General features: G+C 41.1%; 2 protein-coding genes across 2 annotated transcripts; one reads left to right on the top strand and one right to left on the bottom strand.

Moving 5' to 3' along the window:
- Window positions 1-42225: 42225 nt before the first annotated feature.
- LOC149440581 (serine/threonine-protein kinase SBK1-like) lies at window positions 42226-61274 on the bottom strand. Its single transcript, XM_089658441.1, has 3 exons — window positions 61100-61274; window positions 60627-60829; window positions 42226-42567 (listed from the first exon to the last, which is right to left on the bottom strand). The coding sequence occupies exons 1-3, from the start codon at window positions 61272-61274 to the stop codon at window positions 42226-42228; spliced, it is 720 nt and encodes a 239-aa protein (XP_089514567.1).
- A 465-nt stretch (window positions 61275-61739) lies between these two features.
- On the top strand, window positions 61740-70579 carry LOC149440580 (serine/threonine-protein kinase SBK1-like). Its single transcript, XM_089658440.1, has 4 exons — window positions 61740-61799; window positions 69445-69613; window positions 69736-69938; window positions 70028-70579. The coding sequence occupies exons 1-4, from the start codon at window positions 61740-61742 to the stop codon at window positions 70577-70579; spliced, it is 984 nt and encodes a 327-aa protein (XP_089514566.1).
- Window positions 70580-72089: the final 1510 nt, after the last annotated feature.

Below are 72089 nucleotides of genomic sequence, written 5' to 3'. Positions count from 1 at the left end.
GCCAGATGGAGGGAGGGGGCAGTTAAGTGCAAGACCCAACTAGTTCTCATCCAGGACTACTTCATTGTTACATCTTGGAATTCCTTGCCCAGGGATAGCATCAGTGCAGCTGGGTGAAGAGGAACGATTCATCTGAGGTCTGAGGAGGTACATCAAGGGGACTTTAGCGCTCCAAAAGAGACAGTGTTACATGCTGCTTCTCTGGATTTCCCATTTTTGTACAGTGTACAGGCTGCTAAAAAGCTTGTCCTCACGTTTACAGTTCATTGGGAATCCCAAATACCCCTAGACCCCAGCCAAGTTAACCCTTAAGAAAGACAATTAAAAACCCAGCTCCAGGACTGTTGAAAATGCATGTTGCCTGGCTGTACAGAGCTTAGGGCAATCTAAACAAATCCAGCAGCCCTCAAGATGTTAGTGCTACAAAAGTGTACCTGAACCCCAGTGTTTGGCTAGAAGCACCTTTCCATTTGAACCTGTCCCAAGTTCTTGGATGGGGTCACATTGTTCTGAGAGGAGTTGAAGGACATACCTTGTGGTGTTTTTGGCCACTTTCTGGAGGTTAGAAGGCATTCTGGAATCATGACAAAGAATATAGATTAGTTTCTCGTGACATTTTTATTATGTTAAACATGAACATTTCTCAGTATCTAGGGTCAGGCTTTTAGAAGCATACTTGTCCCAGTTGGGGAGATCATGTCCTGTGTTATCACCAGTGAAGTTTCCCCAGCAGGAGCACATATGACAATTAGTATCTGACAAAGGTCACAAACCAGAAATGGACTTGGCTGGAGTTGGTCTGTAAACTTCAGCACTTGTAGATAGTTTATGGTCAAAATAATCAACATTCTAGCCAGAAATAGAGGTGATAATGTGTTCTGGTCATTGTAAAAATATGGGAAAAGAGAAATTAGAATAATGCTTCCATGTAAATTAAAAATATATGGGAATGGTGGAATGTGAAAGCCAAGCTATTAAAAAAGAATTGGTTTGTACTGTTACATCCAAGTGTTGGATGATGGAGATTACCAGACAACATAAGATGGTGCAGTTTATATTTACTTCACAGATATATGAAGAATGGACATCCCTATGTATGCATGACGTTATTTACTAAAAAAAAAAAAAGAGTTGCAGGACAATGTGGATATTCAATAAATAGATCTCTACTCTGGCTGTAAACGCCAAGAAAAAAAAACACAAGCTAAATATAAGTCCTAAGGGCAGATACAATCCTAGTATTTTAAAGGAAAATTAGGTTTTAACTACATAACCTCAGAAAATGAAGGTGTCCTGGACCAGCCTGCAGAGTTCTGTTTGTGCATTTCTTACCTCCTTCTGCAGAGGTTCTGCTAGATCTGTAATTTCATTCACATGTGTTGCTGGTGTCTCTTTCCCTATGGGCGCCGCCTGCTCTACTGTGGATTTATATCCTTTTCCCTTCTATTACTTCCTGGGTCACTCCCAGTTTACTTCCCTATATATACACATGTGCTCAGTGCAGTTGGCTTTACTGGAGCAATGGGACAGTTCTTTGAGCTGCTGGGGCTGTAGGTGGTCATCTGTGTACAGATCCTGGCTTTGTCTTCTTGGTTTCTGACCTTGGCTTATCTACTGGATTTCCTGCTGGTCTACTTTACTCATGTGAGTGGTCTCTGCATCCTCAGCTGGGTGTACCTGGGGGCTGTGACCTGGTTCCAGCTTGCTGCAAGTCCATCCCCACCATCAGGGGCCCTGGTGAAGAAGCAGGCTGGGGCTTAGATTCCACACCCTGGGGAACCCTGAGTCTGATCTACAAGGGCTCACTACCACTGATGCTTTACAGAAGGTACAGATGGATTCTTGCTCTGTCTTCACTAATGGAATCTTTGTTAACTTCCCAACTTGTCATTTCTTGAAATAATTGCAATATGACAGTTGATCCCCCAACTCCCTTTTGGTTCACACAAGATCTCTGAAAGTAAGGATTGGAGGTCTGGTATATGAGGGGAGAAAATGGATTTATTGATGGGAGATTCTGTTTCTCCAATGCAGGAGATGGAGACTTTGGCATGAGCTCTAGAATGGTGGAACGGGTAGGCCCATATGGATGGGGTCTGTGTATTCTGTTGTGCTGAGGGTGGAAACTTCACGCTGAAACCATGGGGTGCAGGAAAGTGAATTGTTCAGTGTTGGAGGAATCCTTCCCACAGAGCCATAGTGTATAGCTGCTGGCAATAGTCACATGTTCAAATCCTACATGCTGGTTGTACCCAACTGTGACCCTCTGATGTGGCATTTAGAGGGTTTATACAGGCAGTGAGGAGGCAACATATTGTCTTCTCACTATCAAATCCCTCTGAAAAGTGAGCTGAGTGTGGATTGCTTTTCAGAGGAGCAGGACTTAGTTGTCTAAACGAGCCCCTAAGGAAAAGCCTCTATGTTGTATTTATTGCAGTGAGGACTAAGTCCATTCCTAAAGTTTTTTTTTTTTTTTTTTTTTTTTCCCTTCTTTTATTAGTATTTTTCTTCTCACCTACTTTTAAATATTTTTGTGCCTGACTTTTAAAGTTATATAAGTGGTTCAGTTTACATGTTGTTCACAATTACTGAAGTCACAGGATAGCTGCAATTTGTTAATGTTGTTTGGAAAAAAAATAGCTCTCCCCAAAAAAGTCACAATTTATAAAAAAAACAAGGGGAAAGATTTCCTCAATCTGGTGCAGCTGTGCATAGTAACTAGAGATGAGCGAATCGAAGTATCCGAAGTGGAATTCGAGTCGAATATCGGAAAAATTTCGATTCGTGCCGAATCCGAAAAACAGCCTAATTCGGACGCGCGAATCGAAATTTTTCCGAAAATGGCGGCTGACATGTGCGGCGACGGAGCGGGGATGTCGGGGAAGGCGCGCAGACAAGGCGCGCTGCCCCATAATGCATTCCTCAACGACATGTGATCGCATCAGCCAATCAGCAGCCAGCCAGCCAGCACTGTGTAATGGTCGAGGTATATATAGCGGCCATTTTGGAAATCTTCATTTGCCTGCAGTCATTGAACAGAGGCAGACCGCTCTGTACTAGGGACAGGGACAGAGTTAGGGCCACAGAAACGAGAATTGGGGACAGAGAGAAGTTACTTAGGGACAGAGAACCATTACTCAGGGACACAGACTTGTTAATGAGGGCCACAGAATCGTTATTTAGGGACAAAGAAACGCTAGTTAGGGCCACAGAATTCATACTCAGGGACAGACAGAATTTTCACTCAGTGCCAGAGAATTGTTACTTAGGGCCACAGAAACGTTATTAGGGCCACAGAATTTTTACTCAGGGACAGACAGAATTGTTACTGAGTGCCAGAGAATTGTTACTCAGGGACAGACAGAATTGTTACTGAGTGCCAGAGAATTCTTACTCAGGGCCACAGAATTCATTCTCAGGGACAGACAGAATTGTTACTCAGGGACAGACAGAATTGTTACTGAGTGCCAGAGAATTGTTACTCAGGGACAGACAGAATTGTTACTGAGTGCCAGAGAATTGTTACTCAGGGACAGACAGAATTGTTACTGAGTGCCAGAGAATTGTTACTCGCACAGACACAAAATTGTTACTTGCACAGACACAGAATTGTTACTCGCACAGACACAGAATTGTTACTGAGTGCCAGAGAATTGTTACTCAGGGACAGACAGAATTGTTACTGAGTGCCAGAGAATTGTTACTCAGGGACAGACAGAATTGTTACTGAGTGCCAGAGAATTGTTACTCGCACAGACACAAAATTGTTACTTGCACAGACACAGAATTGTTACTCGCACAGACACAGAATTGTTACTCAGGGCCACAGAATTCATACTCAGGGACAGACAGAATTGTTACTGAGTGCCAGAGAATTGTTACTCAGGGACAGACAGAATTGTTACTGAGTGCCAGAGAATTGTTACTCAGGGACAGACAGAATTGTTACTGAGTGCCAGAGAATTGTTACTCGCACAGACACAAAATTGTTACTTGCACAGACACAGAATTGTTACTCGCACAGACACAGAATTGTTACTCAGGGCCACAGAATTCATACTCAGGGACAGACAGAATTGTTACTGAGTGCCAGAGAATTGTTACTCAGGGACAGACAGAATTGTTACTGAGTGCCAGAGAATTGTTACTCAGGGACAGACAGAATTGTTACTGAGTGCCAGAGAATTGTTACTTGCACAGACACAAAATTGTTACTTGCACAGACACAGAATTGTTACTCGCACAGACACAGAATTGTTACTCAGGGCCACAGAATTCATACTCAGGGACAGACAGAATTGTTACTGAGTGCCAGAGAATTGTTACTCAGGGACACCTAATCGTTGAATTAAATAGTATGTCAGACAACATGCAGAGGAGTGGCAGAGGAGGCAATGTTTTAGGAGCGAGCAGACGTGGCAGCAGAGGAAGGGGTCGAGGCAGCAGTATTCGCAGCCAGAGGCCAGTGCTCCCGGTGTCATCCAGCGGTCGTGTCTCCACCGACAACCCTGCCGTCATTGATTGGTTGGCTCGGTCGTCTTCCTCTTCCCAGGTCACCTCTGACACCTACAGCCAACGGTCGGTGGGTACGTCAGACACAACCGTTAGTTGGCATGGCCCGGGAGCAAGCCCACTGAAATCACGTGTCCTCTACCTGCCCCTGTCCTTTGCTGTTCCCTCACCAAGCGAAGTATCGCATGCTGTGGGCTCAGCCCCACTGTACAGTGAGGAAGAGCTAACAGAGGGCGGTCAGGAACGGGGGGAGACATCGGCCTTTTCAGCAGCCAAGCGAACAAGTACTGGCGAGGAGAGTGGCTCGGTAGCCGGTCTAGAGACAGGTCTGTCTCCTGACCCAGACGCAGCCGAGGGGGCTAGTAGTGAGGCGGAGACCCTACTTGATGATGAGGAGGTTGATCGCACTTGGCAGCCTCGTCGTCATCAGGCAATTTCTTCCGCATCATCAGGAGAAGAGGGTGGCAGCTTGGCAGCGAGCAAAACAGTCGGTGGGTTGCCCAGGAGACAGCAGCAGGGTCGCATCAGTGTCAGTGGAGCCAAACGTCCACGGAGTAGAGCACCAGCTCCACTGCAGCCTACCACCACGGCCAGTAGTGGTGCCGGTGCGCACGGAGGAAGTAGCAGTCAGCCAGTGAAGAGTAGCGGGGGCAAAGTTTCCTACTCGGTGGTGTGGCAATTTTTCCTCAAGCCGCCCGAGGAAGTAAACGTAGCCGTATGTCGACTATGTGGCCAGAAATGCAAGCGTGGCCAGGGGGCCCATGTTGGGACTACAGCGTTGCGTCAGCATATGCAGCGTCACCATTCGGTGGCCTGGGAAAACCGTGATAAAGATACGGCGGTTCTGCCTGCCCCAGCCCCCGCTCCATCACCCGCTCCGTTACTTGCTCCGTCACCCGACGTCGTCAATCGCCCTCTATCAGCCAGTCAAGGCTCCAACACCTCTGCTGAGGGGAGTTGTCGCTCGTTGGCATCTTCCGCTCGTTCAGATGCTCCTTCTCCTGCTACTCCTCTTCTCGGATTCCGTCAACAGTCTTTCTTGGAATCCGTATCCAAGAGACAACAGTTTGCGAGCACGCACCCGACGGTGCAAAAGCTGAACGTCCTCCTGTCCAAGTTGCTGGTGCTGCAGTCCCTCCCTTTCCAACTGGTGGACTCAGCACCTTTCCGAGAAATGATGGCTTGTGCCGCGCCGCGGTGGAGAGTGCCAAGCCGTCATTTCTTTGCCCAAAAGGCAGTGCCAGCCCTGCATTCACATGTAGAAGAGATGGTGGGCCAGTCTTTGAGCATGTCGGTCTCTGCCAAAGTGCACGGCAGCGCCGACGTGTGGAGCTGTAACTACGGTCAGGGACAGTACATGTCATTTACGGCCCACTGGGTGAACGTGGTGCCGGCACAGCCGCACCAGCAACTTGGACAGGTCACGACGCTTTTGCCTCCACGTTTGCACGTCCTTGGTCCAGCAAGCATGTCCGCCTCTACCACCTCTTTTTCCGCCGTGTCCTCAGCCGCCACCCCCGTGCCAAGTCCCATTACCCGACCGGCATATCACATGTGCAGGGCGCAACGGTGTCACGCTGTGCTGCACCTGGTATGCCTTGGCGAACGTAGTCACACAGGGGAGGAACTGCTGAGTGTAATGAACAGAGAAATCGACAGATGGCTGTCTCCGCGCAAACTAAAAATCGGAACCATGTTGACTGACAACGGAAAGAACATGGTGTCTGCTCTGCGTCAAGGAAGGTTGTGCCATGCGCCATGCATGGCTCACGTGTTCAATCTGGTTGTCAAGCGGTTCCTAAAATCCACCATCCCACTGCAAGACATCCTTAAAATGTCACGTAAACTGTGCATGCATTTCAGCCATTCCTACACCGCAAAGAACACCCTCATTGAGCTGCAGCGGCAGAACGGAATTCCACAGCATCGCCTGATCTGCGACGTTGCAACAAGGTGGAATTCAACCCTACACATGTTAGACCGCCTTTACGAGCAGCGAAAGGCCATCACCGATTTCCTGATGTTACAAGCGGATAAAGGTACTCCCCTGTGTAACTTAGATGTCAGCCATTGGCAGCTCATGCGTGACACCTGCCGCTTGCTCAGGCCCTTTGAGGAGGCCACGCTATTCGTGAGTCGGCAGGACTATGGGATGAACGACGTCATTCCTCTGTTGCACGTCCTGGAACAAATGCTGTTAACAATGGCTGGTCAGGGTGCGGTAGACGTGGCGCACAGATCTCAACGCCACATGACCCCTGTGGGGGCAGGACAGGAAGAAGAGGAGGAGGTAGAGGAGGACATTTGTGCTCAGGAATTATTGAGTGAAATGGGTGGTTTTTCCACTCAGCGGACAGGAGTGGAGGAGCAGGAGCATCTGGTAGAGGAGGAGGAGGAGGAGACAGAGGACCCAGACGCACCGTGGCAGTATGCTGTGGAGATGGAGGCAGGGAGTCCCTCGCATTCCTTGGCACAAATGGCCCATAGCATGCTCGGTTGCTTGCGTAGCGACAGCCGAATAATAACCATCAGACAGAGGGATGACTTTTGGCTGTCCACCTTGTTGGACCCTCGCTACCGGTCCAAAATGGTGGCCTTTTTCACACCTGCTGAGAGGGAGGCCAAAATTACGTACTATAAAAACCACCTATGTAGTCAGTTGGTCTCTGCCTTTGTGCGCCAACGTCCATCCTCAGACACTGTGGGCCCTGTGCGCTCGCGTTCCGCTGGCATGGCAGCAGGGGAGGGGTGGGGTGGTAGGAGCAGTGGCAGCTCCACCAGCAGCGGCTGCCTCAGTCTGCAGTCGATGATGAGTAGCTTTCTTCACCAGCGCAGTGAGGAAACTACTAACCAGCCGCAGCAGCAGCAGCAGCATCAGGTGGACCTGGAGCAGGAGCTCAAACAACAGGCTTGGGCCTACTTGGACAGCACCCTGCCAACCGAGGTAGACAATCCCCTTGACTACTGGGCAACGAAACTTGACCTTTGGCCCCAACTAGCTGAATTTGCCCTTGAAAGGCTGTCATGCCCGGCCAGTAGCGTGGCATCGGAGCGCGTGTTTAGTGCGGCAGGAGGTATTGTAACTCCGCGGAGGACACGACTGTCCACCCAAAGTGTGGAGAGACTCACGTTTGTGAAAATGAATCAGGCGTGGATTAGTCTGGATTTCAAACCACCAGTTCCTGACACAACTGACTAAATCCGCCATGAATCATGCCTCAAACATGTGCCACTTTCAGGTCTCCTCACACTGCTGGTGTGTTTAATTTTTTGACATAGGGTGCTGGCAGATTACGGGCCTCCTATAGCTGCTGCCAGGCCCCTAATCTGCCATGGGCCCCTATAAACCGCCTCCTCATGCTGCTGCCAAGTCTAGAGTCTCTCATGGGTCCCTGTACGGCCTCCCATTGCTGCTGTCTCCATCGCCACACTCTGCTGCCATGTGCCACTTTCAGGTCTCTTCACACTGCTGGTGTGTTAAATTTTTTGACATAGGGTGCAGGCAGATTACGGGCCTCACATAGCTGCTGCCAGGCCCCTAATCTGCCATGGGCCCCTATATACCGCCTCCTCATGCTGCTGCCAAGTCTAGAGTCTCTCATGGGTCCCTGTACGGCCTCCCATTGCTGCTGTCTCCATCGCCACACTCTGCTGCCATGTGCCACTTTCAGGTCTCTTCACACTGCTGGTGTGTTTAATTTTTTGACATAGGGTGCTGCAAGATAACGGGCCTCACATAGCTGCTGCCAGGCCCCTAATCTGCCATGGGCCCCTATATACCGCCTCCTCATGCTGCTGCCAAGTCCAGAGTCTCTCATGGGTCCCTGTACGGCCTCCCATTGCTGCTGTCTCCATCGCCACACTCTGCTGCCATGTGCCACTTTCAGGTCTCTTCACACTGCTGGTGTGTTTAATTTTTTGACATAGGGTGCTGCAAGATAACGGGCCTCACATAGCTGCTGCCAGGCCCCTAATCTGCCATGGGCCCCTATATACCACCTCCTCATGCTGCTGCCAAGTCCAGAGTCTCTCATGGGTCCCTGTACGGCCTCCCATTGCTGCTGTCTCCATCGCCACACTCTGCTGCCATGTGCCACTTTCAGGTCTCTTCACACTGCTGGTGTGTTAAATTTTTTGACATAGGGTGCAGGCAGATTACGGGCCTCACATAGCTGCTGCCAGGCCCCTAATCTGCCATGGGCCCCTATATACCGCCTCCTCATGCTGCTGCCAAGTCCAGAGTCTCTCATGGGTCCCTGTACGGCCTCCCATTGCTGCTGTCTCCATCGCCACACTCTGCTGCCATGTGCCACTTTCAGGTCTCCTTCACACTGCTGGTGTGTTAAATTTTTTGACATAGGGTGCAGGCAGATTACGGGCCTCACATAGCTGCTGCCAGGCCCCTAATCTGCCATGGGCCCCTATATACCGCCTCCTCATGCTGCTGCCAAGTCTAGAGTCTCTCATGGGTCCCTGTACGGCCTCCCATTGCTGCTGTCTCCATCGCCACACTCTGCTGCCATGTGCCACTTTCAGGTCTCTTCACACTGCTGGTGTGTTAAATTTTTTGACATAGGGTGCTGGCAGATTACGGGCCTCCCATTGCTGCTGCCAGACATGTAATCTGCCATGGGCCCCCGTACCGACTCCTCATGCTGTGACGTTGCAACAAGGTGTAATTCAACCCTACATATGTTAGACCGCCTTTACGAACAGCTAAAGGCCATCACAGATTTCCTGATGTTAAAAGCGGATAAAGGTACTCCCTGTGTAACTTAGATGTCAGCCATTGTCAGCTCATGTGTGACACCTGCGCTTGCTCAGGCCCTTTGAGGAGGCCACGCTATTCGTGAGTCGGCAGGACTATGGGATGAATGAGGTCAAATCGGCCATGGGCCCCCGTACCGCCTGTTCACGCTGATGCTGGTCCCACAGTGTGACCTGGGTCCCTGTACGGCCTCCCATTGCTTCCACTCTGCCATGTACCTCTTTGAAATCTCCTCACACTCCTGCGGTTGTCCATTTTGTCATAGGTTGCTGGCAGATTAGCGGCCTTCCATAGGTGCCGCCAGGCCCCATATCGACCATGGGCCCCCGTACCTCCTGGTCACGCTGCTGCTGAGCCCACAGTGTGACCTGGGTCCCTGTACGGCCTCCCATTGCTTCCACTCTGCCATGTGCCACTTTGAAATCTCCTCACACTCCTGCGGTTGTCCATTTTGTCATAGGTTGCTGGCAGATTACAGGCCTTCCATAGGTGCCACCAAGCCCCATATCGGCCATGGGCCCCCGTACCGCCTGGTCACGCTGCTGCTGGGCCCACAGTGTGACCTGGGTCCCTGTACCGCCTCCCATTGCTCCCACTCTGCCATGTGCCACTTTCAGGTCTCCTCACGCTCCTGCTGGTTTCCATTTTGTCATAGGTTGCTGTATGGCCTCCCATTGCTGCTGCCTCCACCGCCACACTGTGGCTCCAAACACTGGTTTTGGCCCCGTGACTGGCCAAAGGAGTGAAGTGTGCAGTGATTCTAAGATCGACGGCACTCATCTGCATGTCATACTGACAGACAGTATTATTTCTCTTCCCCAGCAGACTCCAAGGGCATTTAAATTAAAGGTACAGTGTTCTGCACTAATATTAAGTCTCTCTGAAGCCTAGAAACACCCTTTTTTAAGTTAAATTCACAGCGAATTTATTCGACTCGAATCGAATATTGTCCACGAATTCGCCGAATCAGTCGAATCGAATTTTTCATTTCTTCGCTCATCTCTAATAGTAACCAATCGGCTTCTTACTTCAACTTGTTCAGTGGAGCTTTGACAATAAAACCTGGAAGCTGATTGGTTACTATGCAGAGCTGCACCAGATTGTGTGCTCCTGCTTTAGTATATCCCCAATGTTATAATCTGTGCCTAAACCCCTCACATCATACTTTACATATGTCAGACTTTGCTTCAATCTACTGATTGCCCTAGATCAGCCAAAATGGATTGAAAACCTAAATATCCAAAGCTTGGCAATTGCCAAAGGTCTGACCTGGGGACAGTGGAGGAGATGAAAGGGGAAGACATGGATCTCTGCAGCATAGCTGTCCTGTCACAATATCCTAGAATCCCATTATGATATCTTACTTTTCCATCACCAAACATTCTATACTGAATACTTGTTGGGTCTATAGGAGCCCAGAACCCCTGTAGGAGTGACCACCATGCTCCATTATACAAATATAAATAAGAAGGGAAGATATGTTCAGTGCTTCTCCTATGTCATCGGGGACATCATTTAATCCTACCAACTCCTTTTCCCCAGACAATGACTAAACCTGTAATTGAAGAAAGCAAAGAAAGCTGATCCAAGAGACTTTACTGAATCAGCTGTAGCAAATTAAAAATTTGCCATGGAGGGTTGATCCAGAAGTTGGTGCAGCATGATCAGATCAGTGTTTCGGAACTTATTAGTGGACTGTAATTAGGATCCATGTTTGTTTTTATGTATGTATGTGGAATTCAGATGCTGAGATCCAAAAATCTGGACTGTGCAGACCATTAGGTGCCTAAAGGGTCTCTTCAGAATACACTACCAAAAGCCCCAAATATTAAAGGAGATGACATATAAACCATTGTGTGTCCTAGTCTCACCGAGACATGAGGTTATGTGATATCTCCATTAACAGATGTAAATTATTTTGTAATTAGAAATATATATTTTATTTAGTTTGTGGGTGTGTAATGTCTCCTTATCTGTTCATGTTCTGAGAATAGTTGGAAATGGTTTGATTTGGCTGTAAGCTGCCAAGCAGGGTATTCTATTCATTATGGGTGGTACTGTTTCATGAATGGCATGACAATAGGCTGAGGGCAATCTGGTGCCAGGATAGTGCTTATCTGAACAATGGATTTGAAGCTGAAATCTGGAATTGATTCCTATTCAGACAAGCACTAAGGGTGGCTGACCTTCATCACACCCGCACATGTATGATTTTCTCCAAAGGGGCCCACCTGCTGGACATAGAGTAATGGAAATTTAAATGATTCAGCAGGGACCAGCAGAATTTTGATCTGTGTGACCCCCCCCCCCCCCCCCCCCCCCCCTCCTGCTTCATAGAAGTTGATTTAATGATTGACTTCTGTTGGGTGGTTTTCCAAAATTCCCATTCAAGTTCCATGCAACGTGGTACTCAGACAGCAAGTGCAGAGGTGCTGAACCTGCCCAATCTACTCTGGCTCACAATCCAGTATACCCTCTTCAATTGCTCATCCTTGCACATTTCATTATCACCAACATCTTCAGGGGTATGGAGGAAGGGTAACATAAGTGTATTTGTGTGGGTTGGCCCAGCTGTATGAGCGGCATCTGCATAACTGACTCACTGCTCAATCATCCAAGTGTAGATAGAAGCATATCTAGAGGACCACGGAGACAATATACAAAATAACTAGACTGTAAAAGTTAAGACAATGCATTGAGTGGTAGAACCTCCAACTCTAGAACAACTCCATATTTCCATTACTCTTGTAAATATATGAAATGTGTAAAACATTTAGACCAGAAAAAATGTGTATATACAGTGCATCCAAAAAGTATTCACAGCGCTTAACTTTTTCCATGTTTTTGTTACATCCTTATTCCAAATTTGATTCGATTCCTCAATTTTTAATGACAATGTGAAAGGTTTGTTTTGAAGTTTATTAAATAAAAAACCCCATGTACATAAGTGTTTACAGTCTTTGCCGTGACACTCATAATTGATCTGTGGTGCATCCTGTTCCCACTGATCTTCCTTGAGATGTTTCCACAACTTGATTGGGAGTCCACCTGTGGGGAATTCAGTTTATTGGACATGATTAGGAAAGACAAACATGTCTATAGAAGGTCCCACAGTTAACAGTGCATGTCAGACCACAAACCAAGCCATGAAGTCTAAGGAATTCTGTAGATCTCCAACACAGAATTGTATCAAGCCACAGATCTGGGGAAGGGTACAGAAACCTTTCTGCAGCATTGAAGGTCCCAATAAGCCAGGGAGGTAACCAAGCACCCGATGGTCCCTCTAAAAAGAGCTTCAGTGTTTCTCTGTGGAGAGAGAACATTCCAGAAGAACCCTCTCTGCAACACTCCACCAATCAGGCCTTTATGGTAGCGTGGCCAGACAGAAGGTAAATGGCAGTCCATCTGGTGTTTGCCAAAAGGCACCTGAGGGACTTGGGCCATGACAAACAACTCTCTGGTCTGAAATGAAACAAAGATTGAACTTTTGCCTAAATGCCAAGCGTCATGTCTGGAGGAAACCAGGCACCACTCACCACCTGGCCAATACCATCCCTACAGTGAAGCATGGTGGTGGCAGCATAATGCTGTGGGGATGTTTTTCAGTGGCAGGAACTGGGAGGCTAGTCAGGATCGAAGGAAAGGTGAATGCAATGTACAGAGACATCCCTGATAACCTGTTCCAGAGCACTTTGGACCTTAGACTGGGGCAACAGTTTATCTTTCAACAGAACAACCCTAAGCACACAGCCCAGAGTGGATACATGCCAATTCTGTGAATATCCTGGAGTGACTCAGCCAGAGGCAAGACTTGAACCCGACTGAACATCTCTGGAGACATCTGAAAATGGCTCCCCTGACATTCCCATCCAACCTGAAGAAGCTTGAGGTACTGAATGGGAGAAACTGGCCAAAAATGTTGTGCTAAGCTTGTAGCATCTTACTCAAAATGACTTGAGGCTGTAATTGGTGCTAAAGGTGCTTCAACAAAGTATTGCACACAGACTGGGAATACCTATGTGTTTTTAACTAATACATTGCAAAGATTTTAAAATTAACTTCTTTGACATTGTCATTATGGGGTATTTGTAGACTGTTGAGGGGGAAAAAAATAATCAATTTTGGAATAAAGCTGTAACATAGCAAAATGCGGCAAAAGTTAAGGTGAATTGTGGTTTAGGAGTAAGAATAGAGGTGGAGTTTTGTGAATTTCCTCTAGTCAGCCTGTGAGGCCTAATTGGAAGACATACTACAGTATAGGAGATTGGACAAAACACCAAGTGTATGCTGGAATGGTTTCCATTTATTACAGATGTGACATGTATATAGAAACAGAAGATGCAAGGCATCCAGTCTTTGGTCAGCAGTCAGTGACAATGTTAAGATGCTGGTGACAATCAGGTGGTGGTGACTATCAGTGGTCATGTTTGACAGCTTTTGGGTCTTAATGGAATTTTTAATTTCCACGTTCATGATGTAAAGTCTTGAGACTTGGCACTGATGTTTGTGGTCCTCAGTTGTGACTCTCAAATGCATATTAACAATAAAACTAAGAGCTGAGATTAACTTGGGGACTAGCTTATAAAGTCCTTAGTACATAAAATCATTAGTAATTTTAATGACATACAAAAACATATCAAGGTATGGGAAGGGAGTGAGGATGAAGATTATGGAAGAGGATAATATTTTGGGGCACCTTTTTGGAGGGGTCTTTTATTTCTATAAAAGAGTGCCATTTTCGGTTTATTTTAAAACAATTTTCTCTAAATGTGTATGAAAAATAGTCCTTGATCAAATAGTTTGTATGGCCTTCAATTTAACCTGCTTATGCTTCGCCACTCTGCCATGGGCCCCTGTACCACCTCCTCTTGCTGCTGCCAGGTCCACAGTCTCTCATGGGTCCCTGTACGGCCTCCCATTGCTGCTGTCTCCATCGCCACACTCTGCCATGTGCCACTTTCAGGTCTCCTCACACTGCTGGTGGGTTCCATTTTGTCATAGGGTGCTGTATGGCCTCCTATTGCTGCTGCTTCCACCGCCACACTGTGGCTCCACACTCTGGTTTTGGCCCCGTGACTGCCCAAATGAGTGAAGTGTGCGGTGATTCTAAGATCGACGGCACTCATCTGCATGTCATACTGACTGACAGTATTATTTCTCTTCCCCAGCAGACTTCAAGGGCATTTAAATTAAAGGTACAGTGTTCTGCACTAATATAAAGGCTCTCTGAAGCCTAGAAACACCCTTTTTATAAGTTAATTTTGCAGCGAATATATTCGACTCGAATCAAATTTATTCCTCGAATTCGCCGAATCAGCCGAATCGAATTTTTGAATAATTCGCTCATCTCTAGTAACTATGCTAAATAAGGCAATACCTCAAATAAATGGAAATAGACCTTTAAAATTAAAGTTTTATTACAATTTTTTTCATGAAAATCCTTTTTTGAACTGAAATGAGCTCACCTACACACACTAAACTCGATTCTTCTTCCCTGTGAGGCTCCTCTTGGTGCATTTAGGCTTGTGAGTAGCATCTGGAATGTCTGTCTGAAGCATTCAAAAGTAGTCTGCCATCATTGTAATGCTCCATTTTCCCTGGTATCGCCTTTCCATCTCTTTAATGTCTTGGTGGAATCGTTCACCTTGTTCCTCACTCACAGCTCCCAAATTTTCAGGAAAGCAGTCAAGGTGGGACTGGAGGAAATGAACTTTCAAACTCATCAGGCAACCTAAAGCTTGAAATGCTTTCAGCATTCTTCTGAGGATCTTTTTGTAGTTAGGATCTTTGTTATTGTCTAAAAATTTCTGTACGACTTCTTTAAATGCAATCCACCCTTCTTTGTGAGGATCCATCATGGCATTGACAAACTCTTGATCAACTATAAGCCTTCTAATGTCTGGTCCGACTAACACACCTTCCTTCAATTTTGCCTCCAACAGGCCTTGAAACTTGGTGACCAAGTATTTGAAGCATTCTCCATCTCGTGGAAGTGATCTTACGAATTGCTTCATCAATCCCAATATTAATGTGGAGAGGTGGTAGAAGAACTTTATGGGAAGGTACCAAAGTTTCTCGGAGGACATTTTCTTCACCGACTGTCAGCACCCTCGGCTGCCAACTCTTCTTGGTCCAGTGATTTTTTTCGGTCTCGAATGTCCCATAGACACAGAAAACAAGGGTATTTGGTATCCCACCCGCAGTCTTTGTTGGTTGGATTTCTGGAAGTGGATCCTTGCACAAATTCACCTTTATTTTTTGCACTGAGCACCGTTTTATATCATTGATCACAAAGATATGTAATGGTTTACTTATAAGTATGATTTATAGGATTTGATGAGAATTTATTTGCCACTTTCATGAATTGATTATATGTTTCACTGCTGATGAGTGAATCTTGATGAAATATGATGGTTGAATCCTCTTTAAATTTAAATGCAATGGACAAATCTTATTTTTGGTGAAATCTATTATGTTGTACAGTATGTAGATCAGGAGAGCTCAACCTTTTGAAGAGCAAGGGCAACGTAAGTGATTTCATAACCAATCAAGGGCCACGATTAGATAAAATATATCAGAATTAATTTTTTTTTATTTTTGCACAGCGTAATGAACATTTTCCTCCTGCAGTCTCTAAATGCGAGCAGATTTCAGCAGTTTCAGGAGGAAAATGGAGATGATTGGTTCCTGTAAAGCATTGAGATGTGGAAATCAATTCCCAGCACAGGGTGGTTACTGTGGGGACATAAACATCGCTCCAAAGTGCCATGTCCTATTAAAATAGTATTGGAAGAACAAGACCCTTAAGGACTTTATAGGCACTACAACATGGTCCATAAAAGAATATCTCTTTATTAAGCATACATAGACATACAATGATACATACAATTATAAAATGATTACAGAGTGTGAACCACCCCTGTAACATACAGCTATGTGTAATCAATGCAGATACATGTACTGCTAGTAGGTCCCACAGTAAGAAACACTGTAACTCGGCAAACGTTAAGGGAAGACACTCTGATAGTAGTAAGTGCGATAGATCAACATGTGTTGTGATAATATCACTTCTTCAGGAGCTGTAAGGAGACTTCTATATGAAGAGATATAAGGTGATGAGCACACATTATAATCATTACCAATTGTATACATATCAGACCAGTTGGAAGACTAAAATACCATAAGATACATGCATCTGCACAAAGGCAATGGGAGGGAGCATCCGGGCATACCATGAGAGGCCAGTCAATGAGGGGATCCCCACAAAGTTGGGGGGGGGGGGGGCAAGCCGCCTGCCCTGTGTAAATACCTGATGTATATAAAGTATGTAATATTTGAAAACAGTATAATTGGACCCTCTTAATGGTTAATACCACTATGATTATAAAAATCCGAGGAGAGGAGAGGAAAGGAGAGGAGAGAAGGGTAGAGATTGGAAAGAGAGAGAGAGAGAACATGGGAGGAGGATGAGAGAGAGAAGGAGTAGAAATGAGGAAGAAAGAATGGAAAAGAGAGAAAGCGAGAATGGTGGGTAGGGAAGGCAAAGAGAGAAAGGAAAGGGGATAGGATGGGTGAAAGAAAGGAGGAGAAAGATTGGAAGGGATGGAAAGAGAGAGAGAGGGTGGAGGAAAGTGAGAGAGTGAAGGGGGGTAAAGAGAGGGGAAGAGAAAGAGAAAATGGAAAGAGAGAGAGCAGGAAATTGGAGTGGAAGGAGGATGGCGAGGACAATAGAAATTTGAGAGGAAAAAGGGTAAAAAGAGAGAAGGAAAAACAAGGGAGTGAGAGAGAGAACCTCTAATGAGATCATTACAGAGTCACTGCTGACCTTTCATTCTAAAGATTCTATGTACCTGACTTTCCTAAACAAGTCTGGCTGGTTTGCTGAGGATTAAAGATGAAGAGATGATGAACCAAATTCATGCAAGTAATATGGCTAAGTGGTTGACTTACTAATGTATGCATATAGGCATGTATTTCTAAACCTGGCTGAAAGATTTGCTTGAAATTTCAGTGCAACAGAAAAAGTGTTGTTAGCTCAAACAGGAATTTAGGAGCTGGACTTCTTTTTCTGTACAGAGACACATCAAGAACACCACCCGGTGCAAAGGAGGAGTAACTACTTATATATGTACAAGTTACATCTCCCATGTACCAGGCAGGGGTCTTGTTCATCCATTGGGGATAGTCCAGACTTGTCAGCTAAAAAAATTAAAGAAATATTGTTAGAAGAAAATATAGAAATTATCTGTGAAATGCAAACAAGAAAATGAAATTTATAATGACAAACTGCATGTGGTCAGTTCAACAGTGGTAATATGGTGGGACAAAGAGTAATGACTACACACTTAGATCAGAAATGCTAGTGTGGCTTGCCCCTAAAAGTTTGAATTGTGGAGCTGACTACTACAAAATACATATAGGATCTTTTGATGCTTTAATTTTCTCAAGAAAGCCACATACCTGAGAAAGTTGACCATATGTGATGTTCTTTCAGATGCGCCATCACTCACCAATTCTTCTTTACTCAATGTGTATTTCTGCTCCAATGTGTAAAGAGAATTCATCGTCAAAAATCACTAGTGCCTCTTCCATGTCATCTTTGGGTGGATCTGGAGTCATCTCCGACTGGGATTCAGAAGTGTCTATGATCAACTGGCCAGATGTGGAGCTGAAACTTGACACAATGGATTTGCTGCTCTGGTGGGAGGCCTCACACAAGGGTTCATCAGATTCCAAAGACGAATAGATTTCTATGGCATCTTCATCCTTTTGCCTTGTGGCTAATCCTTTCTGCTTTCCAGCTTTCCTTTGTGTATTTCAGCACTACCGTAGTCCGACTCCTTTTAGTATGGTCAATGGCCAAAAGATCACTAATCATCCTTTGTATCCCAGAGGCGACCTTGGTCAATGCTTCCGGAGGATTCTCACTCTTGACATTGTTTTGCCAGTCAACAAAACCTTGATATTTTTCATCGTCCGGAACGGCATCCTCCCATGGAAGCTCTCCTGTAAGTAGACAACAGATGACTACTCCAAACGCCCCCACACATCAAGGCTGCCACCTACAACCAGGCCATCTGAAGTGTCAATTTGGAACATTTCTGGAGCCATGTAGGACGCGGTGCCACACTTGCCTCGAATTACTGTTCCTTTGACCTTAGCAAGGCCAAAGTCTGTGAGCTTGATGGAATGACAGTCCCGGTCAAAGACTAAAACATTCTCTGGCTTCACATCCATGTGCACCAGTCCTTTTTCTGACATGAATTCAAGGGCACTTGAAATTTGCACAGAACACCTCTTTACTGCATCTTCTGGAATTCCCACCTAAAAAAAATAAAGGGGAACTTCAGATTACTTATCCAGAGATTGGAAATATAGAGTATTTATCCAGAAACAATTAAATGATATGTATAGCTACAACATATTTAGTTTTAGACTAGGGATGGATTATTTTGTCATAAGTATGTCTGTATGTGCTCAGAACAAGTACGAGTAGTCAGAACAAAAGGCAAGTGAAAATCTTTCAACATGGACACCTCTACTAATGTCAACTAAAAGAGTTTCCTCTCACTTCCTGTTGCATCTCTAGGCGAGGAAGTGAAAGGAAATCTTTCCAAAAGGATACAGACAACATAAAATAACTTGACAGGAGTTGTAACTCTTCTTAACTCTATGCAAACCAAAGAAAAAATAATTCTCTATACTTCAATCTTAATGTACTTACATTTTGGTATAATCATGGAGAGCAGATCACCAAAAGGTGCCAATTCTTGGATAAATCCAAAGTGGTCGGTGGTGGTGAAGGCGTTGCCATAGCATCTGATGATGTTTGGGATGGATTGAAAGTATACACGAAATACTGAATTCCCAGAGGAAAGACCGCTGAGTGGTTCATTTTTTTTCTGTGACCTTCAATGCCATTCTTCCACCTGTGCAAAAAAATAAATTTACCTTAGATCAATAACTGGACATTTTAAGCCGGTAATTTCTGAATATTGTACTTGAAAATCATTCTAATAAGATCTCTTGCACCCTGAAGTATTCCTTTCATAAAGATTTCATAAATTCTATCATTGGGCCATATAGGTTCACTCAATATTCCTGATATTCTAAATTTAAAGTGTTACATGGGAATTCTACTTTACTTCTGCTTTTAGAGTACATCTACAAATCAGTGAGCTCTTGAAAAAAAAGTCTATGTGTTGCAGATCGTATTCACATGCATATACATAAATATTTATAGAGGATATTGAAATGGTGGATAGAATTATTCACTGACCTGTTTTCCTGTCGTTTGCCAAGAATACTTTCCCAAATCCACCTTCTCCAAGTTTCTTCACAATGTGGACGTGCTTCTCTAAGTCTATCTTCTTTAATCCTCGGGAATAGAAGGAGACCTTTCTATCCAGAAGACGTTCCACATAATAAGCACTGGAGGCCATAGTGTCCTGGAGAGAAAAAAAAGAAAAGGATGAAAGTGACCTTACCTTAATGTGGTGAAGATTCCGCTGTGATGAAGTCAAATCAGTTTTCTTTGAGTATTGGGTTCCTCTGCAGATCAGCTCCGGACAACGTCACCAAATCTCCAGCTGGGCTGTAGTAGATGAGTATACCGGAATCTCTGGAAGTAGAGTCACTGATTAGAGGAGGGAGAGGCCCGCTTTATACAAGGGAGATGGGCGGGAAAGGTAGAGAAGGGAGGTTTTTGATTGGTTGACTTCTAACAGGAATGTTGTGTAAATAAACCCGGACTGTTGTTGCTGATTTGCATATTAAAAGGTTTTCTAGAGAATAGGTGATACAATTAAACATGATGAAACCCAAGAATGTTGAAACTTTACTGAATTTTAAAATGAAACTTTCCACCATATTAACAATGAAATGGAAAATTAGTTTTATTTTATAAGATTTATATTTTTAGAAGAACTTAGAATTTTAAAATAACTAATGCAAGAGTGAGTACTAACCAGATAATGAAATATGAAAAAAACGCAACAAATCTCATTGTCACAATGGCTGTAGGTTCTTACTGTTCTTTTATACTAGAGATGAGCTAATTATTCAAAAATTCGATTCGGCTGATTCGCCGAATTTGCGGGAGAAATTCGTTTTGATGCGAATTTATTTGCTGCGAATTTAACTTATTAAAAGGGTTTCTAGGCTTCAGAGAGCCTTTATATTAGTGCAGAACACTGTACCTTTAATTTAAATGCCCTTGGAGTCTGCTGGGGAAGAGAAATAATACTGTCAGTCAGTATGACATGCAGATGAGTGCCGTCGATCTTAGAATCACCGCACACGTCACTCATTTGGGCAGTCACGGGACACGACGAAGAAGAATGAAAAGAGGAATGAAAAGAAGAAGAAGAAGAAGAATGAAAAGAGGAATGAAAAGAAGAAGAATGAAAAGAGGAATGAAAAGAAGAAGAATGAAAAGAGGAATGAAAAGAAGAAGAATGAAAAGAGGAATGAAAAGAAGAAGAAGAAGAATGAAAAGAGGAATGAAAAGAAGAAGAAGAATGAAAAGAGGAATGAAAAGAAGAAGAAGAAGAAGAATGAAAAGAGGAATGAAAAGAAGAAGAAGAATGAAAAGAGGAATGAAAAGAAGAAGAAGAATGAAAAGAGGAATGAAAAGAAGAAGAAGAATGAAAAGAGGAATGAAAAGAAGAAGAAGAATGAAAAGAGGAATGAAAAGAAGAAGAAGAATGAAAAGAGGAATGAAAAGAAGAAGAAGAATGAAAAGAAGAAGAAGAAGGAAAAGAAGAATGAAAAGAAGAAGAAGAAGGAAAAGAAGAATGAAAAGAAGAAGGAAAATAAGAAGGAAAAAAAGAATGAAAAGAAGGAAAAAAAGAATGAAAAGAAGAATGAAAAGAAGAAGAAGAATGAAAAGAAGAAGAAGAATGAAAAGAAGAGGAAGAAGAAGAAGAATGAGAAGAATGAAAAGAAGAAGAAGAATGAAAAGAAGAAGAAGAATGAAAAGAAGAAGAAGAAGAATGAGAATTATGAAAAGAAGAATGAAAAGAAGAATGAGAATTATGAAAAGAAGAATGAAAAGAAGAATGAGAATTATGAAAAGAAGAATGAAAAGAAGAAGAAGAATGAAAAGAAGAAGAAGAATGAAAAGAAGAATGAGAAGAATGAAAAGAAGACTGAGAAGAATGAAAAGAAGACTGAAAAGAATGAAAAGAAGAATGAAAAGAAGAATGAAAAGAAGAATGAAAAGAATGAAAAGAAGAAGAAGAATGAGAAGAAGAAGAAGAATGAAAAGAAGAAGAATGAAAAGAAGAATTCCAGTACAGCAAAAAGTGTATCTGCAGAGAGCTCCGCTATTTCTGACAGTTCTCTGACAGTTCCTTCACATTTACAGCGGTTGAAACATTGTATCTATTTATTTCCGAATAAAAACATCTGTATCCTAAATGGAAACAAATAGATACAATGTTTCAACCGCAAAAGAAGAAGAAGAAGAAGAAGAAGAAGGAAAAGAAGAAGAAGAAGAAGAAGGAAAAGAAGAAGAAGAAGAAGGAAAAGAAGAATGAAAAGAAGAAGAAGAAGAAGGAAAAGAAGAAGAAGAAGAAGAAGGAAAAGAAGAATGAAAAGAAGAAGAAGAAGGAAAAGAAGAAGAAGAAGAAGGAAAAGAAGAAGAAGAAGGAAAAGAAGAATGAAAAGAAGAAGAAGAATGAAGAGAAGAATGAAAAGAAGAAGAAGAAGAATGAAAAGAAGAAGAATGAAAAGAAGAAGAAGAATGAAAAGAAGAAGAAGAAGAATGAAAAGAAGAATGAAAAGAAGAAGAAGAAGAAGGAAAAGAAGAAGAAGAATGAAGAGAAGAATGAAAAGAAGAAGGAGAAGAATGAAAAGAAGAAGAAGAAGAATGAAGAGAAGAATGAAAAGAAGAAGAAGAAGAATGAAGAGAAGAATGAAAAGAAGAAGAAGAAGAATGAAAAGAAGAAGAATGAAAAGAAGAAGAAGAAGAATGAAAAGAAGAAGAATGAAAAGAAGAAGAAGAAGAATGAAAAGAAGAAGAAGAAGAATGAAAAGAAGAAGAAGAAGAATGAAAAGAAGAAGAAGAAGAAGAAGAATGAAAAGAAGAAGAAGAAGAAGAATGAGAAGAAGAATGAGAAGAAGAATGAGAAGAAGAATGAGAAGAAGAATGAGAAGAAGAATGAAGAGAAGAATGAGAAGAAGAATGAAGAGAAGAATGAAGAGAAGAATGAAGAGAAGAATGAGAAGAAGAATGAAAAGAAGAGGAAGAAGAAGAATGAAGAGAAGACTGAAGAGAAGACTGAAGAGAAGACTGAAGAGAAGAAGAAGAAGAATGAAAAGAAGAATGAAAAGAAGAAGAAGAAGAATGAAAAGAAGAATGAAAAAAAAAGAAGAATGAAAAGAAGAAGAATGAGAAGAAGACTGAAGAGAAGACTGAAGAGAAGACTGAAGAGAAGACTGAAGAGAAGACTGAAGAGAAGACGAAGAAGAATGAAAAGAAGAATGAAAAGAAGAAGAAGAAGAATGAAAAGAAGAATGAAAAAAAAAGAAGAATGAAAAGAAGAAGAATGAGAAGAAGAAGAAGAATGAAGAGAAGAAGAAGAAGAATGAGAAGAAGAAGAAGAATGAAGAGAAGAATGAAGAGAAGAATGAAAAGAAGAGGAAGAATGAAAAGAAGAAGAAGAATGAAAAGAAGAAGAATTCCAGTACAGCAAAAAGTGTATCTGCAGAGAGCTCCGCTATTTCTGACAGTTCTCTGACAGTTCCTTCACATTTACAGCGGTTGAAACATTGTATCTGTTTATTTCCGAATAAAAACATCTGTATCCTAAATGGAAACAAATAGATACAATGTTTCAACCGCTGTAAAGGAACTGTCAGAAATAGCGGAGCTCTCTGCAGTGACACTTTTTGCCGGCTGATCGGGGAAAATTCGATTCGTGCACCCGAAGTTTGCTAAAATTCGGATTCGGTGCGAATCGAATTTTTCCTAATATTCGAAACGAATTCCACTTCGCCAGGTTCGATTCGCTCATCTCTATTTTATACCATTAGGTCTTATTTCTGGCAGCATTGTACACCAATGGGGTTAGTTTAAAAATGACTTGATTAAAAATAAAAAATAAATGACTATAAACTGTAATCAATAGAAATCTAGTTTGCAGGATTAAAAGGACCTGTCAGGATAGAAATATTGGAGCTTCCATATCTGAGTTTATTTCTGGAGATTCATCTCCAAACATCCTCATCATTTCTTCACTACTTGGTGGGTCAGTGACCTAGAACAAGCCATGTGTAGATCAAGTAATGGAAAATATCATACTGACATGATGTTCTGGGTGAATGACAAACCAAGTGTTGAGGCAAGGAACCCAGATCTGTAGATATTTAGATATCCCATAAATATGTTGGAAGAACCATTAAAAACAATTCAATTGAATGGGGAGGATATCAGAAGGCATTTTTGGGTTTAATTTGATATGTTTAAAAATGTGCTCAACTTACTTCAGTTTCTTAGGTTTGTGTTTTTGTTGGTGACATCATTTTATGAGAAAGAAGCAATTTCTGCCACTGACACCATTGATCTTTTCAAGCTATCTGTAGGGGGCATTTTCTTCCATTGACCACAAATGTAAGGAACATTCTTCCCACTGACCATCACACTAATGTACACGGAGCTGAAGCTCTATCTATTATTAGCAGAGGTTCTCTGAGACTTGGAAGTTATGTCAAAGGTTCCTCCTTGTTGAAAAAGTTGAGAATGGATGGCATAGACACTCTTTCTACAAAATGTAAATCATTTAGATTTGTATATGACAATGTTCAGCTTAAAGTGGAATTATACATAATGGTCCCCATGAGTTACAATCTACGTTTATGTGACATCTCCATTGACAGATGTAAATAATCTGATAACAAGAAATATATTTTATTTAGAGTTTGATGGATGTGGTTGTGTAATATGTTGTCTTATCTGTCCAAGTTCTGAAGAAAGATGGGAATTGTTTGATATTCTATTATTAATTACAGGTGATACTGTATGCCTGAAAGTGTGACAATAGGAGGAGACTATCCAGTGCCTGGGTAGTTATCTAGACAATGGGATCCAAATCTTTGTTTTCCAGATATCCATTTCAAAGGATCCTCTTGGTTAGATATGCAATAAGGGTGTCCAGCCTTCCAGGAATGCATAACTTGACCATTGGAGACCCTGTAATTCTTGCTCCAAAAAAATGTGCTGAAAGGTTGCTGAGACAATGAACTCTCTGGGATCTATTATCTCTAGTGGTATAATTTAGTAAAGTATATCGATTGGGTAACTGAATTTGTGACCACTTGTCAGAACACTCAACTGAGGGTTTCAGTGCAACATAGTGGGTATTAGAAGACCTCCAAAACAAACAGGGAGGATACACCACAGAATTGTTTTTCAATATTTAGATCTCCCATAAATATATTGGAAGAACCATTAAACACAGTTCAATTTAATGGGGAGGATACCAGTAGTGGGAATTTTGGGGTTTAATTTGATTTGTTTAAAATGTGCTCAACTTACTTCAGTTTCTTGGGTTTGTGTTTTTGTTGGTGACATTTTTTTTTGAAGAAGGAACAGAAAGATTTATTTTTTTTGTTAAAGTTTTTACTTATTCTTTCTCCCTATGATTTTTTTTTTATTTATAAGGCAAAAAAGCTTGACTTTTTTTAAATAAAAGCCTTAACAGTTTTTTCATTATTGAAATTTTGTGTCACCTAAATGCATTGGGGTTGATTTATTAAAACTGGAGAGTGAAAAATCTGGTGCAACTTTGCATGGCAGCCAATCAGCTTCTAACTTCAGCTCATTCAATTAAGCTTTGACACAAACAAAACTGGAAGCTGATTGGTTTCTATGCAGGGATGCACCAGATTTTGCACTCTCCAGTTTTACTAAATCAACCCCATTGCATTTTGCAGGAAAGTGAAACTAGGAGAAACTTATGGAGATGATTTTAATGTTTTAAGCATTCTCATTGCTGGGAAAGTGGAAATGAATTCATTACTTCCAATTATTTTAAATAGATGAGTTTTGGTCTTTCTGTGCAAGGCTAAAACACGTTCTAGGGTATGGAGCTGTGTATGTGTGGTCAGTTTAGCAGATACGTATTTGTTGGATTGTGTTTTTAATATCTGTTACATCTAGAATACATTATTATAAGTTGAGGTTGACTTTTGAGGTGTACTGCCCCCCTAAGATTGGCTGTTGAATTGCTTGTGGTAGTTATTAGCATAACACTGCCAATGTTTACTGTTCCTATTGTCTTCCTGGGGGGTCCACCTGTACTATTGTTCATTCCATGCTTACTGTACATACAGGATCCCATCACCATTGTTCATCATGTCCCTTCTGTCTATTGACTATCAGGTGTTGGCTATTCAAATTAGACACTATTGTTATTCTAAATGTTGTCTCCATCCTGTGTATGGAATATTCCAGTCTTAGAACATTGTGGGATACGTTTTTTATTTGGTGGTGGTGTACTGTTGAATAGCTACTAAACATTTTGCACTTTATGGAGAAGTTGATGGACAAGATTGGTAAAGTTGAAGAAAGGACTGAAATGATAAAAGTAATGAAGGAAGCCCATGGCACCAGACACAGGAGGATGTGAAATTAAGACTGATTGATAAAATTCAGTAAATGTGATGGAAAGACTAGGCTAACATTTGCTACTGTTGGATGGTTGAGCAATGTGAACATTTAAAGAGTCAAAAAGTAGAACTTTGAATGAGTATCTTTGGATACTCGGGTATTTGTGCTCACGCTAATTTAAGGATCTAATTATCTAAGTATAATTTCAGGAAGCCAGGAAAGCTGACCCAAAAAACTTTATTAAGTCAACTTTTCCAAACTAAGAATCATTTATGGAAGGATGTTCAATAAAGTGCAACATGATCAGATCGGCATTTTATACTAATTTATTATTGGACTACCGAGAACTATGATCTGTAATTTTTTTTTCTTTTGTGATTATGAGCTGAGTACATCCAGAGCAAACGATGGACTACAGATATTGAGATCCAACTCTACGGAAGAGAGATCACAGAGCTGTACTGGAGTCTACCACTGTCAATGGGGTCCAATCTGTCTCCATTCTGCCTCCCTATGGTGTCTAGCCCCCCTCCCTGCTGCCTTCCAAAGGGGTCCAGTGTGCCAGTAGACATCATTTTGTGCTTAAAGAGTCTTCAGAACACAAAGGCAAAACTATAAATCGTAAAGGAGATTGCATATAAACCATTACTACATGTGTGGTCTAGTTTTACTGGCTACAAGGGGGTGACTGTTACAATAGGAGTTTATGTGAAATCTCCATTGGTAGATATCAATAGTTCTTGTACTGAGAAATATATATTAGCTAGAGTTTGATTAATGTGTTTGTGTAATATCTTATACTGTATGTCCATACTGTATGCTCCCTCATCACCTCCTCCCACGCTCGCCTCCAGGACTTCTCCAGAGCCTCTCCCATCCTCTGGAACTCCCTACCACAGCATGTCTGGTCAGCCCCCACCCTGTCTGCCTTTAGGTGATCTTTAAAAACTCACTTCTTCAGGAAAGCCTAACCCACCTCCACCTAAGAACTGTACTTGAATCACCTCCGCGATATCATCCCCCGCAGCTATCTCCTTTTGTATCATCTCCCCCTTCCTTTAGATTGTAAGCTCCACGAGCCGGGCCCTCCTATTCCTTCTGTACTGAAATGTATTGTAATTGTACTGTCTACCTTAGATTGCAAAGCGCTGCACAAACTTTTGGCGCTATATAAATCCTGTATAATAATGTCCGGGTTCTGAAGATAGAAGGGAATTGTTTGATTTAAATGTAAGCTGCCAAGGGGCGATATTCTATTAATTACAGGTGATACTGTATGACATAACAATAGACCGGGTTGCAGGAAGGTAGTCATATTGGCTCATTATAAGGAGAATCTGATTCCATCTTATCATATTTGTTGTAATTCACCTCTTCTCATTATTGTTCTACCTGTCTGAACAGACTGAATACAATCAATACACTTGCTGTGTAGCTTCCCCCTCATGTCAGCTGTTGTTCATCAAGGAGGCCTACTGCATGGAGATGGTCACCAAAAGAAGCACCTAAAATCTGAAATGTAGTAACAAATAATGTAACAATTTAGGTAAATGTAACAATACAACAGAGATTGTGATATTCACTAAAATATGCTTTGATTTTTCTTCATTCTATGACAGTGACTATGTAGTTGCAGATTAACCACTAGCCCAGGCCAATTTCCAGCTTTCAGCCCTTGGTATGACAATTGCGTGGTCATGCAACACTGTACCCATATGAAATTTATCATTTGTTTGTGACAGATAGAGCTTTATTTTGGTGGTATTTAATCACCTCTGGGTTTTTTTTTTCTTAAAACTAAAAACCACTGAAAATTTTGAATAAAAACCTTTTTTTTTCTTAGTTTTTGTTATAAAATTGTAAATAAATGATTTTTCTCCTTCACTGATGTGCACTAATGAGGCTGCAGTGATGGACACTGTTAGGTGGCACTGATGGGCATTGACAGGCATCACTAAAAGGCAGCACTCATATGCGGCACTGATAGGTTGCATGGATGAGCACTGATGACACGGACGCTGCTGGGGCTACATAGATCATCAGTGCTCTGATGATCAGTGTACATGTCCCCTCCGAGGAATGCCGATTACCGGCTCTCTTCTCCTCACGAGCTGTCAGCGTGACAGCTCATAGGGAGAGAAATGCCGATAACCGGCATTTCCCTGTTAAATGTGATTGGACACAGCTCATCACATGACTGAGCCGACATCTTCGGCTCTTTCGGCGGAGCGGTGATCAGTTGTGTCCAAGGGACATGCGCATGCGCATACGCGGTGACAATGGGAGGACATTATATGACGTCCTCCCAGAATGAGAGAACCACCTTGCATCAGTCATATTACTATATGGCGGGCGGGAGGCGGTTAAAGAGAAATGTTACGCCTGGACAGAACTGATCATCTCAAATGGTGATGGGCTTGGGAATTGATATGGTAAAGAGGAGGTAGAATACCTGGCTGAGGTGTAACTGCAGATACTGTTTCCATCACAATGGCCATGTTTATGGAAACCAACCTCCATTGTTGGGAATAGTAATGTCCAACTGTGGACCTCTGGGAATGCCAAATTTACATGATAATCTCAGTATAGGAAGGGACACAACTGCCTACATTAGCAGCTGCTACAAGAGTTGCCATAAACATCAACAACCCAACTATTATCAGATCAAATGTGTTGTGCTAGCTCTGTAACATCTCAATGAATTCAGGGATGCATATAATCAATTCATGAAAATGACAAATACATTTGTATTAAACCATATACGTGATATTTATAAATAATTCATTGCATATCCTTGTGGGGGTGGGGAACGCTAATATCAGCTGCATTTTTTGGCTGGATTCCTGGAAGTGGATCCTTACTCTAAATCCCTTTTTTTGCACTGAGCACAGTTATATTGATCATAAGGATATGCAATCGTTTAATTAGAAGTATGATTTATAGGAATTGATGAGAATGAATTTTTCACTTTCATGAATTATATGCTTCACTGCTGATGAGTAAATCTTGATGGAAAATGATGGGTGAATCCTATTTAAATACAATGGACAAATCTTAAATTTAGTTGAAGTTATTATGCTGTATGTAGATGACGGTTAAAGATTGTTTACCTTTCTCACATAAGATTCATCCATCTGCTCCATGTTTTCCAAGAGAAGGAATCTCCTGTTAGTAACATAAGATACAGATGAATGAATGTTCAGCAAACCTTTGCCGTAAATACTTTATAAATAGCCATACATTTGGTTTTGTTATAAATTATTTCTAAACATGTTAAAGAGACGTTTAAGTGAAGCCAAAAAAAAATCTACATCAAACTTAATTCAGTTTTTTAGTTTACAAACATTATTGAAAGACTACAAAAACTGCACATCATACATGAGGCTGAATGAACAGCAAGAAAAAAATGCACATAAATACTTTACAATGAAATAAAGATAATTACAAAAAAATAAAGATCAAATACATGAAAGATGTAGTCAACATTGGAGGCAGATTAACCACATAACTGACAAGAGTCAAAGACAAATAATGGTACAGCAGAGATTTTAATCATTAAGTGCCAATGCACCATCCAACCATCCCATTTTCTGTTGAATAAATGGATCCTGTCCAGTAATGTGTACTGAATACATTCCATGAGCATTACCATATCAACTCTCCACAATACAGAGGCCAGATTTTCTCTGGAATCCTCCTCAGTGATTGGACATAAGGATTTTCCATTCTCCACCTTTGTAGTAGATCATGATGATTAAATAAGAAAAAAAATAATAAAGTTAATTATGCACATATATGTATAATAATGCAATTCACAGTCTATAAATACACAGACTTGTGGTTGGGCATAAGGAATTTGAAGGATTCTGAACTCTCAGCTTTTTTTTTTAAATTACGTTAAAGTTTGGAGATTAAAGTATTTTTTGGCATGAACAATCTTTTGAAAAATTACATCAAAGAAGATATCAATATCAATCCCTGTGGACTGAGAGTTCAAGTCTTTCCCCCCCCTTGGAAAATGTCAGTTCAACCTTTAAAAAGGAATGGGAAGAAAAAAAAAAACAAAAAAAAAAAAACAAAACAAACAAAACAAAACAAAACAAAAAAACACACCCCACACACACACACACACACAACAAATTTCCCTCTTTAAGCCTCAACGCCAATGTTGCAGCTTTTGCTAAATTAACAAGCCAAGAGATCAAATGAAAAATGACTTCTTCAGGGCAACACGTGTTGGGAGATTTGGCTGCTAATCACAACATTACCATAAAGCCAGCCAATAAAAGAGGCAATTTTGTAATTATGGACATCAATATCGTAATGTGTTCTAAAATTCTTCAAAATAAAAGAGTAGTATCATCCAATTTCTATTACAGTAATTCACAAATTTCAAGACAAATTTTTATCAATTTCTTGATTTGACTTAAAGGGTGTTATTACTAAAGGGTGTTATTACTAAAGCCCAATGGGAATTTTGGCGAACAAGCTTTCCTCGCACTCCCACATTCAATTCTCTACCAAAAATACATATAGGACCCCACAACGCCCCCAGGGAAACCAATACATTTCAGGCAATGGTTCATTGGCTGAAAATCTTAGTAAATGGATAGATGAACATTTGAGCCCATATGTTATTAGCTGGACACAATCCATCTACTTCAAAGTTCCTCCTTCAGCTTTTTTGGTAGCTCTAGATGTTGAGGCATTATACCACACTCCAAGGGCTTAGAGCATGCATTCTACATATATATTTATATATATATTTAAAAATAAAATAAAAACCCCAAAAACACCACACCCCCCCCCCCCCCCCCCCCCCGACAACTGGCGGTTCAGTGAGTTCATTGTGCAAATCACTTGAATTCATTTTAAAAATCACATTTTCTCTTTTGTTTTTTTAATTTAAATATTTTTCAAGATCGTAGGAAAGATAAAATTTAAGGCTGACATCTTGCGGGAAGAAAAGAGTAATAGGGACAGTGAGGGAAGAGGAGAAGGTAGAGAAAGGAAAATGGAAGATATACGGTTTATAACTTATAATGTAAATGGGTTGAATTGTCCAGGGAAAAGGTTTAAATTATTTAAGGAATTGCAGCATAGAACAGCTTCAGTGGGTTTTTTTTTTGCAGGAAACGCATTTTGAATTAGAGTCAAACGTTAGGTTGAACTCCAGATACCATCCATCATGGTATTATGCCAATTCCCCAATCAAGAGAGCAAAGGGGGTAGTCATAGGATTTGCAAAAAATATTAGATTTGAGTTGGAGGATAGAAAGACTGATCCTGATGGGAGGTTCTTATTCCTAAAAGGTACACTACAAGACATTGAATGTACAGTTGCTAACATCTACTGACCAAATAAGAAGCCGGAGATATTCTTGAAAGGAGTTTTAAAAAGATTGATGGATTTCAGAAAGGGATATATGATAGTAGCTGGAGATTTTAATGTATGTATGAATCCACAAATGGATACAACATGTTCTGTACAAAGGGAGGGGAGTAAGTCCCTGAGATTGAGGAAAGCGATGAGAATATCAATTAGTGGACAGTTGGAGAATCATGCACATGAAAGATAGAGATTATTCATTCTTCTCAAGGGCTCATGAGACGTATTCTACATTGGATTACGTATTGATAGATAACCAATTATTTGACTCTTTGGTTAAAGTAACAATAGAAGTAATGTCCTTATCGGACCACGCTACTGTTGTTGTGAAAATCGGATGGGGAAGAAGGCCGCTAGGAGGTTCGGTATGGAGGTTGAATGAGGCACTTCTTCTGGATCAGGAAATGGAGCGGAAGATTGGAGAGGAGATTAGGAGATATGTCGAAGAAAATGAAACAGGAGATGTGTCGGTGGCTACAGTGTGGTAGGCCCATAAGGTGTATAAAGAGGAATCCTTATCGCAATTGGGGCAAGAAAGAAAAAGAGAAAGGAGGGAGAAAATTAGTGGGCTCCTAGGGGAATTAGCGGCGTTCAAACAGTTGCATAAAAATATAACAAAAGAGATAATGCAGAAAAGTAAGAAAAAAAAAAAAAGAATTAGAGAATGATGGAAGAGGAGAAGGAGAGTTTTTAATAAAGTGACAATGTGAAAGATATAGATGGGGGGATAGACCAGTAAAGTTTTTGATGAGAGGTGAGGAAAAAGAATAAGAATTATATAGATAAAATAAAAACCCCAAGGGAGAACTGGTTCACTCAACTAAAGATATTGCGAAGGTGTTTAAGGATTATTATAGTAAACTATATAATATTGCCTCACATGATTCTATAAATAAGGATGGAACAGCAATTATTGCCTCACATGATTCTATAAATAAGGATGGAACAGCAATTATTGAAAAAAGAAGGTTATACTTAAAAAACGCAGGTTTACTGAAATTAAATGAAGAACTTTTGAATTCCCTAGGATTCTGAAATTACATATGAAGAAATAAAGATAGCATTAAAAAGCTTCATGACGGGTAAAAGTCCAGGGCCAGATGGATACACTGTTAGATACTATAAAAAATACAGTGAATTGTTAATACCTAAATTGAAGTCCTATTTTAATGCCTTGGGGGGAGAGATGGAAATGCGATGGGAATCCCTGCAGGCTCAGGTGGTCCTTATTCATAAGAAAGGAAAAGATGCCTCCCAGTGCTCAAGCTATAGACCAATATCGTTATTAAACACAGATACAAAGTTATATGCAAAGATTTTAGCAAATAAGTTGAAATATTTAATGCCGGAGTGGATACATGGAGATCAGGTGGGATTTGTTCAAGGGAGAGAGGGCAGAGATAATGGGTTGAGATCATTGCTGCTTATCCAGAAAAGTAGAAAGGGGAAGACTCTGATGGTGGTGCTTTCAGTCGATGCGGAGAAGGCATTCGATAGAGTTAATTGGGGGTTTATGATGGATACATTGGAGGTCTTGGGAGCGGGAGCCAGAATGAGAGCATGGATAGGAAAGTTGTACAATGGGCCCTCTGCAGTGGTTATGGTAAATGGGGGGGATGTCAGATGGCACAAGACAGGGTTGCCCATTGTTATATGTTTTGTCCTTGGAGCCACTGTTGTCAACAATAAGGAAGAACTCAGATATGAAAAGGGAATATGCATAGGAAATACAGAACATAAAAAAAGGTGGCTGCATTTGTGGATGATTTATTGTTTTATGTTGGAAATCCTAGGATAACGCTCCCTAAATTAATGAGGGCATTGAAGAAATATGGGGAGTTGTCAAATCTAAAAATCAACCCCACTAAAACAGATATTAAATATAAAATCTTCCAAATAACAAAAGAGGGGATAAAAAAAAGGGAGTCTTTGTGTGGAAAGAGAGAGGATTAAAATATTTAGGGGTAAAATTCACTTCATATAAAAACCTGTATAAATCAAATTATATATCATTGTTAAATGAGATCAGAGAGTAATTAAAGAGATTAGGAGGAGGAAATCCATTCTGGATAGGACGTATAAATTTAATAAAAATGGTAATAGTCCCCAAAATCCTATATAAATTCCAAATGGTCACTTTCAAACTTCCAGAGGTATATTTTAAGATAAATTAAAAAGATAATTACAAGATATATTTGGATAAATAAAAAACCCAGAGTATCTTATGAAGTGCGAAGCAGAAAAAAAAAAAAAAAAAAAAAAAAAAAGTGGTTTGGGAGTGCCAGATTTTAAAAGATACTATAAAAAGCAGTAGTCTTAGCTAGAATATTTGATTGGACACATAAATTAAAAGAGAAAAGTTGGGTTACAATCGAAAATTCACTTAGTGGTAATAGTTTAAGTAAGAGTATATGGGTGCCAACACAGTATAGAGGTTTAAAAGAGCACAAGTGTGTATACTTTAAAATGTTTTAAGAGTGTGGGATAAAATGCACAAGCAGATGAAGTGGGATTTTAACTCACTTTTAATGCCATTGAGGAATTCAGAGTTTCCACCAGGTAGAGAGGAAATCTCAGGAAAATGGATTAAGAAGGAGGATGCCCAGTTGAGAGATATAATGAAGGGAGTAGAATTGAGATCACTTAAGGATGTGGAAAAGGAAGAGGGAAAGATTTTCACGAAGATATATGGAGGTCTAATCAATTAAAATATTTTGTTGGGAATCTTCCTAAGCCCTTGAGATCTAAAAAAGATTGGAATTTGTTTGAGAGGTTGTTGGAATCACGGGAAGATGGGAAACATGGCACGGCTAAAATATATAAAATTCTCCCTGGAGTTAGACACAGAAAAAAAAACTAAATGTATATATAAAAATGGGAAAAAAAGATTTGGGGGTGGAGATAGGAGGAGGTTAAACAGAAAAATATATAGATTGATTCACGAGAATATAAGTATGCGTGAGGTGGAAACGAAATTACAAATGTTTGATAAGGTGGTATATTACACGGAGTATAGAACACAAGATGAGTGGGGAGAAATCACCTTGGTGTTAGAGGGGGTGTGGAGAGATGGGCACGATGTATCACATGGGAATGTCCAAAAATACAAGTATTCTGGAAGAAAGTAGTACATCAGATCAGGACGATCACGGAAATAGAGGTTAGTCTAGACCCTGGAATCTGCCTTTTACATAGTACAGAATTATCAGTTAATAAATATAAAGAAACAGGTATATGGTACTTTTTAAATGCTGCTAAAAGTCTGATTCCCAAGTTTTGGCGTAAAGTAGAGGCCCTATAAGAGGAAGATTGGATAGAGTGGATCACAGTGGTAGGATGGAGAAATTATTTTACATGCAGGAGGATAGGTTGGGGACGTATTACGTGAAATGGAAAAAATGGGAAGAGTTTAGATCAAAGGTGGAATGACGAAGAGGTGACTTTTATAAACAAAAATACTTTTCTAGTCTTTTTTCTCTTCGGAGGATGATGAGAAGCGCAGGATGGAAAATGGAGGGGACCGGGGGGGGCAGGGAAGGGAAAGGGAGGTTTTTTTTACTAGAGGGGTAAACGGGAGAATATAAGGGAAAATATGGTGAATGTTTGTATGAGAATGTAAAAGAATTTGTATTGCTAATTTTATCTAACATTTTCTCTTTTGATGTTTCCCCATTTCCTCCAGATGCAAGGCGTGGCTATGGGCACTTGTGCCCCCTCCTATGCCAACCTGTACCTGGGGGAGCGAGATTGTAATTTGTTGGACACTCCTGAGTTGGCTGCTCTTATTCATTTAAAATTTTATTATGGTATAGATATATTGAAGATGTAGTCATGATTTGAGAGGGTTCCATTACTCAATTAAGAGAATTTATTTATGGAAAAAATTAGTGTCAGCGATTTTAATTTGAAGTTTACAATGTTTGACTCAAAAACAAATTCCATTTCTGGACATCCAAATTTCTAAAAATGCTACTTTAGTTAATTCCACTCCCTACGGTCAGTACCTACACAGACGCAATTGCGGTGATGATTTCTTATAAAAATTAAGCAGACAAATGCCTCCTTATACGAGGATATTCTTCTACATGCTTGAAAAAAAAAAAAAAAAAGCCCACAAAGAAAGTGGACCATAAATCTAGAGATTCCCCTCTGTACAAAAAAAAAAAAAAAAAAATGAGAGAGGATCACCAAGTAAGAATAACTAAATATGCAATTTCAAGAAAATTTTTCAAAAATATTGGCATCTCCTAACAATTGATCCCATTATCAATAAATTTGTACCAGATACTCCAAGTTTTGTTTTTATATGAGCCAACTCTGTAAGTAATGTAGTAAAAAGTGAATATCACTCACAAAAGAATAGAGATCCTTGTACATTTCCAGGTACCTTTACCTGTGGTGGCTGTAATTGTCAATTTATGAACACCAAAAAAATTATTATACTACCGAATGGAGAGAAATGTATTCCCAAACACTACGGCAATTGTAAAACTAAGGAGTAGTTTCTCTGCTCACGTGACTGCAATTGCTTTTATGTAGGCAAAACATTGGAGCGCTGGCATCGAATGTATCACCAGATTTCAAGTATGAAGGCCAACAATACAGCATTACCCTTAGGACGTCACATAGTGGGCATTCATAGGGGTGTTTTTCCCAAAGGTCATTTCCTCATTCTTGACAGGATCCATCCAAGCTCACGAGGAGGTGATTGGAACAAAAATGTTGCTCCAATGTGAGCTCAGATGGATCTACAAATTAAGTCACTTCTTTTCCAGGATTAAATGAAACCATGTCCTTCAAGCCATGTCACCCCATACCATCAAAGTGAGACTTAGTCCCCACTTCTTTCTGGCCGTCCCTTCTTCCTGAGTCTGTCTCCATGCATCGGCGTGACGTCTTTACACCACTGACGTGGTGACGCCATGTGGACGGGGAGGGACCATCTATATTTTGATCGTACCATGCTATTGGTCCGTTTCACTGAACTCATTTTTGCCTGCAGAGGATTGGCGCTTTCTCAACCCACCCTAGCTGCATTTAGTCCAGGCTAATGAGCTCATTTCTCTGCTCACAGCCATCAAGAGTGCCTCGGATAGACCTGGTGGGTCCATCACATATTTCACTCAATTTTTGCAACATTTATTTAATTTATATTTTTCACTCCCTTTTTTTGTCTTTTTTAAGGTGCAACATGGGTAGTATAGGGGTTTGTTTTAGATTTTATTCATTGTATTTTTTTTCATATTTATATTTGTTTTTTCATTTCACTAATGGTTTGTACACATGCTTTTCTCTTTAGGTATATTGCCCCATAGCAGGCAGTTTTTCACATCCCAGTCCTGATTCTCACTCAAAATTCCTTGTGGTCATCGCTCTGCACCCATAGTAAGTGGGTTTAGCTATTAAAATTCTTCCTCTAGGGTTGATGATATCGAACTGATATTAATATCATTGTTCATTATTTATTGCAGCACTGCCCTCTCAGTACCAACCAGCAGGTAATCTTGTTGACTGTGCATTTGGGCAGGGCCCCTGCAGGAGGCGTTTATCATCCACTGGTCTCAGTCTATTAATTTCTGCTTCATCATTTCTGCCCGAGATGTGAGAAATCTGTGGCTGTGTTCATATAACTATTAGTTTTTAAATTTCCTGGCTGTTTTTACCTCACATGGAATCATGTAAGTGTAGAACCATATTATAAATTACCAAACTGTTTATAATTAGATTGCATCATGTATATTGATATGTTTGTTATAGGCATCATGCCTTCTTGAGCACTTCTGAGGAAGAGATTTTTGTTGCTATCGAAACTCGTCAAGAGCAAACCATGCATGATCCATGACTAGATTTGCAATACCATCTTTGAGGACACCGCCGCAATATGTATTGTAGCTATGTTTAAGATTGTAAAAATAAAAATAAAAAAACAAAAAAAAAAAAAAACTTCATATGGTTTTAAAAAAAGCTTTTGAATTGTTGAAATTTTCCATATAAGTAAATTGTAACGTTAAAAGTCCCACACAAAAAACAAACAAACAAAAAAACATCCCCCACTTTCCACCCCTTGTATTGACTATTACAAAACCACACTTGTCATTGCCTGCTTTTTAGTGACTTGTCTGGCTATAAAAGAAACACTTCAAAAATCGAAGCTCTGCCCCTTAATATCCCATCCCAAGACCTTTTACTGCTCCAACACAATTCCTCTTACCACTGGTGCAGGTCATCTATTAAATATATTGGCACTCATATCTCCAACTTATGCTCGTTTGAAGCCAACTCTCCCCACTGTTTCGGGAAATCTACACTCTCCTAAATCAGTGGGATACCTATAAGATACCTTTACGGGGTAGAGTGAATGTGTTAAAGAGGTCATCTTTGCCAGTTACTTTACCTTTTTTGAGACCCCCCCCCCCCCAGTGGCAATACCTTAAGCTCAACTGCACACTCTACAGCAAGCGTTTTAGATTGATTTGGCATGCCAGAAAGCCTCGAATAGCGAGAACAGTTCTGACATCTAAAAATAATGGAGGCCTGGGGGTACCAGATCTTACCCAATACTATTTATCCACTCATTTGAGACAAATGCCATCATGGTTCATCCAAACACCCCAGAATAGATGGGCAAAGATTGAATTAGGCTATATTTATCAGATCCACACATGTTCATTGTTACACCATTTTCATTATGCATTAGCCTGGTCTCCTCCTCCTACGCTTGAATCTATGAAATTCACCCTCAAAAATTTGGTCTGCCTGTGTGAAATCCCAGCAGTTAGTCTGTGTACTCCCCATTATTGAAGGTTTTGTATAATCCGAAGCTCCCAGATAGTCGGTCTTACCCACAGATGAGCTCTTCGGCAACCAATGGGATATTTCAACTCAGTCATCTGATCAATCCAGTTTTGCATAGAATTCAGTCATTTGAGGAGATTGGGGGGGGGGGGGGGGAATTCACAATACCTGTATCAGCCAGATATACCCAGTTACAGTTCCATCACTTTTTCCATGCCTTGATTTCTAACACTAGACCGCCTTAAAGATTGCGAGAGGATAGCTGCTAAAGGTCCCTCCCAACATCTTATTACCTCTTTATATAAACTACTCCATACAGGTTCTCTTGTTAAGCCTCACCATTATATCAAGAGATGGGAAGACTAACTTCAATGCCCAATCTTTTTGAAATGTTGGCAGATGATTTGGGACTGTTACTAAGACCTCTCGTTGTGTACAAAGAAAATTTATATAAAAATATTGACGCATTGGTACAGGACCCCTGAAGTGCTTCATGTGATCAACCCAAATCTGTCTGACAGTTGCATGGGAGGAGTAGACACCTTGGCACACATCTTTTAGGCTTCTCCACATAGTACGGGTTATTGGGCTATGATTAAGATGGTCTTGGAGCAGGCTCGGTAATGTAACATCATTCCATCAATGTATCTGTCAGGGCAGGAGCTGTGGAATGGACAGGCAGGCCTAATGGCAGGGTCATGCACAGACTGACGGCAACCACCACCCACAGACCGGAGTGCCTCAGGGCGCAGAGTCTAAGCCCCAGGCTGTCCTTCACCAGGGCCCCCGATGGTGGGGATGGACTTGACACAGCCAGGAACCAGGTCGTGGCCCCCGAGAAACCCCAGCAGTGGTAATGGCCGCCGCCAATGGCGTATAGCTGGTAGAAACCAGATAAGAACAATAGCGTAGTCGGACAGGCCGGGTCGATAACAGCTGGACAGACAGTACCGAACAGTACATAAGAATACAAGGGTCACAAGCCGGGTTCAGCAATGGGAGGTCAGATAAAGAGATAAGTCTGAGAATAGTCTTAGACAAAGCCGAGTCAGTTTCCAGGAGAGTAGAATAAGAACTGCAACAACACTATCAAACAGGACACGAATGCAAAGAGCAAGTGCAGACAACAGGCTTAAATGTGCTCAACCACACCCCTCTGGGGGATGGACTGCAGAGGCCTGAAAGCATAAAAGGCTCCCACCATGCTTTGCAGAAACCCAAGATGGATGCCAGCACATGGAGCAGCATAACCGCTGGGAAAAGGTAGGACCTTGACAGTATCCAAGGATTCCCTAGTTCATCCTGCAATAGAGTCATTAAAGTCTTCATTTATTATGACAATATTATACTTACCATATATGCCTTGTACAGAAGGATTGCAGAACACACATTCCAATACACTTGACAATGAACAATAAAAGTGAAAAGAAAAAACAAAAATTTTCAAAATGTTAGTTTTAATACATCTGGCAGTGCACTGCAATGTATGTGTGTTTGGTGGCATTTAGAATGAATGAGCCAGGACCAACACTAAACATGCAGCTTCAATCTGAATTCGTGCAACGCGATAGTGTAAGGTACCTTAAAACCCAATTCCAGTACCACCCACAGGGTTAGGAGCTTTAGTTAAAAATGTTCCTTGCTGTGCGGGCTGGACATATTCGCATGCGTTTCCCATCCTCCAGCAGGAAACAGGTCCTGAATGATGCTGCAGAGAACTGGGATCATGTGATGAAGGGAACTCTGCTCCCTGAATCATTTCCCTGAGAGTTCAAAGATTTTGAACATTAGGTGTCAAATCCTGGAAAAGATAGGAGGGGGGCCTCCAGATCCAATCACATAAAGTGTAATGTAATTTGTATGAAGTATGGCCATGCCATTTAGCGGCTCTGTGGCCCTGGAGCAGGGGATTCCATAATTCAAGTTTTTTTTTTTTGTTTTAGACAGGGGAGGCATTTGGAGACTAGCAAAATATAATGAGTAATTAGAGTAGGGACCATGTAAGCATACGTTGGTGTTATATATTAAAAAAAAAAAAAAAAAAAAAGGTAAATGTTTGAATAGTGAAATTGCTTTTGAGAACTGTGGTGGAAAAGACATGTGGTCCAATTAGAATTGTGCTTCTGTGGCCGATCATATATGGTTTTCCCTTCATCGAGTTTGTATTCCTGAAAACAATTACTGTAGATAAAATGTATATAAAACATGCAGCGCTGCAAAAAGTGATATTAATCATATATAAAATGCAAAACTTTGTATAGCACACAAATTAAAGTCACTATGCATAAATAGGTTCATAAATTCGATTCCATAGGTAAAGTCGTGATGATAGGCGACAGTCTATAGGTAGCCAGCAAACTGTATTCGTGACATCAGCGATAAAAAATTAGAATATGTTGCACTAACCAGATAGGGCTATATAAAGCGCATGAAAATGATGAGGTCATCTGGGTATGAACATCTGGGCCGGGTGTTCTGACTGGCAGCAGCATGTATCACAGTATGTCAGCAGGGCTTCTGAATGACAGTTCTGATTGGAGACCACCAGAGGGAGCCAGCAACCAGGATCTCTTCAGACTTCTTAAAACCAGGTTTCCCGAAGTGTGTGATATATTCAGAGACCACCAGAGGGAGATAGAGCTCTGGAGAGCATCCAACGGTTCTCTTAGGGAAAATAGGTTCAAGAAAAAAGAGCCCAAGTACAAAAATATCTTAGTGCAACATTGTTTTATTATGGTGCAGAGAAATAACAAAAATAAAACTCACATGAAATTGCAAACAGCCTTATGGCCAAAAGAGGAGAAGTCACATGGATGGAAAGGTCACTGAGGGCAGCTTTCTGACATGTTTTGTGAAAATGCACGTTCTGTATATAAGCAAGCATGTGACCAGTTACAGAAAAATCCAGCAGTCTTACGATTAAGATTCTTACCGTCACCTACACCTACATCGCGTTTATATAGCGCCAAAGGGTTTGCTCAGCGCTGTACAATAGGGGGACAATACATGGCACAGTACAACAATAACAAACAACGTACGAGGGGTAAGAGGGCCCTACTCTTTCAAGCTTACAATCTAGGAGGGAGGGGGTAGTGGTACAGTAGGAAGTGGCTGAGGGGAATGAAGTGGTGGGAGGAATGAGGGAGAAAGGCCGTTAGGTGAGGGAGGGGTAGGCTTCCCTGAAGAGATGGGTTTTGAGGGAGTGCCTGAATGTGGGGAGGGAAGGCGGCAGTCGGATGGATTGGGGCAGTGAATTCCAGAGGATAGGGGAGGACCTGGAGAAGTCCTGCAATCTTGCATGGGAGTAGGAGACCAGGGAGCAGGATAGAAGGAGGTCCTGTGAGGAGCGAAGGATACGGGTAGGGTGGTACTTGGGGATCAGGTTGGTGAGATAGTCAGGGGCAGTGTTATGAACGGCTTTGTAGGTCAGGATTAGAAGTTTAAATTTGATGCGTTGGGCAATCGGGAGCCAGTGGAGGGAGAGGCAGAGGGGGGTGGCAGAGGTGGAGCGGGTGGTGAGGTGGATGAGTCTGGCCGCTGAGTTCAGGATGGTTTGGAGCGGGGAGAGCCTGCACTTGGGTTGGCCGGTGAGAAGAGAGTTGCAATAGTCAAGGCGTGAGATGAGGGAGTGTACAAGAAGTTTGGTGGTGTCTGGGGTGAGGAAGGCACGTATCTTGGCAATATCGCGGAGATGGAGCCTGCAGGTGTTTGTAAGTGATTTGACATGAGGCAGGAAGGAGAGGGTCGAGTCAAGAATAACGCCAAGGAGGAATGATAGTGGTGTTGGTGGTGGTGATGGATAGGATGGGGGGGGGGGGTGTGGGCAGGGGGAAAGACGAGGAGTTCGTTTTTGGAGAGGTTAAGCTTGAGGAAATGGAGCAACATCTAGTCTGAGACATGATGTCGACATGAGTCAGCACTTGAGGCTCCACAATGGACATCATGCACTCTGTTATGTCACATGTATGACCGTATTCCTGGTTAGATTCTCTGGAGGCATTTCTGATTTCCATGGCAGGTGGACATATTTTAAAATGTCCATAGCAGAACACCTCTCAGAGGAATTGAGGGCCAACAAGTCCCAGAACATCTGCTTGGCTGCAATGGAGAATTGAAGCCACTTTCCTGGTGCCAATGTTAGATCTTTCTTCATTTGCCACCAAGCAAACTCCCGATACGTGTGGTCAAGACCCTCTGCTTCTTTCCAGGGCAATGAGCTGGTTGTAATTGTGTACAACAGGACTCCAAAGGCCCACACATCAATGCTCGATTGCAGCAGCAATTGATCCCTTCTTTTAGGCTGCACAGTTCTGGAGCAGTGATGGTATGAAACAGAACATAGGTGGTGCTTGAGTGCCTCAGAGCCTTGGTCAGTCCAAAATCTGCTACTTTGACCTCATTACATTCAATGTCCATGAGCAGAATATTGTCCAGTTTAATGTCCCGATGGACCATTCCTCTGCTGTGCATAAAGTCCAATGCAATCGCTACCTGTGGAACAAGGCGCTTCACAACATCTTCATTTAAAACCAACCTGTAAATAAAAAAACACAATTTTTATATATATATATATATATATATATATATATATATATATAATTATTATTATACAGTATTTATAAAGCGCCAATAGTTCGCTCAGCGCTGTACATTACAAAGGGAGACAGAACATGTGACAGAACAATACCAATATAATGCAAAACATGAGGGGATCAAGGGCCCTGCTCTTTCGAGCTTACAATCTAGGAGGGAGGGGGTGGTGGCACAGGAGGAGATAGCTGTGGGGGATAAAGTGGTAGGAAGAGTGGAGGAGGTTGGCAAGTTAGCAGGGGGTGGGGTAGGCTTCCCTGAAGAGATGGGTTTTCAGGGTGCGCCTAAAGGAGAGGAGAGTAGGTGATAATCTGATGGGTTGGGGCAGGGAGTTCCAGAGGATGGGTGACACCCTGGAGAAGTCCTGGAGGCGGGCATGGGAGGAGGAGACCAGGGAACTAGAGAGAAGGAGGTCTTGTGAGGAGCGGAGTGTGCGTGCTGGGCGGTACTTGGATATTAGGTCAGTGATGTAGTTCGGGGCAGTATGGTGGACAGCTTTGTACGTCAGCGTTAGGATTTTGAATTTGATCCGTTGCGCAATCGGAAGCCAGTGGAGGGATTGGCAGAGGGGGGTGGCGGAGACAGAGTGGTTGGAAAGGTGAATGAGTCTGTCAGCCGTGTTCAGGATGGACTGAAGAGGGGATAGCCAGCGGCGAGGCAGGCCAGTGAGGAGGGAGTTGCAGTAGTCGAGTCGTGATATGATGAGGGAGTGGATGAGCTGTTTAGTGGTTTCTGGGGTTAGGAACGTGCGGATTTTGGCGATGTTGCGGAGGTGGAGTCTGCACGAGTTTGTTAAAGATTGGACTTGGGGCTGGAAGGATAGGTTGGAGTCCAGAATGACACCCAGTACTCTGGCCTGCAGGGCGGGTTTGATGGTAGCGTTGTTGGATGTGACGGAGAAATCAATGGGGGGTGGTGTCCGGGCTGGGGGGAAGACAAGAAACTCGGTTTTGGAGAGGTTCAATTTAAGGAAGTGGAGCGACATCCAGTCTGATATGTCGCTCAGTAGGTGTGTGATTCGGGCTGAGACCAAGGGGGTGAGGTGGGGGGTTGAGAGATAGATTTGTGTGTCGTCGGCATAGAGATGGTAGTTGAAGCCGTGAGAGTGTATGAGTTGGCCAAGGGAGGAGGTATAGATGGAGAAGAGAAGGGGCCCGAGGACAGAGCCTTGAGGGACCCCAACAGAGAGGGGGAGTGAGGGGGAGGTGGTAGCATTATAGGTAACACTGAAGGAGCGTTGTGACAGGTAGGATGAGAGCCAGGAGAGAGCAGAATCTCTGAGGCCGAGGTAGTGTAGTTTTTTGAGGAGGAGGGGGTGGTCGACTGTGTCGAAGGCCGCAGAGAGGTCAAGGAGTAGGAGCACTTAATAGTGGCCATTAGTTTTGGCGGTTAGCAGGTCGTTGGAGAGTTTGAGTAAGGCAGTTTTGGTGGAGTGTAGGGGACGGAAGCCGGACTGTAGGGGATCGAGGAGGTTGTTGTCGTTGAGGTGAGAGCATAGGCGGGTGTAGACGAGGCGCTCGAGGAGTTTAGATGTAAATGGGAGCAGGGAGACGGGTCTGAGGTTGTTCGGGTCATTGGGGTCCAGGGAGGGCTTTTTAAGTATGAGGGTGATGTGTGCATGTTTCAGAGGGGAGGGGAAAGTGCCTGAGGAGAGGGAGAGATTGAAGATGTGGGTGAGGGAGCGTAAAATGGAGGAGGAGGAAGGTCGTAGGAGTTGAGGGGATAGGGTCGAGGGGGCAGGTGGTGAGGCGGGCATCAGAGAGGATCTTGGAGACTTCCTCGATGGTAGTAAGGTCAAAGGTGTGGAGTGTTGGGGGAGCTTCAGTATGAGGAATGTAGGGTGGGGTGGAAGAGGAGGTCAGAGCAGTGGTGGGGCTGTGGGAGAGGGGTGATGAGGGGGTAGCTGAGTGAGGGTGAAGGGGGTTGGAGAGAGTTTGAGCAGCGACAAAGTCCCTGCGGGTTATGTCGAGGGGGAGGGGGGATAAGGGGGTAGCTGTGTGAGAGGGGACGGGTTGAGAGGGTGTGTGAGTTGCGGCAATGTCCTTGCGAATTGTGTCAATTTTGTTTTTGAAGTGATTGGCAATCTCAAGGGCAGTGAGTGAGGTGCTGGGTGGAGGTGGGGGTGGAGAGAGTAGAGAGTTGAAGGCAGAGAAGAGTCGGCGAGGATTGGAGGAGAGGGCCTTGATGAGGGTCAAGAAGTAGGCCTGTTTGGCAGCATGGAGGGAGGAAGTGTAGGTGTGGAAGGCAGATTTGTAGCGGATGAAGGCATATGACATATATATAATAACTAGACACAAATAGCACAAGGTTACCCAACATATTGAACCCATTTACCTCTTGTACAGGGAAACATACATTAGCTGAATACACAAGGACTAGGATAAAAGGAAACCTGTGACCATGCAAAATGGTGCAAGATCCATCTTACTCCATTTTAAACCTTGCTTCATAACTTGAGTGAGACACATACCTAAAAACAACAAGCATATGCTCATTATACATCCTACCAACTCACTGCCCTGGGAAAGGAATCTTTAAAACTCAGAAATGCTTTAAAAAGTCACAATTTCTGCTTTTAGTTGCTTTAAAGATTGATAGAAACTTGCATTTGGCTTTACCAGTGACTGAAGGCTTCCAGCTGGTGCCACCTCTTGGGCAAATACATAGTTGCTGCTGGTATGGAAAGCAATTTCATGGGTCGTGATGATGTTTGGATGACCGCTGAGACTAAGACATTCTATATTCCATTAGGAGGTTGTCCATTGGAGTTGTCTCTGCTCATCAGTTTCAAAGCCACCAACTTATCTGTTGAAAAGAAAAAGCCAGACAGACAATGAGTATCATAAACCCAACAGAGAAATAATGAAACTCACCAAAAACCTACTGAAGTTAAAATCTGGTATAAATCTAAAGCACTGATTAGGATTCATAATCACTCAAAAACAGTAAGTGAGGGTTGCTTGGAGAACTTTAAAAAATACTGCTTAAAGCTTTGGAAATGTTCTTCAGCCGAAGCATTCTGTTGATTCTTAGATCTTGGATGTCACACTCATATCTCAGTTTAGAAGTAAAGATCCTTTAGACATCTGAGCTGTAAATAGAACTAAATCTGCAGAGGGAACCCAGAGCATTAACTAGAATATGTAAATATCAGACTTGTATATTATGGCAGACTTGCTCATTATAGTCTCCCCTCCTCTGGTGATGCAATATCTACAGTATGATTCCCCTTGTTGCACCATGCAACCGAAGAACCTTTACCTGCTAGTTACTCTTTTCCATAGTTTATTTCCACTCATTCAGAAGCACAACTGATTCTGTAAATCATTCTCTTTACATGAATTAGGCTACAAATTTACCTGAACCCCGATGTTTGGCCAAGAGAACCTTTCCATAAAACCCTGTCCAAAGCTCTTTAATGGGGTGGAAATGGTCTGTCACCTCCATCATCCTCAGGTTTTTAGAGCTTTCGGTGATGACCTCAAGAAGGTTCTTTGCAGTGTTTTGTTACTTCTACAATGTTAGAAGCCATTATGGAATTAAATAAAAAAAATTGTATTGTAACTAAGAGTTATTTTACGTTTCAAAACTGCTATATGCGTAGAATTATAATTAAATACATGTTGGGCTTATGTTGATGAGCTTTTATTCACAGCAAGTGGATATTGCTTTCCTATATAAGTCTATGGTAAAGCAAAACCCACCTGAAGTCAGTCAAATTCAACTGTCAATATACAATAGAAAACTGATTCTATTGACAAACCCTTTACTGTGATGTTAGCGATAAATACAAGAAGTAAAATTATTTTATAGATTCCAAAGAGAGAAAGGAGTGATGTAGAATGGCACTGGGCAAAGGACCGAGAGTGCCATCATTCCAAACCAACAAATGTCTACAACAAGGTAACAATCGGGGACTTCCTAGGATGGCAGCCAGGGATATAAAAATATTAAAAAAAAACATACAAACAAGGTATGCAGCGCTAAACAGATGCTATAAAGAAAACACTGTTCCCAATGGTTCTGTAGGAACAAAATGATGATGCTAATAGCTTGTCCAAGTTCCCAGTATGGTAATTAAACCATGTAGACTTGTAGGAAAAAATGTTCATAACAGCATAACATGAGCGTGCAATCCTGAAGATACCAACAAAATTATGCGCTTACCACTAGGGCATACAAACTGAGCGTTGTATGTATATACTCAGGTGTGTCATCAATGGAAGGAGGAGCCAGGTTCACACTGCGGACAGCATCCGGTTACTAGGATAAGCACTCAGGGGACGTCAGCACACGCTCTGGGGTCACATCCAGCTCACCGGTAGGTCCAACGGCGTCCAACCTCACGGTATATACTCCTCCTATGGCGGTTCAACTTTCATGACTCGCAAATAAACGAGTCACAAAGCAAAATAGTATTGATGGTGAAGTACGTCTTTATTGAAAAATTTCATAAGAAGGTATAAAACTCACATGCAAAAATGAATGAGAGCCTATCAACCTCCCTGGTGGTCTATGGCTCCCTGGCGTACAGTGGCGTCAGCTGGGTGAGTCCCCTGACATGTTGCGAGCAAAACAAACTTGTTATCAAAAATGTATTAGTTACATCATACATAAGTTTCTGTATTGATCATAATGTGTGAATCCTTTACACTTTTGCATGATGTGACTAAACCATTTGAAAGTATCTTTCATAGCTGGGTTTTGACTTTTTCTATCCCTACATGCCATCCTAGGAAGTCCCTGGTTTTACTTTGCTGTAATAAAGTAAATTTACTAAAGATAAGCGACTTAAAGCACAAATCCAACCAAAGAATTTGGATAAAAAAAAAAAAAAAACAAGGGAAGGTTAGAACATCTTTTAACTTTTTATTGCCATTTCTGACGTCCGATCTCCCCTCACTTCATGTGTGTGGTCAGCAAAGCCTCTTTAAGAGGCACAAGTGGGGGAAGAATGAAAACCTTTATTAGGTTTAAAATTGTACAGCAAAAAAACTTTAATAAAAAAGATTGAAGATCAGGTACATAAACAAAGCTTTGGGGACTAAAAAGGTGACCAATATCAATTCACAATAGGAAATATACCAGAGTCAGGTATAACTGGACAATGAAAACTGCATTCTAGCATGATATAGTAACAGGGAAATACAAGGGGTCCCTCATCATGGACCTATACTGGTCTTGCTATGCATACACCATAGATGAGTGTTTCTCAACCTTTTCTTAGTCAACGTGCCCTTTACAATTCCACACAATCTGGGAGGCACCCCATGATAAAATGTAAGAACTAAACAAATCATTTTACGTAACGCAGTAACATCCACACAAGTAGGACCCCCAACATTAAAAGTGGTTTGTTCTTTCATAGCTATTGCACCTTTGCACATTGCTACCAACATGTCCCAACATTCTCCCTCACTCAGCTAAAGTGACCCCAGTGCTGATGGAGAGGGGCAAACAAGGATTCAGGTGACTGATGTCCTCCTTTTCAACCAATTACATCATCTGTTGTTGGGATGTCAGCGGCTGGACCCCACAGAACCCAAGGTTGTAATGCTGCACAATACAAACTTGTGGTTTGTGTAACAAAAAGGCAGGACTGATCCACTTACTGTCATTGGGGAATTTGGGGCAATTTTCCAAGTCTCCGCTGAAGAACCCAGCACCCTGGTTTGGGGAAAAAAAAAAAAAAAAACACAACAAAAATAAAATCTGCCACAGAAAGTTCTAGCCAGACTAGCAAGCCATGGATAGAAATAAAAAGGCAGGTTTTGCAATATACAGGTCATAGGACAAGATAGTTGGAGCACTCAGACTCATATCTTTGTCAGGTGTTTATTGCCATGTGTGTCCCAGTATTGGGTCACTAGCGGATCTTCCCAATAAGGACCCAGGTGGTAATAAAAACCTGACAGAAGTTATAACTCATTCATAAATCAAGAAAATAAATGGGATTGGCTGGAGTTGGCCTCTAGCTACAGCCATTGTATTGAGTTGCTGGTCAGAGTTGCCAACTTTCTAGTCAATGTTATGTAAGCTTGTCATTGTAACAATATAGTGGAAGAGAAAACAGAACCCCACATGTACTAAATATGACAAATGGGAATAGTGGAATTTGGGACCTGATTGCATTAACCCCCCCCCCCCCCCACATTGTGCTTTCAAACCAAACTAAAAATTGCCACAGTTTAACCACAAGGGGACCACCCACAGTACATTTACTGCTGCAAAGTGGCCCCTGTAGGACGGATCACATTTATAAACTTCATCCTGTTTACATGGTAGGGGGCGCACGCCATTGCCTTGCCCGCGGCACCGATTGTGGGCGATTACCTGCCAGGTCCCGGCAAAGACTCATCCCCCATATAGTAATTCATCCCCCCATATAGTAATTCATCCCCCCATATAGTAATTCATCCCCCCATATAGTAGTAGTAAGTAAGTAGCAAGTAGTAAGCCAAGTCCCCCCTGTGTCAATTCACTTACCTTTGCTCCGCGCGTTCCTCTCGCCGTGTTCCCGCGCCGTTCCGGTCTTCAGGGTGGACTGTGAGAGGAGCCTAGCTCCTCTCACGTTCGTCACGCTGCCCCGCCTACACACATCCTGACAGCCAATCACTGGCTATCAGGATGTGAGTGGCAGCAAGACTGGCCAATCATTGCATTTGAGCGCGCTGCCCTGGCTGTTTTTTTTTTTGGATCACGCTGCAGAGTCCCTGCCGCCCGAGAGGAGGGAGGGGAGTGGGCGCCCGGCACACAAGAGCCGCGGCTTGCCGACCACTGGCCTAGTACATCCTGGTCTTTCACATACCTCTTATATTGTAAACGCCAAGCGGCAGGGCCCTCCTAACCCTCTTGTATTGAATTGTATTGTCTCCCGTTATATTGTAAAGCGCTGACAACCACAACATCTCGGTTTCCAAATGCCTCTGTTAATGTAATTTTCGGTTTACGATTGAAAATCATGCCTTGGTTTACAAATTTTTTTTTCACAATACGAAGTGTATGTCAATGCTGATTTTTAAAAGCAATTGCCTCTTCACTATAGCTCACAACATTAGCTGTCAGTTTCCCCAGAGCTAAAAGGATACTTTGTATCTTTTAAGAAACTGAAAGGAAACATGGTTTCTTTTAAGTTGGAGGGGACAAAAAAAAAAAAAAGGGTTCATGGAGTGGGACTTGTAGAAGATGTTTCCCGGGGTGTTTGCTCGCAGTCTGTCCAGCATGCAGTAGAGTTTCTTGTTGTATCTTCCTGCTGCTTGAGTTAAACTGCTTCTTAGCACTCCATTAACTTCTTGCCAACAGCAGATAGCCGACTGATGGCTACACTGCGGCCGGCCAGTTCTGGGAGGGCGTCATATGACATCCTCCCAGAACGCGCTCTCCTGCACGCCCCCGGCGATCTCCATGATTGCTGTGTCCTACAAACACAGCTAATCACGTGATGTGGTATAGGCCAATCACAACGGCCTTTTACCACATGATCAGCCGTATCCAATGACACGCTGATCACCAGGAAATGCAATTCCTGGTTCTCGGCTGCACTTTCCTCATGCTGTCAGAGCGCGAGGAAAGTACTGCCAAGAACCAGCAGTTGTCAGAGCGGGGATCGGCACGAATCAGGGCACTGATGATCAGTGCCCACCTGTGCCCAGCAGTGCTACCCACCAGTGCCGCCACCCACCAGTGCCCCCACCTGTTCCAAGAAGTGCCAACCACCTGTGCCCATCAATGCAGTGCTGGCAGTCAGTGTCCAACGGTTGTGCCAGTCAGTGCCGCCTAATCAAAGCACATCAGTGAAGAAAAAAAAAAAAAAAAAAAATCACCTGTTTGAAAAATGTTATAATAGAAAAAGGAAATTTTTTCTCAATTTTTTCCACTTTTTTTGTTTATAGCGCAAGAAGTAAAGTGCCCAGCAGCGATTCAATACCACCAAAAGAAAGCTCTATTTGTGAGAGAAAAAAAAAATTTCATATGGTTACAATCCTGCATGACTGCGCAATTGTCAAAGAGCGACAGCGCTGAAGGCTGAAAATTGGCCTAGTAAAGAAGGGGGTATAAGTGCCCGGTAGGTAAGTGGTTAAACCAGCACCCCATCTGTGACTGTACCCCCGATCTGTGACCTCCCCCCATGAGCTGATCTAAATTTATAGGGAGATGGTCAAATGAGCACTCTTGTCCGTCCCAATTAGGAACTGATAAGGATCACATGAATTGGGGGGGATATTTCTAAAAAACACAAACCAGACACAGGCCACGGTCATAAAAAGTGCAACAAGAGGTGAGAACTAATCAGACACAAATATATATATTATTTGTTCGGAGATAGCCGGAGTCTATGCGTTGTTGAGGTTGCAGTTTAGAGTGGAGAGCAGACAGCACCAATTTACCTGTGAAAAGCAGGGAAGCCATGATTAGACTGCTGTGTTCAACTGCTTCTTAGCACTCCAACAACAACAGTACTCAGGCAGAAAGCATGTTTCATCATGACAGACCTTCCATGCAATATTAATTACATTTCATAGAAGTCTTCCTGACAGTAAAATCAAAATCTCCATTCATGGAACACGACTGCCTCTAGTGGACAGGTACAGACTAACAATGTATCCTGACTGCCCAAACTGAAAGACAGTCAACACTTACTATGGGGGACCCAACAGACAACGGATCCCCACAGTAGTTACACAGGGAAAAAAAAAAAAAAAAAGAAAACACCACACTTATTTTGCTTTCTTAAAAAAGGAGAACTTTTGCTAGCTGGAAAAAAAAAACCCCTTGCTTGCTAAAAAGACTTTTGCTGCTCACACTTAATTTTTCTTGTTAACACTTTCAATTACTGAAAAGGACACACTCTTTGCTGGCTGGAGAGACTGTTGCTTGCTGAGGAACACCACTTGTACCTGCCTGCCGTCCCATCCAAAGATCTCCAGACCGCCATCCCTGGGAGTGGTGAGATATTGTGGCCCAAGTATCATAACTTATCCATCCCAAACTCATTAATGGAACTTTAACTGTCTCTATGGAGCTGTAGTGCTGGTACTGCGCACGGCGATGTAAACTGATCATTATTCCGGAATTGTATAAATCTTGTTGAAACATTGAGATTGGATGATGTTTAGGGAGTTGGGTGCTTATTTATCGTATCGGGTTGTATTGTTTGTAGACAATAGTTTTTTTCCTCTTTATGGCTCTGCTGAAAACGTATGAGTTTTAGGACGAACTTTAAGTGTGTTTCAGTTTGTTATATCAGAAGTAGTCTCCCACCTTCCTTCATTAGAGGAACTGCAACGAATACTGAAATAGGATATTTTGCTAACCGTTGATCAATCCAGGGATTTGTTGTTTTACTCTGCTAGTGTATACATTTAGGGCTCCATGCACATGGGGGGGGGGGGGTGTAACGTTATCTGTATAAAGTAAAGTTAAAAAAAAAAAAAAAAAAGGGCTGCAAGTTTTTCAGCCTTTAGTAGGTTTTTTTGACCCCCCCCCAAAAAATGTATTTTTTTTGCTCAAAAACACTGGTTTGTGCGGTTTTCACTGTTAGATAGTTTTTTACATTTAAAGTGCTCTAGAAACACTAGTCCTGGGTTTTTTTCCAGCCAAAAACATGGATTCCAGTCTGTGTGCATTGACACATAGGATATCATGCTGGGGAGTTTACTGCCTGTAAGGGGAAAAAAAAAAAAAAAAAAAAAGCCGCTGTAAAAACATCCCGTGTGCAGGAGGACTAAAGATTGACGAAGAAGAAGTTATTCCTTTGATTGTGTGTAGGGAATACTAATCCCCAGTAATTCTTCAAATGTATTATTATATTTGTATATCCGGTAAGAAGTCACATTGTGGTGAAATAAATCAGGAAAATGACATTGTGGGGTAGATTTTATCAAGGGGTCTGTAGTAAAGTTATTTTGCTGTAACAGCTGGAGACCCCATAATTATACACAGGAGTCAGACTCCGCCCATTAATTGAGATTTCTCTTTTGAGGAATTTCAAGCAGGCAGTGTGGTATTTGGGACACGGTTATCATTTTAATGAGATATATGTTGGGGAATTGGTTTATTTAGTGCAGTTTTCATATTTTTTGCACATTAATTGATATTGCTGACGGTTATACAAAATCAAAAATGCACCACATTACCCCAACGCATTACAAGAACTTGGGAGGGGGAGGGTAGGTCTGCTGGGTGTTGTAGTGCAGGGCAGGTATTGGCAGCTGTGGAGTTCGCAAACCCCACACACACTATTTCATAGAGATACAGGTGTGTCCATTTGCATCCATAAAACAGACGGGGGAAAAAAAAAAAAAAAAAAACACCATAAGAAACACCCGTGTGAAAGAGCCCTTAGAAGAGGATTTTACCAAAAGAATAGTTCATGCTTGGAATAGACCTCCAGCAGAGGCAGTCATTACCAGGAGGAGGAATTATAATTTTTACTCAAAATTAGGTCAGACTCAAACCATTTGGTCATTTTCTGTTGTCTAGATTTCTACAAAAGGATGAGAATTTTTTTAAGCAAAGACATAGGCAGAGAACACACCTTGTGCAGTTATAATGCTGTGTTCCTATGTGAAACATTATTGTAAGCAGCTGTGCCAACAATCCAATGAACAGTCAACAAAAATACAAAGTGCCCTGTGCTGGATCAGAACCCGACCACTAAAACATACAACCCTCTAAAAAGATACACTGCAAATACAATACATAAAAATATAATTAATGCATATAAAAAAAAAAAAAAAAAAAAAAAGAGAAAAAAAAAACAAAACACAGGGGAGGACACATCTTCAAGAGTATTAGCAAATCTTCCCAACCCCAAAGTGGTGCTTCTCTTGTGCAGAAACCACAAATCTGCTCCTCAAAGCTGAACAAAAACAGCATCCATCCCAAATTATAACTAGACTTTAGACTAAGGGGCACATGGACGGGTTTTATAGACAACAGAACATAGTTCCAGCACACTGACCAGCAATCCAATAACATCAAACAGTCCAACCAAATGCTTTAGTCTCACAACATCCACAAATTTCCCCAGCAGCCTTGCCATGACCCCTCTGTATAGCCCAGACTCCAGTCTATGAGCTCCTCCATGTTGGAGGATATATAACAATGGATCAATTGAGGACGGGTGTGTCTAAAGGAAGAGGCTGCCTGCAAAGATACAGGGACATGGAGGAAGCCCAGCAAAGCCCAATGGCAGCTGAAGGCATCTTCAAAGTCAAACAAAAAATGTCATCCACCCCAATTTATAACTATCTTCCAGGAGCACATGGAAGAGCTTTGCACAACACAAACTCCATTCCCCAGTGCACTCAGCAGCTTGACAGAAAATAAACAAACAAAAAAACACAAAAACAAATGACTTATTCCAACAATTTGCATAAAAACAGAGGTTTAGTTGCACAAAATCTCCAAGTATACAGAATATCCACTTGCTGCCCAAACCTATCTGGACACTTCTCACATAAATGTAAAAATCAGGAGTTTTTTTTTCTATAAAAAAGTTTAGAACCCCAAAACATTATATATTATTTCTAAGCAGAGGCCCTAGAGAGTAAAATGGTGGGTGTTGCAATTTTTATGTCACACAGTATTTGTGCAGCAGTTTTTCAAACACATTTTTTTGAGGGGGAAAAAATACACTTTAATGAATTTTAATTCACAAAACCCGATATAATAGTCAATTGTGTGGTAAAGGATGGTGTTACACCGAGTAACTAGATATCTGTCACGCTTTACAATTGTGCGCACTCATGGAATGGAGACAAACCGCACTACTTAATAATCTCCATAGGAAACATTTTAAAAGCCTTTTCAGGTCACCAGTTTAGAGTCACACAGGAGGCTTTATGCTGGAATTATTGCTTTCTCTCTGACGATCACTGCGATACCTCTCATGTGCGGTGTGAACACTGTTTATATATGTGGGCGGGACTTCTGTATGCGTTCACCTTTGTGCACAAGCACAGGGGTGCTTTAACCCCTTCCCAACTGCGCTATAGCCAAAAGATGGAACAGAATCATCCAGTTCTGGGAGGGTGTCTATAGATCTCATCACAAATCATGGTAAAGGGCCAATCACAGTGGCCTTTACCATGTGATCAGCTGTGTCCAATCACAGCTGATCACATTGTAAACTAATTTTACTGGTTATCGGCAATCCTTTCCTCACGCGCTGTCAGTGTGTGAGGAGAACCAGTTACCAGCGATTTTGACAGGACATAATTACACTGATCATCAGTGCCTGATTATTAGTGCAGCCCAATCAGTGCCACCTATCAGTACCCATCAGTACCTCCTCATCAGTGCCACCTATCAGTACCCATCAGTACCTCCTCATCAGTGCCGCCTATCAGTACCCATCAGTACCTCCTCATCAGTGCCGCCTATCAGTACCCATCAGTACCGCCTATCAGTACCTCCTCATCAGTGCCACCTATCAGTACCCATCAGTGCCGCCTATCAGTACCTTCTCATCAGTGCCACCAATCAGTACCCATCAGTACCTCCTCATCAGTACCTCCTCATCAGTGCCGCCTATCAGTACCCATCAGTGCAGCCTCATCAGCAAACATCGGTGTAGGAGAAAGATCACTAATTTGCAAAAGGTTATAACAGAAATGAAGAAAAAAACATTTTTCAAAATGTTCGGTCTTTTTTCATTTGTTTTGCAAAAAATAAAAACGTTGGTGATTAAATACTACCAAAAGAAAGCTGTATCTGTCTAAAAAATAGTTTCTTATGACTACATTGTTGCAGTGCAATTGTCATTCAAAGTGCGACAGAACTGAGAGCTGAAAATTGGCCTGGGCAGGAAAGGGGGGAAAGATTCTGGTATTGAAGTGGTTAAGAATGGTTTTATTTTTTTTTATCACTTTTTTGTTTTAATTTTTTTTAAATCGCTTTTATTGCCATCACAAAGGATGAACAACATCCCTTGTGATATCATGGGCAGTGACAGGTCCTCTCTACTGAGACATATGGGGTCCATTAGACACCAGATCTCTTCTATGCCCTTAAAAACATTTGATCAGACCGAGATCGGTGTTATCAGATGCTTTCACAGGCCGGTAATGGATTGTTTACATTAGACCAAAACCAGAAATGACAAAATACTTGCTGCTTCCAGTTTCTTAGATCATAGAAATGATTGGGGATATTCTGGTCTTTGGTTATCTCTATGGTTGGCAGGCAGAACCAGCGACTTCAGTGTGGGGCTCCTTGGTGGCATGAGAGAGCCCAGGAAGGCATTGGGGGACCCCCTTCAGTTGCATGCAAAAGCAATCCAGTGATTCATTAGCCACTTGGATCACTTTTACTTTATTTAGCATTGCTGGCTGAAAAAAAAAAGATAATGGGGTCATGACTGGAGCTCCAGCCATGACCCCAGTATACCAAATTCAACCAGAGGATATACAGGTACGGTTCTTTTGAGGGAAGTGGATATGGAAGCCAAATGTAACCCACAATCACCAGACGCAATTGGCTTTTTTTCAGTTTGGCAAAATTTGTGTAATAGGACAAGAGATATGCCGGAAGCACATGAAGGATCTCCAAAAAGCATCCAAACATTTTATTAAATGATCACATCACACCATAACAACATTGTTGTCTCTGAGCCCTGCAAGGCCCCTTCTTCAGGCATATGACTTTTATTTTGCATAATATTTTATTGTTCAGAATTTAAGAGATTACAAAATACAGTACAAAGAATACAAGATACAAAAATAACTGCGGACAAAAGACAAATCAACAAGAAATTAAAAAAAGAATAAAAAATCAGATAGCTGGGTTTACAATAAATAATGCAAATTAGAAGTACAAAAAGAGGGGGGAGGGGGACATAACCAGGCCTCGGCCCACAAAGGTGGCTCCAAGCAGTAATAAGAGAAGGGGATGTTCCCCTGAGGTTTTGCCAAACCTTCTACAATCAAAATGACTAGAATTGTGAAAGTACACCTAGCAATGCAGCGACCCCACTGACTACATACCAAAATGCATATACAGTACTGGAGTGGGAGACGCCCTACCAAATAGACTATGCTGAGAAGGATGGACCCAACAGTAGGTCACACCCTCCCACAATAATATGGGGCCCGATCACCTAACATTGCTATTCTTATGCTGTCCATCTATATTATAAGAACTAGTAATTGTGTTCTTAGAAATAATTACATTAATTAACTTAAGAATGTTTTATAAAACAGGACATCAATGGGCCGGCACAGGGAACCAGAAAGAAGAAGTTGACCACCAATGACCTCCATTTTGAAAATGCCCAAACCCATTGATTCAGTGGGGTTCAGCATCCAAAATTATCTCCCTAAATCACATTCAGTAGGCAGTACTGTCACTGAACGTGACTTATTCAAGTGAATAGAGCTGTGCTGCAACTGCCTGTCCAACATTAGGCTTGCAGTTGAAAATACCATTGCAAATACTTCCTCAACTGTCCAAGACAACCCAAAACATTCAGGAAGAAGCAGTATGGCCTCATGATGCCTGTCAGCTGCCCCTGTGCTTCTCTGTGAAAAGTGATCTAAGGCCTTAAAGTCTTGCCCACCCACACAATTCTTTTTTTAGTTTTCTGCTAACAAGAACAATTGAGTACTATCCTGGATACTTTTTTTATTTGCACTAACATTCAATTTTCAGGACAAGTTTTCAGGGTATATCCTCATCTTCAATGTCCAACCAGAGATGAATGGTTCTACTCTCAACAGGAAATACAAGACAGCATACAATAGCCCACCCACCCCTCCAGTTCTGATTGTGTATACTGCCAACAGGAATAAAGTGTGATGTAGGTTTTGTTTTTTTTACCGGATGGCTGTTGGGCCAGTGGTCATTGGGAGCACAGATATGTGCACTTCCCTCTTGTCTCTTTCCCCAGGCTACCCTTCATTGGTAGGTTCTTGTCTCCCCCATATGGTTGTGGGAATGGCATTCCTAATGCTTACCTCATTACCTCTTTATTGAAGACTTCATCGATACGGTGTTGCTTTGGGTGTACCTTATGGGCTCGCTCACACCATGTGCATTGACATATTTTTATGCACCTCTCAGGTCCCTGCATGGGTATAAAGAAAACCATTGCGTTCTGTGTGTCCTGTTCACACCACGATGCTAATGTCATGTGCAGATGGTGTGGTGTGAACAGGGCACACAGAAAACAATATTTTTCATTGAGCTTTTGCAACGACCTGCATGATTGCTAGACCAAAAAGGGGAGGGTCTTTCATATGAATCAATCTTTGAAGGACCTCAATCAGAGGAAGGAATAAGAAAAAAAATCTCAGCCTCAGGCCACATGCCCTCAACATTCAGGGGTGGCTTGCCAGGGGGAACCCTTAGCAAAGCACTTTGTCCCTATAATAAATGAGGACAAGGGTCTCTTCCCCACAACCCTGATTGGTGGTTGTTCGGTTCTGCAGATACTTATTGAAACCTGGAAACCCCCTATAAAATAAGTGGTCCCCATATGCAGAGCCCCCCCCCCACATGGCTGGGGATTCCCAGTGACAGCAGCGGTTCCTAAAATCCTGTGACAATGGGAAGCTGTCATATGTAGGACTGTTAGAAATACAGCTCCTACATACGATGCTTGGGGAAAGGTTTGGGCGTTAAAGGAAAATCCAGACTAAACCTTCATCTTAACCCTAATGGATGGGAAGATAGAGGACCTCCTTAGGATAATCTAGGAAGAAAGTTCTCCCTCTGTGGCACCAGCCTTGGCAGCTGCATGTGTGGCTCACAACCTGGATGTTTGGACTGGTAACTTGGGTCAGCATATTGGGGGGAAAAAAATTCCCTTGCATGAGATTGTGGATAACATTCAGCTTGTAACCAAGTTTTATAAAACGGACACAACCATGAAGTCAGTAAGAGCGTCCACCAGATCAGATCCTTTTCCTAATTTGGCCAGAAGGGCCATCTGGCACAGCATGCAATACACTGGTATTTGTGACTTGGTAAAGGGCGAGATCAGTGGGCACAGCTGCTGCTGGGAATGTGGACAAACAAGGAACAGGACTAGAAGCCAACACTGATGCTGTTACTGCTGAAACCATCAGACCCTCATGCTGTGATCCCAGGACACAGCCCAGACACAACCGTCATGGGACAATAAACTAAAAAATGGGCATGCCCTGCCAAATCGGGAACAGTTGGAAAGTATCAATCAGTGGAGCCCCTCATTTCTCCTGCTAGGTAATAGAGTGTAAAGTTTTCAAAATAATGTTAATAGGAAAAAAAGAACTGAAAAATCAAACTCTGAACACTGGAACATCAAAGAAATAGAGGTTTTCCATACATGTGGGAGTAATAGCAGCAGAAGTAGTAAAGTAGTATAAAGTGATAGTAGTATTAGTAATAGTCATATTGCTGTATAAACATAATAATACAATATTGAATAAACCAGAGGTGAAGAAGCACAAGAGCACCACCCAGTGCACAGGAGGAGTAACCACAGATTAGTAAAAGTTACTACACTATGCAGCTGGGGGGGGGGGGCTTGCTGATCTCAGGCTCGGTAATGTAACATCATTCCATCAATGTATCCAAGGATTCCTCAGTCCATACTGCAATAGAGTCATTAAAGTCTTCATTTATTATGACAATATTATACTTACCATATATGCCTTGTACAGAAGGATTGCAGAACACACATTCCAATACACTTGACAATGAACAAAAAAAGGAAAAGAAAACCAACAAAATGTAAAAAAATGTCAATTTGTTCTAATATAGTACACATGTTTAGGAGCTTTATTTAAATCTGTCTTTATTCTTGCTGGCCGGGCCGGACATATGATTCACATGTGTTTCCCATCCTCATCTATCCTCCAGCAGAGAACAGGTCCTGAATGCTGCTGCAGAGAACTGGGCTCATGTGATGCGGTGAGCTTGGCTCCCTGAATCATTTCTCTGTCATCTCACAGAAGATGTTGCATAACATTGGGTGTCAAATCCTGGAAAAGACTGAATCTGGAGCAAAGACAATATGGGACAGCACTAGAGCCTGGGGAGGGAGAACATTGCTTGTTTTTGTAAACAGGCCCCCCTCCTACTACATGAAAGAATAAAACTAGAAATGAGTTTTAAGGCCATTTAAGGAGAACAATAAAATCAATGGTGAGAAGAAGTGCAATGTAATTTCTATGTAGTATAACCATGCCATTAGCTGCTCTGTGGCCCTGGAGCAGAGGGTCCCGTAATTTGACCATATAATATTTTCTTAGGCAGGGGAATCATTGGGAGACTAAAGCCAAATAGAATGAATGTGTAATTAGTGTAGGTACCATGTAAGCATACATCGGTGTTATAGCTTTAGAATGGTATATGTTTGAATAGTGAAATTGCTTTTGAGAACTGTGGTGGAAAGAAGTGGACATGTGGTCCAATTAGATCGGTGCTTCTGTGGCTCATTATATACGGTTTTCCTACGCTATGAGTTAGTATTCCTGAAATCAGCAATTACAGTAGATAAGCAAACATGTGACCAGCTACAGAAAAAGCCAGCAGTCCTAAGATTTAGACTTACCTTCCCCTAGGACATGAGTCTTGTATGAGGCAGAACTTGATGAGGCTCCACAATGGACATCATGAACTCTGTTATATCACATGTATGACTGTTTTCCTGGTTAGATTCTCTGGAGGCATTTTTGCTGTCCATGGCAGGTGGACATATTTTAAAATGTCCATAGCAGAACACCTCTCACAGGCATACAAAATGGTGCCATTAATGGTGCAAGATCCATCTTAACCCATCTTACTCCATTTTAAACCTTGCTTCATATCTTGAGTGATACACATACCTTAAACAACAAGCGTATGCCAACTATACATCCTACCAACTCACTGCCCTGGGAAAGGAACCTTTAAAACTCAGAAATGCTTCAAAAGCAACTAAAACTAGAAATTGTGACTTTATAAAGATCAATACATTTTTGATACAAACTTACATTTAGCTTTACTATTGAATGAAGGTTTCCAGCTGGTGCCACCTTCTGGACAAAGACATAATCGTTGCTGGTTTGGAAAGCGATTTCATGGGTTTCGATGATATTTGGATGGCCGCTGAGACTAAGAGACATTCCGTATTCCACTAGGAAGTTGTCCATTGGAGTTTTCTCTTTATTCATCAGTTTCATAGCCACCAACTCATCTGTTAAAAAGAAAGACATAAAAAGACAATGAGTATCATAAACCCAACATTAGAGAAATGATGAAGCTTGCTAAAAACCTGCTAAAGTTAGTTAAAAGTTTATGTAAATCTAAAAGCTCTGACTTATTAAGATCCATAACCATCACTCAAAAACTGGAAGCAAGGGGGGCTTGGAAAACTTAGAAACTTAAAAATGCTGCTCAAAAGCACTCAGAAGCACAACTGATTCTGTAAATCATTCTCTTTACATGAATTAGGCTACAAATTTACCTGAACCCCGATGTTTGGCCAAGAGAACCTTTCCGTACGATCCTGTCCCGAGCTCTTTGATGGGGTGGAAGTGGTCTGTGACTTCCATCATCGTCAGGTTTTCTGAGGTTTCGGCAATGAGCTCAAGAAGTTTCCTTGCAGTGTTCTTGGTTACTTCTACAATGCTAGAAGCCATTCTGGAATCACAACATCAAAACATACAAATGAGTTTCATTTGGCACTAATCATTAGTAAGTGGCATTAATCATCTCTCTGGATATCACCCAGTTACTGTTATTAATTGTCACCTTCATTAGAGGTGGGGGGAGGGGTAGTATTGTAACTAAAGACAGTTATTTTACATTTTAAAGCTGATATATGCTTACAATTCTTATTAAATACATGTTGGGCTTATGTTGATGAGCTTTTATTCACAGCAAGTGGATATTGCTTTCCTATATAAGTCTATGGTAATGCAAAACCCACTTGAAGCCGATCAAATTCACCTGTCAGTATACAGTATTATAAATTATTTTAGAAGGGTCTCAAATGGACATCAAACTGATTCTATGGACAGGAAACCTTACTCTGATACATACAAGTTATATGTAAGAAGTCCAATTATTTTATAGATTCCAAAGAGAGAAAGGAGTGATGTAGAATGGCACTGGGCAAAGGACCGAGAGTGCCATCATTCCAAACAACAAATGACTACAACAAGGTAACAAGCGGGGACTTCCTAGGATGGCAGCCAGGGATATCAATTCAAAACATAGGGATACAAATTCCAAATGTATTAGTCACATCATACAAAAGTTTTTGTATTGAACATCATGTGTGAATCTTTTAAACTTTTGCATGATATGACTAACATTTATGAAAATATCTTTTATAGCTGGGTGTTGACTTTCTGTCCTTAGATGCCATCCTAGGAAGTCCCTGGTTTTACTTTGCTGTAATACAGTAAAATTATTTACTAAAGATATGTGACTTCCTGAGACTTCAAGCACAAATCCAAACAAAGAATTTGGACAAAAACTGAAAAGGGTTAGAACATCTTTTAACTTTTTTTTGCCATTTCTGACGTCCGATCTTCCCTCACTTCATGTGTGTGGTCAGCAAAACCTCCTTTAGGAGAACACAAGTGGGGGAAGAATGAAAACTTTTATTAGGTTTTGTAAATTTTTTTTGTCCCATGATATTTTTATTAAAGATTAATAACAGGTACATAAACAGAAAGAAGGTTTGGTGGCTATTTCCAAAGGTGACCAATATCAATTCACAATAGGAAATATTCCAGAGTCAGGTATAACTGGACAATGAAAAACCGCATTCTAGCATGATATAGTAACAGGAAAATACAAGGGGTCCCTCATCATGGACCTATACTGGTCTTGCTATGCATACACCATAGATGAGTGTTTCTCAACCTTTTCTTAGCCAACGTGCCCTTTAAAATTCCACACAATCTTGAGGCACCCCATGCTAAAATGTAAGAACTAAACAAATAGTTTTACGTAACGCAGCAACATCCACACAAGTAGGACCCCCAACATTAGAAGTGATTTGTTCTTTCATAGCTATTGCACCTTTGCACATTGCTACCGACATGTCCCAACATTCTCCCTCACTCAGCTAAAGTGACCCCAGTGCTGATGGAGAGGGGCAAACAAGGATTCAGGTGACTGATGTCCTCCTTTTCAACCAATTACATCATCCGTTAGGATGTCAGCGGCTGGACCCCACAGAACCCAAGGTTGTAATGCTGCACAATACAAATTTGTGGTTTGTGTAACAAAAAGGCAGGACTGATCCATTTACTGTCATTGGGGAATTTGGGGCAATTTTCCCAAGTCACTGCTGAAGAACTCAGCACCCTGGTTTGGGAAAAAAAAATCTACCACAGAATATTCTAGCCAGACTAGCAAGCCATGGATAGAAACAGAAAGATAAAAAGGCAGGTTTTGCATTATACATGTCATAGGACAAGATAGTTAGAGGACTCATATCTTTGTCAGGTGTTTATTGCCATGTGTGTCCCAGTATTGGGTCACTAGCGGATCTTCCCAATAAGGACCCAGGTGGTAATAAAAACCTGACAGAAGTTATAACTCATTCATAAATCAAGCAAATAAATGGGATTGGCTGGAGTTGGCCTCTAGCTACAGCCATTGTATTGAGTTGCTGGTCAGAGTTGCCAACATTCTAGTCAATGTTATGTAAGCTTGTCATTGTAACAATATAGTGGAAGAGAAAACAGAACCCCACATGTACTAAATATGACAAATGGGAATAGTGGAATTTGGAACCCGATTACTATAAAAAAAACATTTTTTTTTGCTGGATTGTGATTTCAAACCAAACTGAAAATTGCCTAACAGACAGTCTAGGATGACCTAAGAAGACCTGTATAATTTTACTTCTAGGATACATGAAGAAAGAAAATCTCAATGTATGTATGAGGTTGGTTATATTCTAAAAAAAATATTCAATCAATACACAGACCTCTAAACAAAAGAAAATAATGTATTCATACTTGTAGGGCAATAACAGGCAATTTAGATAAAAGGTAAAAAATCTAATTGAGGGAACATAAAAACGTTTGTCTATTTAACTTACTGCTAAAACAGGTTCTTATTGGAAAAGCAAAGAAAATTAGGGGGGAAACAAAGTTGCATGTACAAAAAGACAGACAGGAATGGTGAAAAAACATTTGATGGTGAATTGTTGTTTAACACACAACTACTAATCTACAATCTCTCAGACAACCTCGGATGGAACGGTTTCATTTTATTTCAAGGGAAGATGAAGAAAGAACATCGGAATGTAATGCATGAGGTTGGGTAGATTGTAGAAATAAAATATTGCAAGTTAATGTGGATATTCCATCAATCTATGGATCGCTCAACAAAAGGCAATCATTTAATCCTTCTTGTAGGGTAATAACAGGCAAGGGAAATAAAGATAAAATATTCTAAATTCAGGGAACATTAAAACATTCTTTTATTTAATCTTTTTGCTACGACATTTGTATTGCTGGGTTGTCATTGTAAAATATGATGAATGAGAAATATAGGAAAACAATGGCGTGTACAAAAAGACAGACAGGAATGGCAACATATGAAACTTAGGGAAATAAAAAATCTTTTGGTACTGAATTGTTTAGCATGCAATTGCTAATCTACAACCTACCAGACAACCTCGGATGGAATTGTTTCATTTTATTTCAAGGATACATGAAGAAAGAACATCTGAATGTAATGCATGAGGTTGGGTAGATTGTAGAAATTACATATTGCAAGATAATGTGGATATTCCATCAATCTATGGATCTCTAACCAAAGACAATCATTGAATCCCTTTTGTAGGGCAATTTAACCTTCTGCTAAGAAATCTGTATTGTTAGGTTGTCATTGTAAAATATGATGACAAAGAAAATTAGGAAAACACTTCCATGTATGAAAAAGTCAGACAGGAATGGCAAAATATCAGGAATGGCAAAATTTTGAACTCAGTAAAAAAAACTTGATTTTGAATTGTGTTTAACAAGCAACTGCTAATCTACCATCTAACAGACAACCTGAGGAGTAATTGTTTTTTTTAACTATTTCAAGGGTACAAGAAGAATGAATATCTGATTGTAAAGCTTAATGATGAATATATTTTAAAAATAAATTATCAATATATCATGTGGATATTTAATCAATATATAAATCTCTAAAATAAAAGGCCTATTTGTCTGACAATAAATAACAGGTAAGTGAAAAAATAGAGAACATTATACATTTTTACTATTTACATTTCTGCTAAGTACATCTCTTAATAGTAGAGAAAAATGCTACCTAAGGATAAAACTGAGGATTATAAAACGATGACGTTCTATATGACTTACTTTGGAAAATGAAGGTATAGATGGTCTCCAAGTCGGTCTTCACGGAGGAAATCTATGTGGTCTTCTGAAAAGCAATTCTGGCGGGAAGCAATGTAGAATATAAATCACTTTTTTCTACAATCAAAATGAGAGTCACTGAAAGTAAGGAGTGGAGGTCTGGTATATATGTGAGGAGAAAATGGAATTTGTTAATTGATGGGAGATTCTGATTGGCCAACACACAGGAGCTGCTCATTAACATATGATTGGTGACTTTGGAATGGGCTCCTGAAGGGTGGAGCAGGTAGGTCCATATGAATGGGGATTGTTTATGCTGTGCCAGTGTGATGAGGGCGGGAAATTACCCTGAAACTAATTTTAAATGATTTAATAACAAGGAAACCGTTTCTAGATGCTAAGATTTATAGAGATAATGTATAAAAGTCTTAGTATTCTTTTTTCTTTATAATATATTTTTATTAAATTGTTCAGCATAAATTTACAAAAATGCTAAATATCACATATATACAAATTTAAAGATAACAGAAAGAAAAGAAAAAGGGTATAATAAATCCTACAACACATTCACAATATATGAAATACATTAGATAATATTCAGCGTAGGAGTGCTTTCTGTTAGATATCATAGAATCTGTAGAGTAAATAAGGGAGGAGCTCTGTTGACTTCCATCATCCAATTATGTGCAAGCACAACTTATTTTTTTTCTTAATTTTCCTGGCATGTGATGTGACAGGTTGATGAGATTTTTTGGCTAGAATGTTCTAGGGTATATAGCTGTGTATATGTGGTCAGAGAATCAGAGATTAATCATCTTCTATTTTGTATTCTTTTATCATCAGTTGAGTTTGTCTCATTTATAGGGAATATACAGGGGTTAGACAAAAGATGGAAATACTCCACCATTTACAGGTGTGAAAGTGACGCCATGTTAGGAGGTGAATGCAGAGGTGATATAACACATTTTTGCTTCCACTGTGTGATGAGACACCTAGATAACAGGTGGGAAACCTCACTTTCCTCATTCTCTGCATGCGCTGCTAGTAATACAGAGCAATGTCAGAGCTTAATGAAAGAAAAAATATTTCCAGCTAGCAATAAATGAAATCATGTTTTGGTACTGAATTGTTTAGCATGCAACTGCTAATCTACAACCTACCAGACAACCTCGGATGGAATTGTTTCATTTTATTTCAAGGGAACATGAAGAAAGAACATCTGAATGTAATGCATGAGGTTGGGTAGATTGTAAAAACAACATATTGCAAGTTAATGTGGATATTCCATCAATCTATGGATCTCTAAACAAAAGACAATGATTTAATCCCTTTTGGAAGGCAATAACAGGCAAGTGAGAAAGAAAAATTAATTTATATTTTGGGAGAATTAAAAACAGTTTTTTTTCTATTTAACTTTCTGCTAATAAATCTGTATTGTTAGGTTGTCATTGTAAAATATGATGAAAGAGAGAATTAGGAAAACACTTCCATATATGAAAAAGACAGACTGGAATGGCAAAATTACAGGAATGCAAAATGTGATACTTTTGATTTTGAATTGTATTTAACATGCAACTGCTAATCTACCATCTATCACACAACCGAGGATGGAATTGTTTCATTTTATTTCAAGGGTACAAGAAGAATGAACATCTGAATGTAAAGCTTAAGGCTGAATATATTTTAAAAATAAATGACTGCAAGATAATGTGGAGATTTAATCAATATATAAATCACTAAAATAAAAGGCCTATTTGTGTGACAATAAATAACAGGTAAGTGTGAAAAATAGAGAACATTAAACAGTTTTACTATCTAACTTTCTGCTAAGTACATCTTCTAATAGTAGAAAAACCCTAGAAAAGGATAAAACTGAGGATTATAAAACTATGAAGTTCTATATGACTTACTTTGGAAAATGAAGGTATAGATGGTCTCCAAGTCGGTCTTCACGGAGGAAATCTATGTGGTCTTCTGAAAAGTAATTCTGGCGGGAAGCAGTCAATGGAGGAAATGAATCACTTTTGCTACAAGCAAAATGAGAGTCACTGAAAGTAAGGAGTGGAGGTCTGGTATATATGTGAGGAGAAAAAGGAATTTGTTAAATGAGATTCTGATTGGCCAACACACAGGAGCTGCTCATTAACATATGATTGGTGACTTTGGAATGGGCTCCTGAAGGGTGGAGCAGGTAGGACCATATGAATGGGGATTGTTTATGCTGTGCCAGTGTGATGAGGGCGGGAAAATTACCCTGAAACTAATTTTAAATGATTTAATTAACCAAGGAAACAGTTTCTAGATGCTAAGCTTTGTAGAGATAATGTATAAAATGTCTTAACATTCTTTCAATAATATATTTTTGTTAAATCGCTAAACGTAAATTTACAAAACTGCAAAATATCACATATATACAAATTAAAAAAATAGGGGAAAACATTAAAAAATGGAAAGAAATAAAAGGATTTAATAAATACCACAACACATTCAAAATATATGAAATGCATTAGATAATATTCAGAGTAGGAGTGCTTTCTGTTAGATATAGATGTATATAAAACAGGACGTTTAGCCCAAATCATCAAACATCTCAAGGGTGCAGTATGGGCAAATCCTGTCCTGTCCTGTCTCTGCCAATCACATCTGTGAGGCATTTTTCCTGGTAAGCTAGAAGAGGTTATTTATTTTAAAAACGAATAAACAGTGAAAGAAAATTTTAAATCTGAACATTAGAACATTGTCATAGCAACGGAGGGTTTGAAATATAAGCTTTTAGTTCTATATAAAGTTAATCAGCCACAGAAGTGGTTTCTGTGAACTACATTGGTGGTGTTTTTGGCCTGATCATGAATGCATTCCTAATAAATGGTCTGTATCTAACAAATTCTGTCAGGGGTATGTAAACTTATCGGCACAACCCGAATCATTCCTATGGATGAAGCCGAAATGAGTAAAGGAAATAAGGGCATGGACTGCAATTTGCCGTAAATGTTGGCCCTAGCAAGAGCTGTTTATTGCAAATTCTGAGCAGGGCCACATAATAAAAATCATTGGATGGGTCTCATGTTATGTATTTTGCTTCCTGACCGCCCTATAGAAGAATTACTGCTACAAGGCGGCACGGGTGCACATAATCACATATATATATATATATACACACACACACACGATTTTGCATTTCCAGGTAGGGGCCACGGCTGTCAATCACCAGGTCCTGGCCGGTGAGTACTCACTGGCACCCGATGATTACCGAGGATCTCTGCCGGGGAGGAGAACTGTTTTGTTTACTAACCGTTCTCCTCCCTGTCAGCTCGTGTGATTACAGTGACGCACACACACAGCCCCATAGTAAAACACTCTCAGCGTCCTTTTTTTCCCATGAATTGAGCTTTCTTTCGGTGGTATTTGATTTTACGCACCTGCCGCCCTGTAGCGCTATTTCTACTATAGGGCGGTCGGGAAGCGGTTAAACTTACGAAGATCCTTTTCTTTGATAAATGTTACCATTCACTTTGAACTTATCCTAAACTAACAATATATCTAAAAATCTGATACCAGAAGATTCCTGCTTATGTCTTTTCCACCTTCTAGGATTTTGCTGTGGCCGGAAAGTCACAGAACCTGAGTTCACCTTCACACACCGAACCTTCTCACCAGGAGCTCCACAGCAAAATGAAAAATGTCATTTCATATTCCAGTAGAATGGAATACTGTATATAAAGTGATCATCTATAGCCCAGCAAACGCTGATACTCCTGAACCTCAAGTCTTCCTTGTTTCTTTGTATTCATTCTCACATTCTGATTACAGTCTACAAGTGATCAGTTCAAATGCAAATTGGCAAAAACAATGTTGGCTTACTTGTACAACGTATGTAAATTCCTAGGCAGCCAATCCGAATGCTTCAACTTTACAACCCCCCCCCCCCCCATTTAAACTCCCATTTAAAGGTGACCTTCTCTTCCCTCTTTCGTTCCTCTTCAACACCAGATCTATGGTGACATTGTAGAATAGCTGAAGATCTCACCTTGAAATCAGAAGGAGCCTGATAACAGAGGAACACTTTGCAGGATACATTGAAGAGTGATCTCAACATTTCCAAAGGTAAGTCATTATATTTGTACTATTATAAGGAATATTTTGTTACTTCCTTACTATTAGAGAATGACACTTGTCAATCAATACACAAATATAACTGAGCTGTATATAGTAATGTTGTAGTTTTATATCGGCCCTCAGTTGTGTTTATGAAAATATGAATTTAATTTGAGCTTTTTCTATCAACCACATTTTCCATGTTATTCCCTACCAGCCTGTACATATAGTTGGTACAAATGAAGACTTTAAGTCAATATTATAGTATATGTTTTATTATGTGGTGTGTTTGGTTGTATTACGAGAAGGATATTTTACATGTTATTTGGGGGGTTTTAGGTGTTATTTGAATAAGGGCTAAAAACTGTTCTGTCTTCTCCAGATCAAAATGGCTTCTGCTGCCCACGATGTGAAGATCCTTCTGAAAGGACTTGTCTCCTCATCGTCACAAGGTCTACAGGAGATAGACTTGCAGGAGAAATTCCACCTCATAAAGGAACTTGGAAGTGGAGGACATGGTTCAGTGCTGCTGGTGGAGGACAAAGAAACAAGTAAGTGCCAGTTATACAGGATGTTTTAATTGTATACATCTCTCCATATCCATAACATGATTTAAATATAAATGTACACAAATGCTGTGCTTCATATCAATCTAATCATGTCCTATTTACAGATCAGAAGATGGCTTTGAAGATCATGGAAAAGAAAAGAACAAGTAAAAAGCAATTTCTGATAGAGTTCAGTGTGTCCTCCTACCTTTCTTCTCATCCCAACATCATCAGGAGTTTTGGCATGGCCTTCAAGACCCAAGACCACTTTGTATTTGGCCTAGAGGTGGCACCAGTTGGTGACCTGTCCTCTATAATTGTACGCAATGTAAGTCTGATTCCAGCTGATTCCGAATTTTAGCAATTTTCTGGATCATTCTATTTCAGGGTAATAACTTTTTTTTTTCTATATTTCAGGTTGGACTTCCAGAATTCAGTGTTAAAAGATGTGCCATGCAGATTTCCAGTGCTCTGGAATTTATTGCCGAGAAAGGACTGGTGCACATGGACATAAAATGTAATAACATTTTGGTATTTGACCAGGAGTGTCGTTGTGTGAAAATCACTGACTTTGGCCTTACTCGTATGAAAGGAACAGTGATTAGATCTAAGTCTGGCAGCACCTCCTACAGGGCCCCTGAGATGTGTGAACTCACTGGACAGGAAGAACTGGCTGTAGACTCCACTCTGGATGTATGGAGTTTTGGAGTGCTCCTCTACTGCCTGATCACAGGAAAATTTCCCTGGAAGGTGGCCACAGATAAAGACAAAAGATTCAGCAGATTTGTTGCCTGGCAAAACAATCATTGTGATGACCCCCCAGCATCATGGAACAAACTGCCCACATGTCTGCAGAGAATGTTCAGATGTCTCTTAGCTGTGGACTACAGTCAGAGGAGCAAACCGACTGAAGTCTTGTGTTATATGGAGGAGAGCTGGAAAACAGATTCAACCTATTCAACAGATTGAACCTAAGTGGCATACCTTCCAGCTAATCTACAAGATCTAATGACTCCTTCAGACACTTCCAGTTATCTCACCAGATCTAAGGACTCTTTCAGCCATTACACAACTTGTTTAATCAACCACCTTGACAGAAGTGTTGGTTCTCACCTCCATAACTTCCGATTTCTGGATCTCAGTTCAGGCGGTTACCAAGTCAAAGGCAGGATAATACCTTATATCCAGTAATTCCGATGGATGATGAAATGTCCATCAAATGGGCACATTGCTATCTGGGTCATTGTGAATTTCTTAGGTAAAATTATGTAAGAAATGCCCATCACCAATATGTAATATGTTTATATATGATATGTTATATGGGAATAATAGGATATTTGTGACTACATAGTGATATGACTATGCAAGTAGCTGGTTTAAAGTAAGTTTGTAAACCATATGGGACAAAATGGCGTCCTGATTCTCAAAAGAACTAACCGCCCATGCCTTTATTAGTATGTCAAAGCCAAATGCTAGACATTGTAATTAAGATGGCCATTTTTGTCTTTAGGGCCTGCTGAAAGGTGGTGGCCAGACACTGTGGGGTTTATTTACTAAAGCTGGAGAGTCCAAAATCAGACTCCCTTCTGCATAGAAACCAATCAGCTTCTAACCTCAGCTTGTTCAATGAAGCTTTGACAATGAAACCTGGAAGCTGATTGGTTTCTATGCAGAAGTGAGTCTGATTTTGCACTCTCCAGCTTTAGTAAATAAACCCCAGTGTCTCCATTTTGTTAAAGGGCTTTAGCATGTTAATATGGGGTCTGTTTATCTAAAAGTCTAGGGTGATGGCAGATTTAATGAATGCATACATCCTGTAGACATCTTGTCACCAACTAGTAGGCAGAGGTGTTAACATTGGACAGCCATCACATTAAAGTAGGACTTGAGTTCCATCCAATCACTTTCTCCGGAAAGATATGATTGTACCACTTAGAAATTCCTTGATGATGGTGAATGGAAGGAACTAGTATAAGAATAGCCAGACTGGATATTAAAGGTGGGGGGGAGCTTTATTGACAAGCTCTACTGGAGACTTGATGGGGGGAGCTTGACTGGGGAGTTGCCTGGAGACCTTGAGTGGAGGCTGACTATGGAGTGGTAATATGTGATGTATTTGCTAGCTAGATATCTTGTTGGCTAGCTAAATATATTTACTGGACATTTGTCTTTTTTTTTTGGATTTGTTTTCCATGATGCAGAGGTTGTATTGCTTGAAGGTATTGGATCATATTGCTGCTAATCCTTGCCTATGATTTATATGCCGCTTGGTTATATTTCTATGTAATTAAAGTCATATTTTCTTGTCTGCAGCAAAGCTGTTCATGTTTATTTTTTGTACAATATAATCTTTTTCACCTACAGTGTGTGTTTCCTTGCTGTCCTACCCCTGAAAGAACAGTGAGAAGTGGGTGTGGGTCAATAACAATTATATTATTATTAATGTTGGTATTATTTGTTTAATCACACTCCCCATTTC

Source organism: Staurois parvus, unplaced genomic scaffold, assembly GCF_062004578.1.
Source record: "Staurois parvus isolate SC_StPar_1 unplaced genomic scaffold, SC_StPar_1.0 ptg001068l, whole genome shotgun sequence".
Taxonomy (NCBI): Eukaryota; Metazoa; Chordata; class Amphibia; order Anura; family Ranidae; genus Staurois; species Staurois parvus.
This window is presented reverse-complemented; position numbering and strand designations above follow the sequence as displayed.

Bases quoted from the DNA above. Each gene is read 5' to 3' on its own strand.
- LOC149440581 (XM_089658441.1), bottom strand. From the start codon at position 61,274: ATGGCTTCTAGCATTGTAGAAGTAACCAAGAACACTGCAAGGAAACTT. The intron at 60,830-61,099 runs GTAAATTTGTAG...TCTTTTTAACAG, and splicing joins GGCCAAACATCGGGGTTCAG to ATGAGTTGGTGGCTATGAAA. The intron at 42,568-60,626 runs GTAAGTTTGTAT...CTTGTTCCACAG, and splicing joins ATTCAATAGTAAAGCTAAAT to GTAGCGATTGCATTGGACTT.
- LOC149440580 (XM_089658440.1), top strand. From the start codon at position 61,740: ATGGCACTGGGCAAAGGACCGAGAGTGCCATCATTCCAAACAACAAAT. The intron at 61,800-69,444 runs GTAACAAGCGGG...TGTCTTCTCCAG, and splicing joins CAACAAATGACTACAACAAG to ATCAAAATGGCTTCTGCTGC. The intron at 69,939-70,027 runs GTAAGTCTGATT...TCTATATTTCAG, and splicing joins CCTCTATAATTGTACGCAAT to GTTGGACTTCCAGAATTCAG.